We start from the raw sequence: 61,503 nt of genomic DNA, 5'->3' as shown, positions 1-61,503 counted from the left end.
GTATATATGTGTGTGTGTGTATATATATATATATATATATATATATATATATATATATACACACACACACACACATATATATATATATATATATATATATATATATATATATATATACACACACACATATATATATATACATATGTATATATATACACAAACACCCATATATATACACACACCCACACACACCAACACATGTGCAGCTCTGCATGCTGAATGGGACATTCATCCAGGCCACAGGTTACTTGACATAAACAAAGTCAGAGATCAATTTTACTTTCATGCTACAAAATATAATATTTTTTACTTTACAGAATCCATGTGTAACTTATCTGTCCTGTTACCTCTACTGCTGTGTCCATACAATCTATATTTACAGTCATCAGTTGCAAAAAAAAAAAAAAAGCCAATTTCTAACTAACAGCAGGGCAAGAATAAGCTAAAGAAATCCACTAAATTATTGAAAAATTATTGATGGACGTAATTATGTTATGTACATAGAATTAATGTCAAGGCAGGAATAATAAGAGATTGAGGTTCATTATAATCAATTAACTGCACACATTTCAAAACAACTGCATTTGTACAACAGCTGTGAGAGATACTGGACAGCTAAAGAATGAGCTGAAAGTCCTTATAATGTAAAAAACAGATTGAACAGTTTATTCTCTGCAGGTTCATCACTACCAGCGACTCCTTTCACATTGACATTTTACACATTGCTTTAAATCAATTATAGCTTCTCTAAAACAAGAAAGAAATAGAAATGTTTCAGTATTATTTAAATACTTTCATGGCAACTAAAAGACAATATTTTAATATGTTGGAAGGGACATCCAACATCTTGAAGACACAGTGTAGAGGTATTTTTTATAGAGTTTACATCTGCATTTGGTTTTAAATGGTCTTTATCCATCATTTGTACACTGCTAAGTACAACATACACAGATGTGTTGATCATCTCTTTACAACGCATACTCTTTTTCCATTCGGATTACAAAGCTCCTTAGTTTGCCATTTTTAGCACCGTCCACTCTCCCGCTATGCCGGCTTGGTGCCCAACATGCTCATCGTCTTACTAGCGATTAAAAAGCCTCTGATATGTTGAAGTTATCAACAGCTCCAATAAACAGATGTTAGAAAACATAAAGCACAGACCAAAGGTCAAGACCAACACGTGTGTGGTCAGTAATGTGTGACATGCATAAACACGTTACAGACATGGGAAACCCTGCATGCACTGATCAGGGTTTGACTATACGGTGCATGTGCATGAACAAAGCATATTTCTTTGTTCTTTGTGTACAATCATTAACGATGTTGTATCTGAGTTGGTTTATCATGATGCATCATCTCTCTAGGGATGACAATCTCCAGCGCTTTGATCCAGACTGAGATACATTAACATTATTGGATGGATTGCAAAGAAATTTGGACAGACATTAATTACAAATTCCCTTCCCTTCAGACTTACTGCCATGTTATTGTTTGATAATGTTTTGAAAGCCTTTTTTTCAAAAATGAAAGTGTGTGAAAATACACATTACAGTAACACAAATTATTAACCTCTTTGTAAAAATAAAACACATTTAATTTACACAACATTAATGATAGCCACAAAACAGTGAGTATGCTGAGTAAAATTAGAATGACGGTCTCACGGTTGTATGCCTCCGCCAAACATTCAAGTTGCAGTTTACATCCTTGATTCTAAGTGAACGTTTGTGCCAATTTTGAATAAATTCCCTTAAGGTGTTCCTGAGATATCACATTTACAAGAATGGGAAATAAAAAGTGAGCACACAGTGACCTTGACCTTTGACCCCCAACATCTAATTAGTTCATCCTTAAATCTGAGTCAACGTTTGTGCCAAATTTGAAAATAATTCCCACCAAAAAACATTATGTCTCCAGCTTGTGCTGCTAACGTACACTATTCTCCCACAATGCAATGCATGGGAATACCAGCAACATTATAGATTCTATGTCTATATACAGTATATTATATATGTCACAGACATGAAAAGGTTCATGTTTTAGTCCAAATAAGAGCACAGAACAAAAACATTAATACTGCTATGAATCCATACGAGGAATCTCAAAATGAAGCAATACAACTTTACATGCCTGTCAAAATGGACAATTTTGACAACACTGTCCCTCTTTTATTATCCCACTTGTATTAGATGCATTGAGACCAAATGACACTAAAACATGTGTATTGCTCATTGGAATGTAGGTTATTAAGAAAGTTCTGGAAAGAGGTACATCACATAATTGAACCGGTGGTTTCAAGATACATCCCTTTAAAACATTTATTTGAAATGTATACCCAACGGATTTGAAGATAAATGGAACCCTATTTGTATTGGTCAATATGTGTATCTTGCAAGCAAAGAGATTGATCATTTGAAATTTAGTGAATAAAAAATAATCTATAGGGAAGTGGATGAAGTAGATGGTGTCATGTATGGCATTAGGCTGTGAGTTAAATGCTAACTTAGCATTCTAACATGCTCACAATGACAATGCTAACATACTGAAGTTCAGCAGGTATCATGTGGTTCATCATCTTAGTTTAGTGTTAACATTTGCTAGTTAGCGACTAACAAAAACACAGCTGTTTGCTGAATGTTGTAAGTTTTAGACAACATATTGATATTTTGACCTGATGGTGGTGCTGGAGGAGGGATCATCAAAAGTCATTACAATTCATCCTGAGGGGAACATGAACCAAATGGCAATCCATCAAGTAGATGTTGAGATATTTCACAGGTACAAGAGAAAACTCGATGAAACCATGAATATCTGCACGGAATATCATGGCAATCCATTACATCGTTTTAGAGATATTTGGTCGTCAACTGTCTGGCCAACTTACATTGCCACCTCTAAAAGCCCACTGCCATAGTTTCAAACCACATCCTTATTGTGAAATGAACTTTGAAATATAGGAGCCTTATTTTAATGTCTTCTTGGAAGGTAGAGAAATGATATTCTCAGAAAAGGAAAACACTCATTTCCACAAAGATTAAATCAGCTATAGAGACATAGTGCATGTACATCAGTTTACAACTGATATAGTCTAAACATTTTAAATAAATAAAAAATTCACTAAAAAGTAAGAGTAATGACGGATGTACTAATCATTTTCAGAATTTAGCTGTTTAAACTTGAATGCACTTATTGTAAGTTGTTTTAGACAAAAGATATCTGCCACTGTGATGTCGTAACTTCCTTACTTTGTCTCTTGTCTGGTGGAGAGGGCTGGGACACGCTGACCTTAGACTATTATCTATGAGCTATATCATATCATATATGTGGCTCCACAGACATTAAACAGACACTACTATGTTATAGTTCTAACAAGGTGAATGTATTGTTGATCTCTTCAGGGGATTTGCTGATTAAAAAGTAATCTGACAACCACTTGTGGTCCAGGATTACACTGTGAAACTGTCACTAAATACATGAGCTTGTAAACAAGCTGTTTATATCATCTAAGACACGTTTTAAGTGAGTGAACTGAGGGAAATGCTCAGCCTCTCCCTTCACTGGGACACATGGTGAATCACCAAGATACCGGCAGTAGCACCGTGATCAAAAAGTGGTGAATGTTATGCTGTTATGATTTAGCGACATATGCCGATCCCTGGAGTGATATGCCGCTTGTGTACCACCGGCATATATCGTTTCCTAACTGGAGGTGATGCTTGAAAGTGGAAGGCCACTGTCAGACTGTCACATCAGTAACATCCCGATGCATATTTCCATAAATTAATATTTTTGGAAATCTTATTGACAATGGTGCACAACATAGCGCTGTACATAAAGGTGTGCAAACTAAAACTAAGTACTCAAAAAATGACATGTAATGTAATACTCAGCGTCAACTGTATTAAATTATCATATATATACATTCTATATTTACACTGAACTATTAACTTTTTTTTATAGATGAATCAATGAAAATTACTTTTAATTTATGAGCTGATTACATTGTGTGTCCACAGACATTAGTAACTTTAGTTGTCAAATAAATCTAGTGCAGTAAAAGAAAAGTTCCTCTCAAAGTATTGGGGTATTATGTATCATTAAAAGAAATACTCTGGCAAAGTACAAGTATCTTAACATTTACAGCAACTCAAATACAGTACGTGAGCAAATACCTTCCACTACTGTCCTGCACTCACAAACATCTTGAGCACATAACTGCAATGTCTCCGGGTTCAACTCCAGCTGGGGACTTTATATCTATATATACATTTATATATATATATATATATATATGCATCTATATATAGATATCTATATACACATCTATATATATATATATATATATATATATATATATATAGATATAGATATATACTCTATATATATATATATATATAGATAATACACCTATATAGATATATATATATATATATATATATAGATATATATATATACACACATCTATATATATATATATATATTATATATATACACACCATCTATATATATACATATATATATAGATATATACATCTATATATAATATCTATATATATATATATACAACTATATATTTAAGACAGAGATGAAAGTTAAAGCGAGAGGAGACAGAGATGGAGAGAGAGAGAGAGGGGAGAGGGAGAGAGAGAGAAGCGAGAGAGAGAGATAGGAGATAGAGAGAGAGAGAGAGAGCATGCGGAAGTAGATGAAGGGAGGAATATAGAGTCAGCAAGTAATCGAGTATAGAGATGGATAATATAACAGCAGAGATAGATATAGATTACAGATATGATGTAGATGATATATAATAGTTATAATAGAGTATATATATAAGAATATATTAATGAGACATCAGAGATATATATGAGATAAGTGAGATGAGAGATAGAAGACTATATAATATACATATAATAGATATATACAGCGATAGATATAAGAATAGAAAGAGAGAGATACGCGAAATAGAAGAGATCTAGATAGAGAAGACAGGGAGAAAGAAGATAAGAGAAGAGATATAAACATCTATAGAGATACAGCGAGAGAATAGAGAGAGAGAGATTATATAATATAACATAGAGATAGATATATATATATAGAGAGAGACAGCGATAGAGAGAGAGACCGAGAGATATATATAGATATAGATACAGCTATATATATATATACATATATATATATATATATATATATATATATATATACATATATATTTATATATACATCTATATATATATATATATGTATATATATATATATATATATATGTATATATATATATATATATATATATATATATAGATGTATATATATATATATATATAGTATACCGTAACCCTCTCACCCTTGATTCCAGTCCACCTCTTCCCTTTACTGTCAGATAAAGATAAAAATGCCATTCAAATAAACTTTTAAAAACTCACAAATTACCACAAGTAGCGCACGAGCTGTTTGTCTGGAGCTTTATGATACGAGTTTCTATGGCCTAGCAACAGCAGCTGACAAGCCTGAGATCCACACGCACAATTCCACATGTGTGCTTGAGTGGTGTAAAGAACACTGTAATTGGACTCTGTAGATGTGGAAATGAGATGGCTCGAGTTATAAATCCGGCTTCAGTATTTGGCAGGCTGATAGACAAACCTGGTGCTCTGGTCCACAAACCAACTGATGTTATTCTAGTGACTGTCAAAGCTCCACCAGACGCAGTAGCTGTTACTTGCCGACCAAATCTTCCTCCCAGTGCAACCCTGTCTCCTACTAAATCACATTCCCAATCAAGTAAACTGCTTTAACAATTACGTTTTAAGGAAATGCATTTGCTCCCCAATTAAAGTCGCAGTTTTAAACACGCGGTTGACGTTGTAAAATGAAAGAAAACAAAGCAAATATTTCTAATTTCTAAAATACAAATGTAATCCAGGACAGAAAAGGATTCTCTCGACACGTAATTGACAATCTTGTTTAGTGGAAGGTGTTTTTAGGATCAGGCTGACCTGTGTCCCTCTACACAGCTATCCATGCTACACTGAGAGGTGGACAGTCACCACAACCCCTGTGTCACATACTACACCTTTCTTACTGTACCCCTTTAGTGGTCTGTAATGCCCATGGGTTTAATCTTGTATGGGTGGAATTGTTTAGGTATAACTCTTCCACTGAGCTGCTCTTATAGGCTACAGTATTTAACAATAGGGGATTTAATTCAGATGAAAAATTGCAATATACAGTATATGAGCTGCATTGAAAGGCATATTTCTCTAGGACATCTGGAGAAGTTATTATCATGCAAAAACTCCCTTCAATACATTCATAACCTTAAACCCACGTGCACAAACTATATATTCATCCTCTTGTCATCATCATATGCTGGCAGGCTGTATGTTGAACAGCTGTTAGACACCACACAGAGCTATTACAACCTGTCAGCTCTTAGAGCTTTATTTAAATATATTAATGTAAGAAATAATCTAACTAATTCCTGCATATGTGCCAAGTGTATGATAAAGAAAGGCCTCACGCAGCTCCATGCAGGGATGACAGTAGTCCCAAAATATTGTGTGGGCAAAGGGTGAGCCGACTAAACCTGAGTCTAAAATTGTCTTATTTTATTTGTCATAAAATGCTTTCACTCTGCTTTGTCTATTGAATATGAAAGTTTTAACGTTAAATAACAGACGTTTTAAAGTAAAGATTTATTGCCGACTGAAGATACACAAACTGCTAAATAAAAATATGCATAAATTAATGAAGGTAATAAATACTTGATTTATAAAGAACCTGTTTACGCGCTTTTGTGTGTTTGTAATATATTAGTACACTGTTCACCGAGTTATGAACTCCCCGAAGAAACTTTCAGATTACGATTATCAAATTTTCCCTTTTGAGTGTGGTGACCCATTCAGAGTTCAGAGTTAGTTTAGTTACTTAAAGTAAAACTTTCATTGTCAAAAGCCAAAGTGGAGTTTGCTACAAAAGGTAAAAAATAGATGTTGGGGTGGAGTTTAGAGGATGAGTTCAGGAGTTTGAGGAAAGAAGCTGCTCTCTAGTCTGGAGGTACAACAGCGGATTCTTCTGTATCTCTTGAAAGTTTTGCTCAGCTGGTTGATTGTACAGTCAAAAGTGTGAGCGCATCCTCGTGATTAAAAAACAGTACTGCATGAAATAAATAATTAACATGCCTCAAGGTAAAGATAACTTAACTCATTGTTGCATCAAAACTTTAATTGATTAACTTAAAACTTAATACAAATCATCTATAAACTTGTAACAAGTCATCTAAACCATTTCTACAGTTTTTCCCTTTTAAATACATCATTTAGGTAAAATTCAGGTCTAACTAAACAACTTAATCTCCCTTAAAGGTACAATGTGTAAAATATGCCAGAATTCAATTCAGCATTGAGTTGAATAGTGAAAACGGCCAGCAAAAACAGGCACCCAAAAACAATTACCAAAAAAAAGTACAAACAAGCGCAAGAGCTGACTGAAGCCCTATTAAGGGTTGCAGAACTCAAACTCAAACTTACAAACACAGTGGAGGGACCCAATGGGGACCAGTAAGAGCAGCAGATGAGATCAGGCATCTCACAATCAGAGCAGAAACTCTGAAAAAGCACTGCTCCACTGATACGGAGAACATATACCAGTTGGTCATGGACAGATGTACTAACTTCAACGGCTTAATCAGGATCGGGGTGACAAACTTACTCATCTCTAACCAGAAATGCAATAAGCTCAGAAGATCATCAAAGAGCAACAGTCTCACCCACCTGAGCCTTCGCCATGGGCCCAGGTAGACTTTAAACTAACTCCTGATAGAAGCCTCTTAAAGAGCCTGCTGCACCACTAGAGACCTCGTTGGAACCTAAAACACTGCCTTGTTTCAGGTCGGACGAGACTTTGTTCCTTAATCCCGCTTTGGGCGTTCTTCTGGAAGAAGGTGCACTCCCTTGTTCCACTCCTCCTCCATGACTGACGTGGAACTAGATAAAATTGCATGCAACATTGCAAACTTCAAACTAAATCCTGGTGGCGGTCATGACACCTACACATATCTCAAGGATACTGATTTTTACCTGAGAAAATGACCACAGGCGACTGTGGATGATGATGTCAAGCTGAGAGGTAAGGCACTTTATCTAGAGGCCGAGGCTGACTACAGAGCGTTGTGCCATGGAAATTACAGTCCCTGATCTTGGGGTTCTGGTAAGAGCAAGTCTGGTCATTAACAAATAATAATGATAATTAATATTAATACATTTATTAGTATTCATGAAATGATATTAATTGTTGATCATAACTGGCACTACAATTAAGTACGTGCATAAGCTCAAAAAGACATTCAAATGGCAATCAGAAGGAATGAATGATTATCAAAATGAATGAATGAATTAAAATCAATAAAGTATAAAGTATGCACGATATTGCAGCCATGACAAAATGTTTTATGCGTGCAAAACCTACAGTAAATTACTACAGGTTGATCGTGTTCATTTTTAGCAATAATACAATTTTAAATTAGACAGCAGAAGAAAAATACTGTACATCACAAACATATCTTTCATACCTAAAAATCTGTTTTTTCTTGAAAACTTTTGCTGAGGTGAAATGTTGCTGCTCCTTTTCCACAGGAAGAGAACAAATCCTACTGAGCATGTGCAGAGTAAGTGTCATGACTCTAGCTTGTTTTTGATTGGAGGAATTGAGTTTGCTACAATTGAGCCCGGTCTCCCGTAATATTTCAAACAAAATGTTCTAAATAGCAATTAACACAGAGTACAGTTGAGATTGATGGAAATGTCTTTAGTTGTGCATGTATTAGACAAATTGAAATGTGGATGATGGAGCTAAATGTAAAGTCAGGGGATCTCCAAAGTCAATAGGATTCATCCACAATTATGAATGTAAGTTTTTTGGCGTCTGGCAACCGACAGACTAACTTTGCCTTCACCAAAGCCACCACGTCCCTAGCATGGCTTATTAACTACACCAGCTTTACCAGCATGTTCCAAACTCAGTTTGAGGACCAGCCCACCTTTTAATATAAGTGACAATGGTAAATGAGGATTTGTATCACTTGGAAAAACTGTGATAAGGGTCAAGAGGTTTTGAGGTCCCGGGAGAGGCATGCAATATTACTACAACAAAAAATATTGTATTTTTTGTATTCCAGAATTATCTCCATGCCTCTCTGAGCAGAGATTTTTTCTGCATTCATGTGTTGATGATGCTGGTGGCTTATAGTAGAAATGATATATTCACCTTGATCGGCTTTATCCCTTTGTCATTCATTGAGTGTGTGTGCCGGTTACATTGTGAGCCTGCACTTTACCCATTACTGCAGCTCCACTTAAGGTTAAAAGAGATGAGAAAGTAGAAGCAAAGGAGGTTGGTGCTTTGTATAAAAAAATATTATGAATAGCAATACAGCTTGTTCTCTTTCTCTCTATATGTGTGCAAAAAAAATAAACTGACCATATCAAACCCTTGTTCACGGATATAGCTGTGTGCCATTCAGTATCAATGAAAATGTTGCTTTTCAGGTTTTTGAAAGGAAAAAGCCAAGGCCATGGAGGTTTACATTGTGATATTCAACCACAAAGGCCAGCCTGGTTAGCAATACAAGCACTTCCCATGTTCATGTGGGTTTCCTCATACAGCTTTAAGACATGCAGACCAGGTGGAACATTTTGTCCTCATTTTTTAAAGTGTAGTTGGTTACAACACTTTACAGAGAGTAGGTTGAATGATCCATCCATCCATCCATCGTCTACCGCTTATCCGGGGTCGGTCGCGGTTGAATGATTACAATGACTAATAAGTGCATGTGGGTATTACATTAAGATAGACTTGGATAAGACTAAGAGTTTACAGCCAAGCTAGGAGCTCTGTGAAACTATACTTAGGTTCTTAGCATATTTGAGCGGCATGCTAACATTAGCATGCTTCAGATGTAGGTAGACCTTTGAGCGGTGGCCTGAGTAGTTGGCGCTCCTGTACTGGGCCATTTGCTTGTTGGGCCAGCAGTTGTTTTGTCTCTGTTGTGGTTTTATCCAGCCCTCTCTGCATTGGACAGCCTATATTACACTGCTGTATAAGCCCATGCTGAACCTCACAGAGCCCAAACTAATGGTGCATGGAGGTAGCACTCATCAATCCGTAAAATCAAAAAGGTATTTATGACTAAAGTAGAGTAAAGTAGAAGTACCATAGCTAAACTGGTAAATTTCGACACATGGTAGAGAACTATAAATTAGTGTACGAGAGTAATGGTACTGTACATATATTAACTGAGTCTTCCTTTAATGCTTCTAGTCCCCCTTTGAACCGCTACCTGTCTGCACAGCCGCTCCTGATCTACTCATTAGCTCACCAGTATACAGACTGTGACAATTTAAAATACAAAACTGATGAGTGTAGTAAAATAAAAAACGCAGACGCTTCCATACAGGTTACCAGTGGTCACTAAATGGTGACGATTATGAAAATGACATGAATCATATGTAAAGGTCGTTACACCAGATCTCAACCAAATTGAACATATGCAAGATTATGGAGCAATTTGTTGAACAGTGCTTTCCACCACCATCATCAAAACACCAGCTTCCTCCAGTGGAAACCTTCCATAAACTTTGAATCTATGACAAGGAGCACTAAAGCTTACAAAAATACGGTTTGGTTTGTTGGATTTTCTTTTTTAGCCACACTAGCGACAATGTAACTGCAAGATGTCAGTGAGCTGGTCGGTTTACTACTTGGTCCAGACTGACATATCTCAGGAAATATTGGATGGATTGCCATACATTTGGTGGTTATAGCCCATTTGTCTGTGCAAATGTCTTTGCAGACAGCAGATATCGCAAAACAGCTTCAGGGTGCAGGAAGAAGATTCAGTACACTGAGCGGCATAACATCAACAACAATACAGTGAACAGTTAAGTAAACATAGATAGCCAGGGGGAGACATTTAACCGTGGCTATTAAGGAAAGAAACAGACAGAATCTGACTCAGGTGTCCAATCTCCTCTCCTTCATGGGGTAGTATCCATGCCATAAAGTTTCAAAACAGGGTAAATGATATCATTAGCAACAGTTGAAAACTAACATTGGCTAAGTATTGTTTCATTTAAATGGTGTTGGCTTCAAAGTTTTACAGTAGTATAACAGAGAATGCATCAAGAATGCCAGACTTTGGTAAGGGTGCAATATCATCCCTGCCCACACAGGATGACTTTCCAATACAACCCAGAGGGGCGCTGTTTCACTCATTTGGGAAACTGTTCTATTAGAACAGGGGTCGGCAACCCGCGGCTCCGGAGCCGCATGCGGCTCTTTCATCCCTCTGATGCGGCTCCCTGTGGCTTTTGGAAATAATTAATGAGTATTTAATTAAAATGTATTTTATTTTAGTTTGTTCGTTTTTAAAATGTAATTCTCAATTTGAAGATTATGGTGATCTTGTAACATCTAAATAAAACGTGTTAAAAAATGTTATGTCGCTGTTACGCTGTTACTATGCGTCACATCAGGTGACGGCATACAGCCCTGATGTGCAGACGCTGTGCGCTGAGGTTCAGGAGCAGAAATCACATTAACCAAGTATGATAAATATTTTAATTGCCTATTATTTTGCACATATTCATATTTTTTCATTGTTCAGTCCTTTTATTTTTCAGGTTGACAGCTGACTGCACGCGCCAGTAAAAGGATGACGGCACAAAGAGAGAGGACGGCATTTTTGGTTTGCTGACGGTGGATAATTTAAGTTCAGCGTTTTTTTTTCATAAATACAAGAAGGACTCAAATTGACATTGAGTATTTTACTTGAAAGTAACCTTCAACCCAACGTCAACGTCTTTTTTTCGGAGCTCAAAATGTTTTGTTGCATGCAGAAATTTAATTTTGTTTTCTCTGCAGTCGTTCATTGATTTCATAAATGCAACACATTATAGTTTGTTTATACATAGCATAAAGGCAAAAAAAACGTTATATGCAGTGTTATTTCATTTTAAATGTCAAAAGGGTTTTGTGGCTCCCAGTGTTTTCTTTACTGTGGGAAACGGGTCCAAATGGCTCTTTGAGTGGTAAAGGTTGCCGACCCCTGTATTAGAATGACATTGCTAGGAATAGTGAGGGAGTCCTGGCTTTCCATGGCTCCTAATGTAAAACATCCAGAACTACCACAGATTCACGGTTCCCAGAGGACGACTTCTAAATCTTTGGTGATACCCTTAACTTTCCTCTACCATCACCATTAGGTTGACATTTTTAGTTCAATCAAATATCTCAAGAACTACTGAATGGCCATTAAGTTGGGAACCGACAATCGTGTTCCCCACTATAAAAACTTTGGTGATCCCAAACATTACTGACTTTTGATCTAGTGCCATTGTCTGGTCCAAATTTTATTTTGTCCAATACATTGGTTTATGACCAATTACCTACAAAACTAATGACCTTCCCCTCAGCTGTACTTTGTGTTTAAGAGCTAATTATTTTTTATAGACCCACCTGCCATGAGATCACCCTAGCCACAAATCAGCGCACCTCTATGGAGGAATGGAGATGTATTAATGCCAGTCGTATCTGTCACAGTCTTGCACTTTTGGTTTCCTGTTTTATTTTGAAGTTTCACTCCCCCTTGTGTCATGTCTTGTTTTACTTCCCAGCTGTGTCTCGTTTCCCTCATTAGTTTCTGTGTATATATCCCTGTCTGTCTCAGTGTTCTTTGTCGGATCGTTGTTCATGTTACCTGCCTGCTGTGCCTGCTGTGCCTGCTGTGCCTGCTGTGCCTGCTGTGCCTGCTGTGCCTGCTGTGCCTGCTGTGCCTGCTGTGCCTGCTGTGCCTGCTGTGCCTGCTGTGTGCCTGCTGTGTGCCTGCTGTGTGCCTGCTGTGTGCCTGCTGTGTGCCTGCTGTGTGCCTGCTGTGTGCCTGCTGTGCCTGCTGTGCCTGCTGTGTGCCTGCTGACTATTATTTTTGTATAATTGTCTCAGCTTTGTTTTATTAAACTTTTTGTTATACTCTTAGCCTGTTGTAAGTCTTCTGCATTTGGGTCCTCCTGTACCATATCGTGACAGTATCATAAAAGACCAAACCCACCCTTGACACTGTTGTTTATCTCCTTCCCTATGGAAGAAGATACAGGACAAATGCACCACAAACAGACTGAGAAACAGCTTCTACCTAGTCCAGTCCCCACTGCCAAAGACTGAAAAATACTGACTGCTTTGAGCAATTACCTCACCAGCACACACACGCGCACTTTTCTATCACATATTGCAGGAGGGAACATACCACCATATATTTATAGATATAGATATATATTACTTTATATCCTTTTTATTGCTTTGGTATATACAGTATTTTGCTTTCATTTTTATTTCCTCTTATTTGTTATAACTTTGTAATCTACTTGCAACTTCTTTTTACCTACTTAACTGTTTACTGTACTTTTATGTTTCACATTGCTAAAGGGCTACAAAGATTGTCATTGTGCATTTTGTTCAATGCACAATGACAATACATATCTATTCCATTCTATACAGAACCTGCATTACATTATAGGCTAACCTTTTTTTGACAGATTTTACTATACTGTAGTTCTACTTTCTGTTGATGTATTGTGGGCGTGCGTAGTAACGAGGAGACGATAGACAAGTTGTCAAGTCGAACCTTTACTTCCCAACATGAACAGCGATACAGCGGCAGTAGTCAAGCCTCCAACCACAACAGTCACGACAGGTAAAACAATAACAACTCCTCCATTTCTCACTTCCGTTAACTCTTAACATCTCCCAGCAAGCTCCTGGGTTACTTGTCTTAAAGGAGACGTATCTCCTCTCATAGTGTTCAGTGAATGTCTATGTTCCCAGTGGGTCACCACAGTATAATATTAATCATTATGTCAAAACAAAAGTGACTTGCTCTCTGGAGAGTGAATGTTCAATCATCATCATTTTGTTTGTCAAAACTGTTGAATGGGATGAAGAGAGAAAGCCTCTGATACAGAGACAGAGTTGTTGGTTTCTTAGTTCTCTTAGGTGAAGCTTGAAATATAATTAAAATATGGGATGAACAAAGTTATTTCATCAAAGTGAAGTTTCAGGAGAATGAGGGTGATGTGTTCAGAGGATTTGGTGCGGGTCGTGATCCGGGCAGCGGCGTTTTGGATGATTTGAAGTTCGGTTGAGCAGTTTGGTTGAAAGGCCAGAGAGAACAGCATTACAGTAGTCGATCCGTGATGTCACAAAAGCGTGGACCAAGACTTCTGTACTGGATTGGGACAGGGACGGGCAGAGTCTGGAGATGTTGCGCAGGTGGAAAAAAGCAGTGCGGGTGATGTTCTTTATGTGGGGTACAAAGGAGAGGGTGCTGTCCAGAGGCTCTTGACTTGACTGGAGAACGGTACGGAGACGCCATTGATGATGAAGTTTGGGGCAGTGGAAGTTTGTGTTTTGGATAAAGCGCTTTTGGAGCCGATAAGAAGGGCCTCGGTTTTTTCGTCATTGAGTTTCAAGGAGTTCCTGGTCATCCATTATAGCACTCTCTGTCTGATGGGACGGACCTGTGGGGGAGCTGTGGCCCGGGTTTCATCCCCCCAGGCTCCGCCGGGGCAGGGAGAGGTGGTCCTCCGCGAGGATGATGGCGGCTTCGAGGCTGCCGGTCGGTGGCATTGGACCCAGTTTGCTGAGAAGGCTGGCAGTCCGGCGATGAACTGCTCCTGTGCCACCTGCTCGACGATGTCGTCTGCGGACTTGGACTTGGTTCCTGGTTGGAGCCAGCACCTGACTGCGTCGAGGTGAACGGACAGCCAGCATCCTCGAAGGGCAGACTCTGGAGCCAACGGCGGTGTCCCTCCGGTGTGCTGCCCAGCCGGTCCAGAACCACCCTCCGGAGCTGGTCATAGCATTGTCTGGAGGACGCTGGCAAGCTGTGTGCGGCCACCGCCCACTCCTCCTTCGGCCAGCCACACGCCGCTGGCAGGAACTTTTAATTTTAGTCTTCACTTACCTCTGTCATGATTTTGGTTTTCTACTTCCTGTTTTATTTTGAAATGTTCACTTCCCCTTGTTTCATGTCTTGTGTTACTTCCTGTCCTGTGTTTGTTCCCTCCCTCTGATTGTTGATTTGATCCTCCTGTGGCCATTCACCCTGTCCTTATGTCTTTGCCTTTTTCCTCCAGCTGTGTCTCGTTCCCTTGATTGGTGTCTGTGTGTATATATCCCTGTCTGTCCCAGTCTTCCTTGTCTGTTCGTCACCGATGTTACCTGGTTTGCTTCCTTGTGCGTCCTCGTGTCTTCCCTGGTGTGTGTTTTCAGATTACTTTTTACCATTTGTATTCATTACTCCCTCAGTTGTTGCTTTGTACCGTTTTTGTTTTGTTCAGCTTTGTTTTAATAAAGCTCAACCTTTGTTTGAACTTGAATTCTGCGTTTGGGTCCATCTCTGCACCACACCGTGACAACTTCTTACTCCTTTAGTTACGTCGGTTACTCAGCTGTCTCGGACAGAACGTTGACATATACAAATAACGTTTGCAATATCTTTACATGGCAACTACATTTATTAATCATGATTTATGATCATGACTACATACTTTCCCTACCTTGTCTATGAAATGATGATTAATAAACTATGTTTAAGTTATTAATGTTATGCAACTAAAACACTTGGTTAAAGCAAACATTAACTGTTGGTTGGGGTTCAGGAGGTGCAGTAGGTCATCCACTAATCAAAGGGGTGGTGATGTTGAAAAGTTGAAAACATTGAACCGAACCGAAAAGAACACTTAGGAATAATTCTTCTTCAATGGTTATTCCCAAGAGGAACCTCACAGAATAGACACATCATTTTTGTGTTCTGGCATTTGTCAGGGATCGATTGTATTTCTGCAGTTTGCACTTTTTTAAGCTTAAACTTGTGTCTGACATGCTTTGATTTATTTAGCTGTTAATGTTTAAAGTCCTTAATTAATCTGTCTCCCTGTATTGTAATACTGCTCTATAATGTGAAACACTTTGGCAAACGTTGGTTTTCATATATACACACCTGGTGAGTTCACACAGCTGCAGGTGACACGCACACACAAAGTGAACAACACAACACACACACACACACACACACACACAAAGTGAACAACACACATACATACACACACACACACAAAGTGAGCAGCAGCAGGCTGGTTGGTTTTGTCAGAAGTGATCTTCAGATGCCGTTGGTGGATATTTCCTCTGACATCCTCTTCATCTCACAGATCACAGATAAGACACCTGCAGCATATTTAGGGCTTATCTTTATTGGGCTCATTGTACTCATTGTTGGGACTTTCAGATTTGTCACTCTAACACTACTCTGCACTCTCACAACAATAGTCAGGAGTCAGGGCTGATGGAGGATCATGTTGTTCTTCTTAAAATGGAAATACTAAGCTACATTCACTAAAAGGGAAATATATCTCCCAACAAGGCAGGTACTTTCAAAAAATAATACTTGGTGGGTGATTTGATGAACCATCTGTCAATCAAATCCGGAGAAGAGTGAAAACATATTTTGCATTACAAAAAGCCTTCAGTGACGTTCTTTTCTCCTCTTTCAAACACAGAAATGAGTTCTGATATAACTGATGCTGATGCATCTACACTAACCTCGCCATTGAACGTGTTTCACACACACACACACACACACACACACACACACACACACACACACACACACACACACACCTGTAGCTTCTTACAGGATGCTGATTGGTCCGGACACAAACAAATTACTTGAAGCCTGACAAGATGGATTTTCGTGTGATATGTGATCCCGCGATTCTCTTAACATGTATAATGTTTACTATGTTCAGCTTTCCAGTTTAATGTGTTAGCATACTAAATTTGCACTAAATGTCTTTAGTTTAGCTATTGACATTCCCATGAGCCATAGGTCTTCAACAGGCGGTCTGCAGGGGGTTCGCAAAATTGTTTGTAGATAAAGCAATTACAATTTATTTTTTTTTGCTTTGCCATTCACATTCCCTCCTCCGCTGTACTTCACGAAGGGCGGCGACACACACCTACAGTCAGAGACAGAGTGGAGGAAAGGAGAGGGGTGAACTAAAATACATTTCCGCCATGTTTTCAGTTTACTCTTTTCCTTGTTTTATATTTTGTAAGCTTTTATGAATAAAGCTCTCTTTTTGTTAAAACCCTCGTCTGTCTGCATTTGGGTCCTCCCCTTTGCCGCATTGTAACATTGAGACAGTCACAGATCAAAGTGTTGGTCAAAGGGTGCATTGATTATGACATGTCTTCATATGTCTGTGTGAAACGGCACTGAGGGAGCTGAGTGCAGAGCTCAGGATGAGGACAGGCTGGAAATCCCAGATGGGGAGCGCTCAGGCATCACATGCCGGATTATAACTCTGAACATCAAATTGTCTTACGTAACACATTGTAGTGCAGATGACAGCCACCAGCAGCTGTTACGCAATCCACTGACCTGGCAAGGAAGAAACATGCCTGCACATGTGAGCACACACACGCAAACGCATGCACACAAACACACAAACATACGTGCACACAAACAGACACACTCTCAAAGAAATATAAAATTATGTTATTATGATGACTAAAAGTCAAATTGTTGGTTATGTTAAATAACAGCAATTGTTGTAACTTATTGTTTTTAGTGTTTTTGTATGAGCAGAGCATTAGTTACATATAAAATATGTATCTCCACTTGGATGTTTGAGTTTGACACTAGAAGGATCCTTTCACATTCATCTACTGAAAATTAAATCAAAGTTCAACACATGTACGTAAATGAGGATAATGGTCCAATATACAACTTACACAAGTCTGTTGTGAAAACCTGAAACTTCCAGTGCAAATATATTGAGAATAAACTTTTCAGCAAAATTAGAGACCCATCAAAAAGGGATGGGAGATGTAATCTTAAGAATTGTTTTTGTAGGTTATCAATCTTTTTTTTTTTTTGTGAAAAACTCAGACAAACATTATTATTGCAAGTACAGTAGTTTTATAATTCGTATAACTCTATCTAAAACAGAGGGGTTCCTTTATATTTATATAAGATTTCTGCCCTGCTTGATTTTGCAACATCTACGGTTACAGGTAGTAGCAGCAGCTGTGTTTTACTGTCTGTGTACTTGCTGAGGGATCAATGGCTGTCTCACTAATAAAGTAAATGACATATGGATGAGAGTCACAGTGAACGGGAGATAGATGGAGATGCAGTTGTACCTGCCAAACAAGTTAAAACTTTATGTAAGTAACCAAATGGGAGGAGACTGTGTTGGAGGCAAACCAAGTGACCAAAGCTGAGGGAAAGATGTCGATGCTTTGCGCCAAAAATAATGTAGCCTTCAGCTTCTGCGTTGATTTCAGTCGCAGTGTAGCGACATGTTTCCCGACTCTGACATCGTAAGGAAGTCCTCGTGGGGGGAAACAAAAGCCACACACACAAGGTACATATTTGGCCAAAAAAGAACATTACATTTATAGCGGCTCAGAGAGGTACATGTATTGGGCTCACGTGCGCCCTCTTCAGTGCGGCAGAGTACTGTCTGCCTCGCCTGGTATCTTCTCACTGTGGTTTTATGTCACATCAGCAAGACTAAATATGTTACACACATACATTATATACATTAATTGGAGTAGGAAAAGTCACGACGCATAATAAAAGTGTCTGTAAACATTATATTGGCGACAGACAGAGAGATAGCGACAGGCACGCGCCAAATGCATACGCTCAACCTAGTTTGTGAGGGATTGCGCAATCTGAGGGGAGACTCAGCTCGTCGCTGCCGAAACCACATCTCTCCTGAATCTGAACAGAGGATACGCAAATTCAGTGATTTTGACTATGAAAATGATCAAAATGATTGGAATCATACAGAAAATGCAGTTATAGCACAGACCTCTGCCTCCCCTGACCGCACATCCCTGATCAACACCCCACAGCCAACTACCAGCATGTGACACTTTAGCATGTTGTCATAATAATCCAGTGTTTGCCTTTCCTGTTTGGCCACACCAAGATTAACTTCGCCTTTACCCCGGTGTTAGCCTGGTGAACATGGCTGGTACTCAAGATCATATTTTCCATCTTAACTTAACTTGACTTGTCAGTCACAATCTGGAGCAGAACTGTGTATAAGATCTGTGTCTCAATAGATAGTGTGCAAACACGTGACAAAACTGTGTGACGTATGCGTGCAACGCCATGTTGGATGATATACAAATCAACAATGGCGTCTAAAGCAACAACAACAGCAATACAACTCCGACTTCTTCAAAGTATTGTGACTCTCTGGAGTCCTCTGCAAAGGCAAGATTCAGAGAAAAAGTCCAAATTTGCGGCCGTGACCCGTACACGCTAAAGCCAGTCGGATTATATTGAGGATTTAGATTCATTACCGCCGATTGAATATCTGGATATTGTGAACTACCTTGTGCTACAAACGTCGTAGGCAACCAACGCACAAATGAAGGCATACAAGAGCTTAGATGCTTATAATTTCTTTGTTTCTGGCTGGGTTGGTAGTCTTCTTACCAAACCACTGAAAGATGACAGGGTGCTCGTCCATGCCCGTGTAAATCACTCGCAAAGAGCTCGAGATACACCGCTCAAGCCGTGGTTTGTGAGTGAGAAGAGCGACGATGTTATCCTCGCACACTGTGATTGTATGGCGGGATTAAGCGAAGCATGTTCTTACATTGGTGCTTTGCTTTTCGCAAGTGAAGTAGTCTCAATAATAAGCCAAACAAAAACATGCACAGAAGAAAAGAGCAAATGGCTGCCATCACATGTAAAGAAAGTGCCTTATTTACCAGTCAGCAATATGGAGAAGTAAGGTCTTACAGTGTTCGGGTATATCATAAGCACAAATGTTTAACGTAAACATTGACAACATAGCTTTAGCATGAGCTCTTACCAGATATAAAGTGGACACCACACACACGGGTGAATTGTGCTTTTTCTTCTGTTAAATCCTCACGAGTTATGTTGCTAAACCAGCTGACGCCGTTCGGTAGACAGCAATTCATCCCTCTTTTGGGGATCGTTGTTTTTGATGATTTTAGGAAATCTAAAGAACCGTTTCTCTGGATCACGAGTAGCGTTATTACCACAATTATACACTGCGCACACGATTGGCATTTTCTTTCAATCTTAGACGTTTAAATATAAATAGAAGCGTTGCAGCAACTCACACGTGAACGGCCGCCGTCTTGGTTGTGTATATCATCCAACATGGCTGATTTAGGGGTTGGGACGTAAGCGTGACGTCACATGCACACGATCTATAGTGACTGATGTTTAGATCCTTTGTCACAACAAGGTCATTATGTTTCCACAATGCAAATCTTTCCAGAATAATTGTGGAAGTTTGGTTTCATTTCTCCATCACTGACAACAAGTTCTCCAAAATGTGTCAATGCCTTCTAGAATGACATGTTGACTCACCTAACGCCACTAATAACAATACGGCTTTACTGTTTCGAAAGGAAAACGAATGTTCAGATCTTACACCACTAAGGTTAAAGTTTGTTTGGGTTCAGAGAACTTGGGTGAGAACTTGGGTGTAGGGAAATACTACTGACTCTTAGTTGTTTTCATCTGATTTTTGTTTCTTGTTGTATCACTAACTCTCAATGTAATTTCAGATTCAGTCTCCTGTCGTGCAATCACCTCATTCCCTTCATCTGGGTTTTCCCGCCCATCTCCTCACCTGAAGCACATTCCCTCATCAGTCCCTCAGCATATATACCAGCTCACTTCCCTTTGGTCCCTGCCAGATTGTCTTCTGTTTTTGCCAAAACTCTCCAGCGTTTCCAAGTCTTGATTTTTGTCTGCATTATTGATCGGTTTTGACTTTGCCTGTTTTTGATCCTTGGATTACCTGCCTGCTCTTTGTCGGATTTGTTTGCCCGTGTGATTGATCTCCCGGTTTTGACCTCGCCTGTTTTTTGACAAAGCAAACTGTTCTCATCACATAACCTGTCCGTATCCGTGTCGTGCTTTTGGGTTCCACCTATTTGTACCAGAGATCTTTTCTGTAGATCTTTACAGTTACAATAAAATACAATATAATAACACTTGTTTAAGGTTTGGGTATGATCATGATCATAGTTAAAAGAAACATTGATTATCGGTTGGAATCGGGACACTGACAGTGAAATCCAACATTTTGTCGGAGCTCAGGAGGTAGAGCAGGTTGTCCGATTGCAAAAAGAAATTGGTTGTTCGTGCCCCCAGCTCCTCCAGTCCACATGTGGAAGTCTTTAGGCAAGATACTGAACCCAAAATTGCTCCCAAAGGCACGGAGTGTGTATGAGTATTAGATTAACCCTCGTAGGATCTTTGTTTTTTAGTCACACCGGGACTCCTCGGGTCAATTTGACTCGGCTCATGTTCAACCATTCTAAAGTAGTTATAAACCCAAAAACATCCTACTAACCATAGTAGAAGGATGTTACCACCCATATACCATTAATAAAGAGCTACTCAAGTTTATTTATTTATAGATTCACTTAACATGCATATTCCAACTGTTTGTTCTGAACATAGAAAAACTAACAAGGTCAGTGTCAAAATGCAATGTTTACTAGAAAATACCAATATGTCTAACATTTTCAGAAAGAAATGGTCTAAATTTCACTTCTGACCACTTTTAGCCTCCACTTTCAATGGCCGGGTCAAATTGACCCTGGGTGTTATATATTGTAGGGGGGGTAGCAAATGCATAAAATTTACCATTTTCATATCACATGTTTAGTACAGTAAATAAGCCTAGCAGAAGAAATATTTTGAACATACTTTGCCTTGATGTTGAAATTTTAAAACGGGTCAATTTGACCCGAAGACTCTAGGAAGGTTAAATGATGAGCATTAGTTTTCATGTGAATCAAGTGTCATTACTGACTCACCAGGCTAATGCAACACATTAACTTGTATCTAACTGCTACACAAGATATACATGGATATGGACGATCGGGTCAGAGAGAAAGATACATTTTTTTCTAAATTACATTTGAAAATGAGTAAACCTTAGTCAGATTTGAGCACCAAACTTTATGCAACATAACAGCTCAAACCCAACCTATAACCTGATACACTGTTGAACTCTACATCACCTTTCGTATGTGCATACATCATTCCCTTGTATGTGGGCAGACTCAGCCAGTAACAATGGAAGCTACTATGAAGAGAGGAAATTGGAAAACCAAATACATTTTGTAGGCTATAATAGCAAAATAAAAATGGGTTTTAATATACAAATCATGAAGATTATATCATAAAGCTTATAGCTCCAGAACGGTATGCATTTACGAGATAAGCTTTATATATCTGACGAGTATATGTTTAGTCTAAATATTATGTATTTTGTGTCGGCCTCAAAATAAATACATTTGAATTCAAAATGTGACTGAAAGGAAGTAAAATGTGTGTCCACAGCATGTTGACAGCGTGAGGACCATTTTGTCATTCCACCCTGACAGCATTACAGCCTGTCACGCCAACAGTCTCTCATCATGGTGCTGATGTACCTGCAGGTTCAGTTCATTACCAGCCGCTGACTCTCTAATGAGGTGTTCAGCACCACTATCTAATTAAAGAGTGTAGGACTGCTGTGATGGGGATGTGTGAAATATGATTAAAGCCAAACTAACCTCAAGTTACCGAGGTGGAGAGGTTTGTGTGTCCCTATGAACCTGAGAGCTGTGTTGTCTGGAGCCTAGTGCTCCTGGTAGGGTCACCCAAGGGAAATTGGTCTTAGGCAAGGGGCCGGACTAAGAATGGTTCAAAATGACCTCATGATACAGAGGGAAAGGAAAGGAGAGACCCTGCCCCGAGGAAGCCCGCGTCCCAAGTCCCCCACAAGTCCCCGGCTGAGCGCCACTATGTTGGAGTTCACCCCGGTGGATGAGAGGGTCGCCTCCCTACGCCTTCGGGTTATGGGGGTGAAAACTCTGACTGTTGTTTGTGCCTATGCCCCAAAACGCAGTTCGGAGTATTCGGCCTTCTTGGAGACCCTTCTTGGAGCTGCAGGGGGCTCCAGTAGTGGACTCCGTAGTCTTGCTGGGAGACTTCAACACACATGTGGGAAACGATGGAGACACCTGGAGAGGCGTGATTGGGAGGAACGGCCTCCCTGATCTGAACCTGAACGGTTGTAATGGTGGGAAAAGTTGAAGAACTCGGAGCTTGAATGTCGAATCAAAACAGCAATCTTCTAGTTCAATCGATATATTTATTAACGTGATAAGTCAAACATAGAAAATACTCTCAGCTGAGGACACAATTCGCATCGCCGTTTCCACAGACTGCATGGCTCAAAAACCCCATCTTGCTGTCTCACGGCTCCGCTCAAGTGTGTACAAAGAGTTGTAAAACATCGCATCTAATACAAGGAGTAGGCTTTGTCCTTCTCCTCATTGGTCCCCGTTGGCGCCAACACACTCCTCCGTCAGCAGTCAGGAAGTAATGGTTTGTTGACCTGTTCTCTTAAAGGGGAAGTGCCCCTATTATGTTTGTAATACATTCAGTGCAGAAAATACATAATTGCGCAGAAACATATTTGTAGTGCAGAAATATATATTGATTGAGGTAGACAAATACATATGATAGTCTTTCCAGAGTGGATTAATACAATCAGGATTAATTTACTTCACAGTTGTTTGTTGTTGGACTTCTGTGCTAGTCATGGAATTGCCATAACAAACATCCTGTTCGAACATAAGGATGTTCATAAGTGTACGTGGTACCAAAGCACCCTAGATGTGGCCCGGAGCAGGGAAGTTTGGGGTTCCTTGCTTGAGCTGCTGGCCCCGCGACCCGACCCCGGATAAGCGGTAGACGATGGATGGATAACCTGTCTTTATCTGTAAATGATGCTTCATTTAGTCCTGATGCCTGTCATGTCATGTGAGCAGCTCATATTAGCATTGCTCTGACCTATACGTGTCTGTTGTTACAGCATTGTGTTGTTATAGCATAGTGTTGTTATAGCATAGTGTTGTTATACCATTGTGTTGTTACAGCGTTGTGTTATAGCATGGTGTTGTTATAGCATAGTGTTGTTATAGCATTGTGTTGTTACAGCGTTGTCACATCATTGTGTTATAGCATGGTGTTGTTATAGCATAGTGTTGTTATAACATTGTGTTATAGCATGGTGTTGTTATACCATTGTGTTGTTACAGCATTGTGTTATAGCATGGTGTTGTTATAGCATAGTGTTGTTATACCATTGTGTTGTTACAGCGTTGTCATGTCATTGTGTTATAGCATGGTGTTGTTATACCATTGTGTTGTTACATCATTGTGTTATAGCATGGTGTTGTTATAGCATAGTGTTGTTATAGCATTGTGTTATAGCATGGTGTTGTTATACCATTGTGTTGTTACAGCATTGTGTTATAGCATGGTGTTGTTATAGCATAGTGTTGTTATACCATTGTGTTGTTACAGCGTTGTCATGTCATTGTGTTATAGCATGGTGTTGTTATACCATTGTGTTGTTACATCATTGTGTTATAGCATGGTGTTGTTATAGCATAGTGTTGTTATAGCATTGTGTTATAGCATGGTGTTGTTATACCATTGTGTTGTTACAGCATTGTGTTATAGCATGGTGTTGTTATAGCATAGTGTTGTTATACCATTGTGTTGTTACAGCGTTGTCATGTCATTGTGTTATAGCATGGTGTTGTTATACCATTGTGTTGTTACATCATTGTGTTATAGCATGGTGTTGTTATAGCATAGTGTTGTTATAGCATTGTGTTATAGCATGGTGTTGTTATACCATTGTGTTGTTACAGCATTGTGTTATAGCATGGTGTTGTTATAGCATAGTGTTGTTATACCATTGTGTTGTTACAGCGTTGTCATGTCATTGTGTTATAGCATGGTGTTGTTATACCATTGTGTTGTTACATCATTGTGTTATAGCATGGTGCTATAGCATGGTGTTGTTATACCATTGTGTTGTTACAGCATTGTGTTATAGCATGGTGTTGTTATACCATTGTGTTGTTACAGCATTATGTCATGTCATTGTGTTATAGCATGGTGTTGTTATACCATTGTGTTGTTACATCATTGTGTTATAGCATGGTGTTGTTATACCATTGTGTTGTTACAGCATTGTGTTATAGCATAGTGTTGTTATACCATTGTGTTGTTACAGCGTTGTGTTATGTTATTGTGTTATAGCATGGTGTTATACCATTGTGTTGTTACAGCATTGTGTTATGTCATTGTGTTTGTATAGCATGGTGTTGTTACAGCATGGTGTTGTTATAGCATGGTGTTGCTATGTCATTGTGTTGTTATAGCATGGTGTTGTTATACCATTGTGTTGTTATAGCATTGTGTTGTTATGTCATTGTGTTGTTATAGCATGGTGTTGTTATACCATTGTGTTGTTACAGCATGGTGTTGTTATAGCTATATGATCATATTTCCTGTTCAGAAAACATGTGTATCCTTTAGAGTCCTGACCAAGGTTCTGACCATTAAAAACAAGCATTTTGGTTTTACAGTGCAAATGTCTTTGTAGATGGCACATGTAACATCATTTAAGTGGGCAATTAAATTGTACATACTTTTTAATGATACAAACTTAAATTCTAAACCACAGACACATAATCTGACAGTTTTGATTATTAATCTTTTATTTGACCTGTAAATCTCTTTTTAATTCATAAAAATTATGTTTCAACAGCAATGAAAAACATATCTGAATAAGCACATGACTCAAGACTTGCAATTAGGCCTTTTCTCCTAGAGGAACTTAACGACCGTAACCCGAAGCGTGAACATGAAGGAACCTGTAAGGTTTATGTTATATATTCTGCATTTTTTTCTATAGCATTTAACAAACCAGAACATTTCGGATATACATCACTGAAATTGCGACACTGGGACAAGCATTGTCATCATTTGTCCTGTACAGTAGACGACTTGATTAGGGACAGGCAGTAAGCAGTTGACAGAATGGAGCAAAAAGAGTACAAAAGACTATCAAACCCGCAGGCAGTTATTTTGAAATTGAAATTATGCTGTAACAAACTTCCTCGCAGTGCTTATCTTAACACATGTTCTGTTCTATTAATTGTTAAGTCTGTTGTGTTGCTAACAAGCTGTTGCATTCCATCCCCCCTGCTGACAGACAACTGCTTCTGAGGACAGACACCATAGAGGCTGGATTTGGTGTGGATTGTGGAACGATTCTCAGCAAGATGAAAAAACACAATCAAACAAATTCAGGAGACTCCATCCTCATTCAGAGGAACATCTGAATGAGGATGAGTCTCTGGGATTTTTCAGGGTGCAACTCAGGTACATTTGGCTTTCTGATGTGACGTGATGTCATCAGTTTTCAGTGGGGGTTGCTGAGCACTCCATTGTTTGCTCCATCTCCTCTGACTCAGAAGTTTACGATTATGTTGAACCTTTACTCGAACATCAAAAACCTCCTGGATGGCTTTCTTGAAGCAGTGGAAATTGTAGTCAATCAGTCCTGTGAGGGACAGAGAGAAGACAGTGAATATTCTTTATAAAACATAAAAGCCAATTTGGTTTCATTATAAACCAGAAATTAGATGAAGGCCTAAAAGGGGAATTTTACTGATTTTACACAATACTTTTCTTTTTCCCATGACATTTTGGTACATTCATGTCCCCCTCATGATGAATTGAAACTGGTGATCCTCTGATGATTCATCTAGCTTCTCATCAGGTCAACATTTTTATTTGTCAAATAATTTGGCTTAAAACCAAAACAATCTTTACAAAGTCCACAGAGTTACTGCTGGAGGAAGAGACCACGAGAGAGTAACTGCAGGAGGAAGAGTCCACAAGAGAGTAACTGCAGGAGGAAGAGTCCACAGAGAGTTACTGCTGGAGGACGAGTCCACGAGAGAGTTACTGCAAGAGGAAGAGTCCTTGAGAGAGTTACTGCTGGAGGACGAGTCCACAAGAGAGTTACTGCAAGAGGAAGAGTCCTTGAGAGAGTTAATGCAGGAGGAAGAGTCCACGAGAGAGTTACTGCAGGAGGAAGAGTCCACAAGAGAGTTACTGCTGGAGGACGGGTCCACGAGAGAGCTGCAGGAGGAAGAGTCCATAAGAGAGTTACTGCTGGAGGACAAGTACACGAGAGAGTTACTGCAGGAGAAAGAGTCCACGAGAGAGTTACTGCAGGAGGAAGAGTCCACGAGTGAGTTACTGCAGGAGGAAGAGTCCACGAGAAAGTTAATGCAGAAGGAAGAGTCCACAAGTGAGTTACTGCAAGAGGAAGAGTCAATAAGAGAGTTACTGCAGAAGGACGAGTCCACAAGAGAGTTAATGCAGGAGGACGAGTTCACAAGAGAGTTACTGCAGAAGGACGAGTCCACAAGAGAGTTACTGCAGGAGGAAGAGTCCACAAGAGAGTTACTGCTGGAGGACGGGTCCACGAGAGAGCTGCAGGAGGAAGAGTCCATAAGAGAGTTACTGCTGGAGGACAAGTACACGAGAGAGTTACTGCAGGAGAAAGAGTCCACGAGAGAGTTACTGCAGGAGGAAGAGTCCACGAGTGAGTTACTGCAGGAGGAAGAGTCCACGAGAAAGTTAATGCAGAAGGAAGAGTCCACAAGTGAGTTACTGCAAGAGGAAGAGTCAATAAGAGAGTTACTGCAGAAGGACGAGTCCACAAGAGAGTTAATGCAGGAGGACGAGTTCACAAGAGAGTTACTGCAGAAGGACGAGTCCACAAGAGAGTTACTGCAGGAGGAAGAGTCCACAAGAGAGTTACTGCAGGAGGAAGAGTCCACGAGAGAGTTACTGCAGGAGGAAGAGTCCATAAGAGAGTTACTGCTGGAGGAAGAGTCCATAAGAGAGTTACTGCAGGAGGAAGAGTCCACGAGAGAGTTAATGCAGGAGGAAGAGTCCATAAGAGAGTTACTGCAGGAGGACGAGTCCACAAGAGAGTTACTGCAGGAGGAAGAGTCCACAAGAGAGTTACTGCAGAAGGACGAGTCCACAAGAGAGTTACTGCAGGAGGAAGAGTCCACAAGAGAGTTACTGCAGGAGGAAGAGTCCACGAGAGAGTTACTGCAGGAGGAAGAGTCCATAAGAGAGTTACTGCAGAAGGACGAGTCCACAAGAGAGTTACTGCAGGAGGAAGAGTCCACAAGAGAGTTACTGCAGGAGGAAGAGTCCACGAGAGAGTTACTGCAGGAGGAAGAGTCCATAAGAGAGTTACTGCTGGAGGAAGAGTCCATAAGAGAGTTACTGCAGGAGGAAGAGTCCACGAGAGAGTTACTGCAGGAGGAAGAGTCCATAAGAGAGTTACTGCAGGAGGAAGAGTCCACGAGAGAGTTAATGCAGGAGGACGAGTTCACAAGAGAGTTACTGCAGGAGTAAGAGTCCTTGACCGACATTAACAGCAGCCCCGTCTGTGCACACGGCAACCAACTTTGTTGTCCAGTCATCCAAGCCTGTCTTCTGGAAAAGCTTCATAAGTCTGTCTGTTATGGCCTGCGAGGTTCAGTTAGAAACCAGTTCAATCAGTCCAAGAAATTCCGAAGCAAACTCTCCGTTGCTGGACACGGACACAATGTAAACAATCTCCTGCTCGGTTTTTGTGATGCCCCCAAAATTCAGGAGACTGCAACTTGAGTCTCAACTCCCCTCTGATAGTTTGTGCGATGGTCTGCATAATCACGTGAGTTTTTTCCCCAAGATTTACTCCTATAAATCAATAAATGAATATCCTCAGCATAGGAAGACATGGGACGTGCATGTTTAGCTTTATGAAAGGCGAGGAGAAAAATACATGGCTTGTTTCGTCATCTAGCAAGTGGGTGGCTGGATAGTTCTTCTTTACTAGCTTCTTTATTAGCAATAGCTTATGCCACATTAACATGCTCTTTGGTCATTTCATGTTTTTCAAACAAAGGGTGATTGAAATTCTTCGAGCTAAAACGTTCCTGTTTTGTCTGCTACATGTGGATGCGAGCGCCATATTTCTCATCACATTTTGGTGCGCTCATCATTAGCATCCAGCCACGGCACGTCTTGGAGCCACTTTTCAGAAATAAATCTTTTCTTCTGCTCCGGCTTGGATTGCTGTGGTGAAACGTCTTAATGTATTTTGATTTTTGGACATGTCTAGTAGTCTACTCCATTGAGTGTTGACAAGAAAGACGTGTAGACGAAATATGTGTTGTTTTGATGATCTATCAGGTACGCAAAGGCGCGTAGTGACACAAGTGACGTTACACAATCCAGATTTTTGCCGCGCATGCGTACCTGCGTAACAGTTATTTACACCCCTGCCTATAACCCCACTAGAGCAATGCACTCTCAAAATGCAGGGTTCCTTGTGGTTCATGAAGTCTCCAAAAGTACAATGGGAGCCAGAGCCTTCAGCTATCAGGCTTCTCTCATGTGTAACCAGCTCCCTGTTTGTGTTTGAGAGGCAGATGACCTTTCCACATTTATTGATTGGCTCAAAAATGTCTTGTTTGATAAAGCTTATAGTTAGGTCTGGCCTAGTCTTGCCTTGAACCAGTCCCTAGTTATGCTGCTATAGGCTTAGACTACCAGCTGACTTGCATCAAATTCCTATCTTCTCTTCTCTTCTCCTCTTCCTCTCTATCTTTATGCATTTATGCCCTCTCATTACATTGCATTTAGTTGATGCTTTTGTCCAAAGTGACTTACAATAAGTGCAAACAATCATTAGGATACAACTCCAAACAGCAATAATCTTGCAGTACATTAGCCTCAAATAAGTGTAATCATTTTAAGTGCATTGCAATAGCTTCAAATAAGTCAATCCAATGTTAGTGCATCATACAGACACGATAGAATAACAATTCAACCATTAGCTTAAAATAGGCAAACCAGAGAAAAAAGAAGAATAAATTAAAAGAATATATTTGTAATTTTTTATTTTTTTCAAGTAGTGAAGCTGCATTCTGGATGAACTGTAGAGGTTGGATGGCACATGTAAACAGACCAGCCAGGATAGAGTTGCAGTAGTCAAGGTGTGAGATGACAAGATCCTGGACCAGAACCTGTGTTGCCTTCTGGGTGATATAGTGTGTGTGTGTGTGTGTGTGTGTGTGTGTGTGTGTGTGTGTGTGTGTGTGTGTGTGTGTGTGTGTGTGTGTGTGTGTGTGTGTGTGTGTGTGTGTATATCTGCAGGAGCCGGCTGTTGCAGTGATGCTGGCATTGAACAACAGTTGGTCGTCCAGTGTCACACCAAGATTCCCTGCAGTCCGAGTCAGGCAAACAACCGATGTGCCAATATTGATGGTAAGGTCTTGGATGGGAGAGCCCTTCCCCGAAAGGAAAAGCAGTTCGGTCTTGTTGAGGTTGAGTTTCAAGTGGTGTGCAGACGAAGGCGAGATCCGTGCCTCCACCTGGGTTTCAGAACCGGGAAAAGACAGAATCAGTTGAGTGTCACCTGCGTAGCTGTGGTAGAAGCCATGAGAGTGAATGACAGAGCCTAATGAATTGGTGTACAGAGAAAAGAAGAGGGGACTCAGGACAGAGCCCTGAGGAACCCTAGTGGTGAGTTGACAAGGGTCAGACACCTCTCCAAGTTACCCTGTAGGTGCGGTCTTTTAGGTAGGATTCAAGCAGGGAGAGAGCAGAGCCTGAGACTCTCAGTTCTTGGAGGGTGTAGAGGAGGATCTGGTGGTTCTCTGTGTCAAACGCAGCAGAAAGATCCAGAGGGATGATAACAGAGGAGAGGGAGGCCGCTCTAGCAGCATGAAGTTCCTCAGTGACAGTGAGGAGGGCAGTCCCATTTGAGTGGCCTGCCTTGAAACCAGATTGGTGCAGATCAAGAAGGTTGTTCTGGTGAAGGTCAGACTAGAGTTGATGTTGAGTTGAGAATTGAAGACCGTAATATCAAGTATTTTGGAAAGAAATGGAAGAAGAGAGAGGTCCGTAGTTGTTCACTTCAGAAGGGTTGAGTGCGGGTTTCTTTGAGAGGGTTCACTCTTGCCTCTAAGATTGTTTGGAAAGCAACCAGTTGTTAAGGAAGTCTTAATGAGATGGTTGAGAAAAAGAAGGTAAGGAGCAAGAGACAGGAGAAGGTAAGAGGGGATAGGGTGCCCATAGGATGGTTCTGGCAGCACGCACTTTTCTGCGTCATCCAACCACGGAGCTGGAGGGGACTGGTGAACCTGCTGCAAGGTGAGAGGACAGCGAGAGTCCAGAGAGGAGGACAGGGTAGAGAGGAGAGTGTCTGTGGCAGAATTGGCAAGCATGAGTGAAAAGGAGTCAGGAGAAGGAAGGTCCGAGAGGACAGCTGAGGCAAGAGAGGAGGGAGAGAGGGAGAGGAGGGAGAGATGGAGTGAAGGTTACGGCGGACAGGTACATTATTTACGAAGTTAGGTTTGTTAGATAGGGAGAGAGTAGGATATGAAAAAGTGATCAGAGATGTGAAGTGGGGTTACAGAGGTTCGAGGTCGAGCAGTTTCTGGCGAATATGAGGTTGCGGTTGTTACCAGCTGTGTGAGTAGGTGGGGACGGACAAAGGGAGAGAGCAAAGGAGGATAGGAGAGATAATGAGTCTGTTGACTTGATTCTGACTGGATGTTGAATTCACCAAGACGTACGAGAGGACTGCCATTTTCAGGGATGTTGGACAGGACAACGTCCAATTCCTCCAAAAACTTGTCCAAAAGACCTGGAGGACGGTAGAGAACAACAATGTTTAATGTAACCGGCTGTGTTACAGTGACGGCATGAAATTCGAAAGACGAGGGAGTAAAGTCTGTCAATGGGTTGAGAAAAAAAATCAATTTGGGGGAGATCAGAAGACCAGTGCCACCTCCTCGGCCAGTGGGTCAGGGTGAGTGGGTGAAGGAGTAGGCTGTAGAGAGCGCAGCAGAGGTGGACCATACTTAGACCAGTTAATGTTGGCTGTGCTTCCCACTTATTCTCCCACGAAAACTTTTGCGAAATAATTCTGTCTTTGTCTTCCTGAGTCTTTGTCAGATGAGGCTGCCGCTACAGCAGTGTTAGCCACACCCACTACAATCAGTCGCTCAAATGGTTAGCAATTGAAACTCACTCAACAGCTATCAAGACTAGTAGTAAACAAAGTATAGTTTTAGCAGAAAAACCTATTAAAAGCAAATACACTTCGTAAACAATAGTATAACAGTCTAGCAGAAGACCCTTCTATATTCAGATGCACTCATGCACTCTCTATCTGTATGCACTCGTTTCATCTCTTTCTGTATGCATGCATGTCCCATAAATGCATGTTACTAACTTCACCCACAACGAACCCAACACTTAAAAGTAAAATGATTTAAGCTCAGATTGTATTTTCAGCTTTCTTAGCACTGTTAAATGTATCTTCCAACTGCAGTTAGTTGTGCACGTAACTTTAAGCTTTGGATGTTTCTTGCTGAAATCTACCTTCAGGTTTTTATATACCCAAGCTTGTACGTTCAACTTTTTGTCAAAAAAACATATTTTCAAACAAAGGTCCTTATTTCATGTACTGATGATTTAAATAAGAGAGTTTCATGCAGATCCAAGCTGTACAAATACTACAAATTTATGTTATGTAATTGTTATTTTTACTTCTGGAACCACGGGCACCCATCATAGCTCCTCCCAATTTGCAATGCTATAGCAAGTGCTTAGCTCAAGTAAAGGAGGGCATAGTGAACAATTGTTAGAAGACACAGCTAGTTTCTATTGTGCATGTAAATGTACTGACTGTAAACGGACTGACCTTTTCTCTCAAAGCTTTCCTTGCGGAGGAAGCAGACTATGGCCAGGAACTTGGTGACCTCCTTCAGGTACATGACTGTAGTGTTGTTCAGGTGGATGATGGCCATAGACTCCTTGTCATAGGGTAAACTAGCTTCACTGTCTGTCAGACTGAAGGAGAGGAGACAGAAAAACTTCACTGAACTCCAGTGAGAAAGAAATAATGCATAATCTGAGATACAACACTGTCCCCGTTTCAAACACAGTAAGGACTTCTATTGAGGCAACATTTTCACAGGACACTCGCAGGAAAACTCATGAAGAATGGATTGCGCATAATTTGCAACCGCTATCTGCCCTATCTCATGGTCCGATTCTCAAAAGATATTGTGCTTATTATATAACGGCACAAGTAAGGCCATAAAGTTTTGCAGCACAAGTTCAACTCGGTCAGTCCTCTGATAAAAAGTCCCGTTTTCTGCTGTAGAGAAAGAAAAGCAAACAGGACCTGCTGATTACATTCTAACCTTGTATTCATTTTGAAATCCACGTTTCCTCTTTACATGTAACAACAAAACTTTCATAATTTTAGGACATAACCTAAGAAACAGAAATCTCATTGAGAAGTGGGAACCATTCCATCTGCAATCCTGTTGTCACATTAGCAGCAATATCTCCATTTCCACACCTCCTGTCAATGTGAATGGATTACATTACATTCATTTGACATTTTTATTGAAGGGCATTCACGTCCACACAAACAAGAGATAGATGTTAGCAAAAAAACACATCCTTCTCAAACAACAAATAGCGGATTCAGTGCTGCTCTAAATTCGTTTGTTTTTTAATGGGGAAAGATGGTTTTCAGCCTGTGGTGCAAGAAAGGCTGTGCAGGGAACTTCAGTTCATTTCACCACTATGGGGCCAGGACAGAGAGGAGACTTACGTGAGTTCCTCAGAGTGATAAATGTTTTGTGTTTTAAACAAAATACATTTTTGTAAAACAAACAAAAATGTTGGCCAAACAGCATAGTACTGCTAAGGAGATACTAGACACACTAATGAGAGAATGTCACTCTTCTGGACTCTCACAGGATTGTCTTCGACAAAAACACTAAAGTGCAAAAAATATCAAAAGCAGAACATAAATATTTGTTGATGCTTGTGTTTTATTTCTCAGTACCAATACAACTTTAATTTCTTTTTCAGTTCAGGTCTGTTTTTCATTCCCCAACCCATGCAGCGCTTTGGTTATTTAAGTCTCAGTAACTCGTTGAAGTCATATTGTAAAGAATCATTCAACTATTGACCACGATGACCAGCTTTATCTTAGTGTTTGAGACGGTATGCTTAACGGGACATAATGGATGAATGTTAACTGTTACTGGTCACTTGTGTAACTGACTTAATATATCTCAGGACTAAATGTTCTCCATCAGCATACTGAACTGTACATTCAAGGATTCAATTACTTTTAAAGTAATGTCAGTACCCACCATACTGTGTTTGTGAGCCAGTTTTAGTTGTAGTATTTAGTGAATGATAAAATGTTTTTGATAATATTTTGCTCAGGCAGCTTCATGAAGGCAAACAGACAGCACCAAGCTGCACTTCTGTTCGTTTTTAGTTGCTTATATCTGTACCAAACTCAGCATACAGTAGAAATATGCTAAAAAGCATCTCTATACAACAGCTGCAGTATTAAATGTTATTATCAAAATAAATAGTCATACTTAATCTCATATTTACAGTACATGGCCATTGGACTAAACGTCATGGATGACATAAATTGGCTCAGAATAGTTGCATTGCTCCACAGATTGCACAGCTAATGTGAGTTTAGAAAAAAGTAAATTCATCATTGTTGTCAAAGAGAAAAATAAATAATTACTGACACTAGAGTTGGCCAAGGAATATCTTTAGTCACATTTGAGCTTTCCAAGTGTGTAGCATGCCAGGTTTCTCCTGCCAGGAGAGGAGTATATTAATTAAATGAGGTGAAAAAAGAATCCATTTACTAAAGCCTCTGATTAAAGATCATATCCCAGCTGTTTTGCCATGATAATCATGGCAGCCTTCTGTACAACAATGTGCTGTTTTATGAGCAGGTCCAGCTGGTACCTACAACACTTCCACACTTGTTAACTAAACAATTCCAGGACAGAGGTTACTTCAGCGGAAAGTTACGGTTAAGTAAATGGTGTGTATAAAAAGAGAACATAATCAACAGACATCTGGCATCCACCTCTATTCAGGGCAAAATTAGCAGCCTTCAGCTACACATTCTGCAACACAGCTGTGATGGGCTAAATATTCACTTACTTCAGGCCAAATGTGGCCTAGTTCAGATAAAAACCCAGCTGTGATGCCAAAGGTGACACACACACTCACACACACACACACACACACACACACACACACACACACACACACACACACACACACACACACACACACACACACACACACACACACCTCCCTTATTATGTTGACATCAAACATGGGTCAAACAAGGATCACCTGGCCCAGGTGAGGCATCATCACCATACGTCACTCTAGAATTAATTGTAGGCAGTTCTATTACATGTTATTGTGTTGCCCCAACCCACGTCACCAAATGTTTTTGGGTTTTGAACCCTTTCCATCCAAGGCCTCTTTCTTAGATTCTGTCTACACAGTGGGTCAGTGATCCCTAGGGGTCCTGAGAGGTACTGCAGGGAGTCCACTCAATTATTATTTGATAGTCTTCTTCTTTTTTCGAATATGTATGAAAAAGCACATAACATGAATCCAACATATTATTAGTAAGTATGAATAGTTAAATAAAAAAACATTTATTTTACACAACATTGATGATAGTCTTACCCGTGAATCCAAGTGCAGTCACTGTGCTGCACCTATCTTTAATGTCGCCAACAAACAAGTTAGCTACGGCTATGTGTTACTGATTGGCTAATTATTTATATTATTATTATGTGTACGGACATTCCTGTGAGACACAATGGATCGTTTTGCAGCGGCTGAGCCAGCCCTAACTATAAGCTTTATCAAAGAGGAAAGCTTTAAAGGTACAATGTGTAAGATATACCAGAATTTATACTTAAAACACTAAAATAACTAACATTATCAACATAATATGAAGAGGTAACAATGTTGGCATTATGTCAAAGACATCTATGTGTTGTGTTGCAGACACAGAAATTAGCATGCTAAATGACTAGTGCCACTCTCTCATGTCTTGTAATACCACTTCTGCCTCTAGAGGTGATAGTGAGTCACTGTAGCTCCAGTCTTCCTCAGTACAGAGGGAGAAGTACAGCTGCTTACTTTCTTATATTCGTAGCTTCAGTTAGCAGTTAGCTGGAGTTCAGCCACAACACAGAGGAACTGCAGGTTGCAGGGCTGGAGCTTGTTCTGGCTGAGCTCAAGTCTCTTTGGCGGCTAGCGAGTGCCGGCTCTTCCGACCTCTCTCCTCCCCCTGCTCTCCTGGCTGCGCCGCCACCGGGAATACAAGACGAATATGCGGTCGTTTTCTAGTTTCTTCTACCTTGGATTTAGTCCGATAAACAAACTAACGTAACGTTACACCGACTACAGCCCCAGTTATCATTAGTCCCCGGTAAACACAGATGGATCAGCCCCACGTGAAGATTATGAATAAATGTATATGCAATACACAATATAAAGAATACATTAGAATACAATAAATATGGCAAACTATTACACTGCTAAAATATAAACATTAGAGATTGGATGGACCTAATTTGAGGTGAAATATTACGCCCCATTTCTTTGATTTTACAGGGAGCCAGTGCAGAGAAGCTATTATGGGAGAAATATAGCCTGATAAACAAGGAATTACAATAATCCAGCCTAGATGTAACAAATGCTTGAACTAGTTTTTCTGCAGTGTTTTGAGTCAGGATGTTTCTGTGTTACTGTTCCCCGTCCTTCAGTACTTTTTGGTCATTATCCAGAGCTCAAGACCACAGAGAGATCATTTATATCAACGGCTAAATTAATTTTTCTTTAATTAAAGGGAGTCTGGTCTCACACTGGTTCCTTAACATCTGGATGGAGCTTGGAGTAGAACCGCTGCTCCTTGACATTGAAAGAAGTCAGTTGAGGTTGATTGAGCATGTGATTAGGATGCCACCCGCTAAAGGTTTTCTGAGGCACAAGGGTAAACCCAGAAGATGCCGGAAGAATTATAGATATCCCATCTAACCTGAGAATACCTTGGGATCTCCAGAAAGTGCTGGAGGATGTGGATGGATACACGGACATCAGGTATAACTAGCTTTCTGCATCTGTTTGTCCATGTAATTTTATCAAATGCCCATGTCTGTAATGGTTACATGCGGCCCAAGATTTACAAGCATAGAGACCTTACGTACGTACAATTGTGTGAGCGCTTCCAAGCAATTAGACGCCTAATGTAGTATAAACAGAACTGTGTGGATGTTTGGCACATTCGCCTGTTGCCAACAGGATCCTGACCAGATGAGTGGCAGAAGATAGATGGATGGATTCTGTTTTTGACACTTATGTGTTGCCAAATGTGTTTCTCTATTTGGGTTTTGTCTATTTGCAGGGTTTTTTCTAAATGCAATGCACTGTATGCAATGCACTGTATGAAGTCAAAGTGATTAAATATTTATAAATTTTCTTGCCTGTTCATAAGTTGTAGAGTGCTGAGAACTATTAGCCAGAGGTTGGGAAACTGAAAGATCTTCAGACAGATATTTATTTGATGAAGCTGAAGGCAGCTAGAATTTCACCCAATGGGGAGTGTGTGTGATCTGTGTTCTCTTACTGCCTTTGATGTTAGAAGCAAGTGAAATAATGACAGGTGAGAGTGAAAGTGAGATTTCTGTGGCTTGTCTGGCTAATCTTCCAATACTGCTTTCAGCTGCAGAACATACTTGTTCAGAAATATAACATTGGCAAGCCAGTTAGCCTGTCAAAGGAAGCTGGGATAGAACATTTCTGACAAGAGTGAAATATTAGGACTCTTGAGCAAAGTAAAGAATGCACAGTGTGGAGTAGTGGTCCAAACTTCCAAGGCTATATGTTTACATGTTAGCTGAGCTGACAGAAACACAGCAACGAGGCTAAAAGCTGAAGAACAAGCTAAAGAGGGCATAAGGGACCTTTTTGAGGAAATATAAATATTTGGGCATCTTTTTTCATCTTTTTTAAACAGGATGTAACAGTTTTTGGACTATCCTAAATTGGTGTTTCACACCGTCATCTTCTGTGGTGACTGGAGAATGAATATAATAATAATATTTTTTATAGTGTTAGGCATCAAGGTGGGTAGCAACAAGTAGTGCTGTGATCTCCAGTTAGCAGTAAATACATCCATGGCCACTAGAGAACATTAATATAAGGGTTCTGTCAATACAGGATATACATGTATCCACAGATTATTTTTTGCATCTACAAATCTATACTGATAAAAATTGAAAAATCAATTATATTACATCTAATATTATTTATTAATTTGAAACAACAGCTCATAGTCATGTACTATACTTAACATAACCCTATGTTAATGCCTGCGAGGATATATTCCATCCACACGTTACCAAGGTAACTGATGTGTGCAGTTACAGATGAAGTAATGGATTACAGGCTCCATGAGTTTGGAATATTCTCCAGTTTTTCTCATTTATTCCTTTCACTGCTTATAGAATGATGTTTGTCAAGGCCCTGTCACACATATCCGTATGGCAGAAACGTATGCCGGCGCATACGAAATATCGGCAATTTATTTATAACCTTTATTTTACCAGGATATGTCTCATTGAGATTAAAAAATCTTTTTCAAGAGGGTCCTGGCCAAGATAGGCAGCAGCATAGTTACAGACAAAAAACAGTCACAATCACAACACAATCACCACATTAATTAAAACACAGCGGTCTGCTTCAATGTCTTTAAGAGTCGCTTTAAGTCTGTACAGAGAGACCAGCTCTCTGAGTTTCAGCTCATTTTGCAGCTGGTTCCAGGCAGCCGGAGCAGCGTAACTAACTTACGGACTTTTGGGACAGTTAGAAGAAACAAGTTCTCGGAGCGAAGCAGATATGGTCCACTACATTTCCGACTAATGTAGATCCTTAAAGGGCCTACGAAATGATAAACATGAATTTCTACTGATGATAGTAAATGGTATTTGTGTTGTAAAATGATGTGTTATTTATGACACAATGATCGCAGTATTTAATAAATCATGATTTAGTATGTCGACCACCGATGTTTACATTGCCGTTACCGGAAACACCCAACGCCGTGTTCTGACGTCACAAGTATAAAATAGTCCATGAGTTGAATACACAGACATACACAGGCAGAAGCGGCAGAAAACGGCAGACGTGGCATTGTCGGACTCTGGCTCGGATATTTCGACAGAATCAAGTGACAGTGAGTCGTCACTCGTTGCACCTTCAAGAAGAAGAGTTTATTGAATAGGATGCCGGTGTCGTGGATTTAGATCATTGGGGGCGAGTTTAACGTGGTGGAAACAGAGCATCTCGAGACACAGTATTCAAGATGGAGACAAAGACGGGAGCGAACATGTGGATGATGGTGACGGTGGATCCTGGATTTGGCGGAGATCCTGTGCGACAACAGAACACAAACATGTATATACATTGAACTATAGTTCATAGAACTTCTCAATATATAGCAAATACATCATAATAAAACGTAACATTATCCTCGATCGTAAATAGATCGCAAGCTATCCTATATCGACTCGCTAGCAAGCTATCGATAGCTTGCTAGTGAGTCGATAGCTTGGATTCCTTGAATTGTTATGAACCCGACAAGCTGTCCGCAAATTGCTCGATCCCTAAATATTGAATTACTTCTCTACTTGGACACATCGACGTCTGTAAAGCTTGATAACTTGATTCTTTCTTGAAGTTTTTGTGGTTGAGGTTCTATCGTTGTGTCTGATGTCAAACGTCATAACAAGTTGCTACTAGATAAATCCGACCTCCGTACGACCATTACAGGCTTATGAGCTGCTTACGAGCTGCTTACGAGCCTGTTGTCAAACACAGACATATAAAAAGTATGAAATTAAGATGACGTTAATATTGGCCTTTTTTCTGGATATTGCATATTGTGTACATGTCCTTACCACTCTTCTTTTGTACATTTAGGTGTACATGTGAAAACTGTACAATTATGGAAGCAATTGAAGAGCTGCTGCCAAGAAAAGGATGTCATGGAGGAAGTCAATGAATATGAGGGACATGGTGCAAACATAACCTGCATAACAGATCACCCAGGATTCAAATCAAATTGTCTGGATGTTTGGGTGTTGCAGACAGCCTACCAAAGGTATTCGAAGAGGGACAGACAACAAGCAGGTGATCAGCCACGTAACGAGTAAGTTACTTGTGTAATGTGTAGAGCTTAGAAACTTTGATGTATTTTTGGGAAATCGAATGGTCACTTTGGCAAAGTTACAGAATACATAGATAAATAAGCAAATAAGGTTGAAGTGATTACCATTGACATGTATTATCTTGTATTTTACAGAATGTATCGCTATGTGGCATACCGCCGGTGAGATTCTGCTGGGGAATACTTGGTAAGAATCACAGAATGCCATCATGTGCAATGCCATCATTGATAGTGACAGCCTTAATAATGCATTTATCTCAATATTAGATTCAATTGGGTTCAGTCAAAATGTACATGAACCAACTCACTGTTTATAAACCACACTCTGGACCTTGTTCTGGGATATGGTGTTGAAATTGAAAGTTTATCAGTGTGTCCACATAATCCTCTTTTATCAGACCATTTTTTAATAACTTTTGAAGTCCTGTTACTGGACTATAAGCCAGTAGGCAAAATATCCTACGCTCGATGTTTATCTGAAAGTGCTGTGACTAAATTTAAGGAAGTGATTCCATCAGCACTTGATTCAATACCAGGACTCAATATCAATATAATGGAGGACTCAGATAAATATTATTAGTCGATAAAAAGTCCTTTAGTTGTTGACTTAAACAACTTAAGTTGTTGGCAATACATTGATATAAATTAAGGGTAAGTTGTGATCGTTTGAAGGACGCAGACGATACGCCGAACACGGCAGACATACGGCCCTGTCACACAGTTCCGTATGGCAGAAGCTCAAAATTTGTCCGAGTCCAAATACGTCCAACCTTTCCACAGCGGTGTTGTAGCTGACGTATACATAACAAATTATTATACGCATGTCAAACACTATACGATAGCGTATTACTTACTTATACAAAACGTATCAGAGCGTCTGACCAACGGAGCTGGAAAAGTGCCATCTGGTTCACGTCATGCTGATGCTGGAGAACGGCTAGAATGTACTGTTGTCGCAGCCTCTCAGCATCCTCCATGCTCTCTGATGCTGGGTTGATGTATTCATTAAGACGTGCTGTGAAGAAGTGAGGATGAGCTACTCACAGGGACCCTATATACTATATTCAAACCTCAACAAGCTCTCAAAACGCTAGCTGAACGCTAGCTGTACTGTAGAAACACATTTAATAAGTTACTCCATCGTCAGACATAATCTTTACATATACGTTATCAATACATTGGCTGTAGGGTTTACCGTCAGCCGAAGTAGCCTATATCCAACGTACCTCTAACGTATTTACGTAGGTATTCACATACTGTATTGACGTAGGTAAATATTCACGTACGTATTCCATATTCACGTATGTCTAACGTAACGTAACGTCTGCATATCTTATGAAGCACACGTTGGGTACGTCTGGTAATTTTGAACATGCTCAAAACATCAGCGTTCAACAACGCACCCCAGCGTAACACTGCGTGCTCTTAACGAATACTACTTATGCCTTACCTTATATCAACGTACACCAGCGTATTGCCGATATTTTGTATACGTTATGCATTTGTTGGGTATTCGTCTGTTACATTTTGTACAAGTAAGTGATACTCTATCAATAGGTTCCGATCCGATGAAAAGTTGGACGTATTTGGACTCATACGCCAGCATACGTTTCTGCCATACGGATATGTGTGACAGGGCCTTTAGTTACTGACATGTTGACACTTTGCTTTTCTTTGTTCATGAAATGCAGTGTTGAAATATTTTCTATGCTTACATGCTTTTTTCTTTATTGTCTGATTCTTATGTTGATCAAAGCATTATTGTGTCGCTGCAGTTTGTCTCCGGAGATTAATGAAGTTGTATCACACCAGGCCTCAGTAGTCTGTAGATCCTGCGATAAAAGACACTTTAAAGTTGCTACAGTGAATCTCTCCCAAGGCTTTAAGCCTTCAGTTCACATCCATAATTCCAGAATAAAAGTTCAGTTGAGACTTTTCTCTCTGAAACTTCTTTCACGCACTGATTCTGATTAAAATGGGAATGAATCACAGATTTATTTAGCAGGAATACTGAAAATTGCGCACCTAACACTTCATACAGCTCAAACAACAGTAACTGGTCACTTCCAGGTGGATGAAAACAGTTCCAACTAAAGAGGCTTATTGGCAAATAACCTGATCCTGGGTATAGAGTAAAGATTAATGCATGCAATAGTGACAGCCCTTTCATGTGCCTTTTTCTGGCATATTAAAATATTATAATTTTAATATCATCCAAATCACCCACTCTACTGAGCGGGATCTTTTGCAGTGTTTAACTCTAACTTTCTTTTGCCACTTGGGGGAAACAAGCTGTGAACACAACAATGGCATATCACCAACTTTTAAACTTGTTAGCAAAATGTTTCTTATTTACACATTTGCAGTAATACATTTAGAATGAGGTTTGTGTCTACCAGATGAATGCCAGTCCAATGTTCACTCATTAATAACGAGAGGCTGCGGTTTACAGTGTTTTTAGAACAGTTAAGGAAGTTGTTGTTATGATCTTGGCTTTCTGTTTCCTGTTTTATTTTGAAGTTTCATTCCCCCTTGTGTCATGTCTTGTTTTACTTCCTATCCTTGTGTTTTTCTCTCCCAGCTGTCTCGTTCCTGTGATTAGTGTCTGTCTATATATCCCTGTCTTACCCAGTGTTCCTTGTCAGTTCATACATTGATGTTACCTGGTGTCTAACCCGTGTACTGCTGCTGTTTAACCCGTCTCCTTCTCGGATTGGTTTGTCTTATTTTGCTACTTTATATTTTTGTATGTTGTATTCAGCTTTGTGCTATTAAAAGCTTGCCTTTTGTTATTTTAATCATCGTCTGCCTGCTGCATTTGGGTCCTCCTACATCACACCTTCTCCTACACTGTAACAGTCGTTAGGCACCACATGGAGCGGAATAAGTTATCTACTTCTTTGGAATACTTTATTTCAAGTTATATTTTTACAATTAATAAAAAGTTAAAGATCCTGAAAATAATCTATATCTAAAATAAAAAGACTGATCTTTTAAAGAGGAATATAACTGCTCATTTCCAAAGACCATCTATTAAGGAGGAGAGAGGAATTTACTGAATGTCACTGCTTTGCATTTCCTGGTCACACAAAGCGATTTCCATACATTTAATTTGGGACTTTGTTGAAGATCTGCTGACACTTTCCCCAGTAAGCTCAGGATGTAATGGGAAGGTAACTCCTGTGATCTTGATCCAGGTGTCAAACAGACAAACTAAAAGGGCCTCGTCTTTGTACAAAGCCATGTGCAGTACCTCTATACTACATCTGAAGCACATTTCTAACAATTCAGGTTTGGATTTATGTCATTTCTGTGGAGTGAGAGTTCTATTGCAGTTGATCGAGATAATTAAGTTAACCAGTCTCTACCGGGCATTAATACAAGCTGACAACCTGTCTTGACATCTGACCAGAGCTGTTGATGTTCAGATCTGAGTCCCACCGCGTTCCAGATTTGTGCAAACCTGGCTTTGGACCCTCATTCAGCAATAAGCTGTACATTTTAGAAATAAATGTGTATACATTTCCCTCATGAAGCAGTTTCTCCACATCAGTAAGTACAGGTACAGGCTCTAAGAAAGGATCTTAACTGAATATAGCAGAAGAAAGTCTTATTCAAAGAAGTTGAAACAATCTTAGAAATGGGGTATCCCTTTATAGTTCCAAGTCTACAGAATTTAATTGTTTAGAGACATGGGTAAGAGTTGTTTTTGAAGCGGTGACGTGTTTTTGTTTCAGTCCAAGAGTCTCTCACCAAATTTTAATCAAATGCTTTAAAGTAGGATGATATGTCCTGCTGGATATCATTCTGGAGTTCCATTCATACCTTTTCTTTCAGGAATGAAATCCAACTTTGAGCTGCCAATGAAAACTTATTTTAAAACTGGATAATCGAAGGCCCCCTAATCTATAATCCCATGTTCATTTGTCCATAGATACCCTGGGAATTTTACAATTTAATATCAATTGTCTCACATGTTTGTTGAAGGTTTAAAAAACCTTTTGCGTGGGTAAGGATTGGAAAGAATACTGTAACCTCAGCAGTATATTTATTTTCATTATGGGAAAACCCATCCACCTACGTAGATCATCTTCAATTCTACTGAGCAGAGGGAGATCATTCAATGTGTACACATGTTAAAGGTCATTATCTACAGTTATTACACGGCTTAGTTCAATACTCTATTCTGATTGGTCAATTTGGTCATTCAACGGCCTGTTATTTCTGTATAGTCGACATCAGCTGTGGCCTAAAAGACAGACAGGAAGTGAACACTGAAGGAAACATGGGATGGGCTATAGCAGTGATTACAGACTGGATCATTGAAAATGTGAACTATGACAGTTACAGAAAGCCTCAGTCAGTGCTGCGCTCATCTTATGCATTTGTTCAAAATCCTACTAATGGAAGAACTTTCTCGACAGTTACTCAACAATCAGCTATGATATGTGGACACTTGTTTGACATAATATGAATTGCTAATCTTAAGAAGGCTACAGATTTACGTTCCAACCGTCGCAGATTAGTTTTATGATTTGTCAGATTGACTTTGAAACCCTTTATATCAGGACCCTGTCTTATTGCTTCAGCTAGGGTCTCAAGGGCAGTCGTGTGGACTTGATCTACTCGAGGGAAGTGCTGTTGATCGGTCCATTAGTGGTCATTTTGTTCCGAGGTTTATGATCAAGGGTTTATTACCCAATTCAACCAAGTTCAACAACTGGCCAAACACAAACTTGGCCAGAACAAATATAGACACTTTTAGCATCTAAAGCTACAGCTGTAATAGGCTCAGTCTTACTTTGTGTTAGGTGTGTAATATTAAAGAGTCTACATACATTGGAAAGGGGAGAGAGATAGCTGGTTGCTCTGTCACATGACCCGGATAATGACCCATGACAAAGTTTATTTTTGGTTAAATCATATGCAATGTGAAATTCACAAAATATTATTATCACAGCGAGCACTTTGCATGTATCTTATTTATCTTCTGGAAGACATGAATGCATAAATCTGCTCCAAGTGTGGAGGCCCGTCTCAAACAGACGATGGGGCTTCAGGGAAAACTTTGCTGAAATAAGTGTCACTAGTCCAAAATTGTTGGCTGACGAAAATTTCAAAATAAAGAATTATTAAGTTTGGCAAATATTGGCCAAGCCTGTTATCCAGGAGCTTAGAGAATTAATAGCTTGAATTTAATAATGAAATGAAGAGCACTTTAATGGGTCTCTATTTTACTTTGTGTGAGTGACCAGTAGTAAATGACTCGGGGAGAGTTTGAACTTTAAATTAATTACATCCTTGATGAGCGGGATGAGTAAAACCTTAAATTCTTTGTCAAATTCAGGACAGAAACCATCTTCCCCTGGTGATTTATTAGACTTTAATAAGCCCAATTTCTTTCTGAGTGAAGGGCAGTAAAAGATTATGTTGGGTCTTCTTGGCAAAGTTCAATAGTTGACAGAAATTCATCAACCTTAGTCAGAACTTCTGGTGATTCCGATGTAAAGTATATATATTTGTATAAAGCCGTTTAAATGTGTCATTCATTTCTATTGGATGACATGACACTGAACCCGTGTCAGTTGCCAGGACAACATTTTGTTCTTAAAATAGCTTTTTCTTTTTAATGAGTTTAATGATGTAACGTTTCTGTAAATCAGACTTTTCTCAAAGGACCCATGTTTTTGGATTCAGTGCATTAGAGTATTTAATTTGTTTAATTAAATCTTTTAATTCACAACTAAATCTGACATTTTGAAAGTCATTTTTCTATGCACAACCTTCTGACATGTCTGGAAGACAACATGTCCAATGTATTGCAAGGCAACTAATAGATATAGATGAGATGACTAGTTTTTTATATATAGGCATATACATAGACCTTAGCTGTAAATCCTTTAGTTGGTACACTGGAATATTACATAGAATGTGTTATTGGTATCAAAGCAAAATATGACCAACTCAATTCTTGAAAGACTTACCATACATGAATTCTGTTATTTTGACATTTAGGAAGCTGTCTAACAATATTTCAGCAACAATGTTTTATGTTTAGTGACAGTACAAAACTGTATTGTTCATTGAGTCTATTGGCTTACCCATAGATGCAGGAGATGTCAATGACCACATCGATCATGTCACAACACAGTTCATATGTCTGCATATCCACTGGACTGCTGTCTGTGGCAATGTAAATCTTACTGACCACATCGAACAGGAAGGCCTTCTCAATACCGGAGTTCTGTAAAACAGAGGCAGAGACAAAGAAGAGCATCGCTGAGTGCAAACCACAAGTGAGCTCTAGTGGCCACCCAGAGATTCAAGTGACTAAGTGTACATGCAGGGAGTGTACTACACTCTCAAACCATGTGCTTTGACAATCAGAGAAACACATTTCTTTAACTAACTTCACAGACTGGCCTTTGATACCCGCATTTATCATTTCAGAAAGGGTGTAACTGAAAAGGAGGACTACAAACAAAGTGTATCCTCAGATCAACCAACACATACAGAAAGGCTAACCTACTCCCAGTGCTGCCGGCTAGTTTCAACTGAAAGCAGCTAAAGCCTGATCAGAAAGGTGTTGCTACATGACGTCATGCATTTGGCATATTTGTGACATCATAATACCACTGACTCTAACTAGCTTATTAATTACCGTAGCTATATTTTACCATCATCTCATCAATATGGATCTAAATCTACCACTCATTTCTAAACATGTTGCTGTTGTATAGGCTGCGGAACTGATGCGTCCCACATAGAGAGACACTGGAATAAACTCAATCTTGTAAATCATACTTACGTCGTTAAATCATTTAGAACAACAAACAAAGCACCAGGAGTTCCCCAGACAAACAGTGGCGGTCAGTGATTGTTTGTTAGGGAGGCACATTCACAGCTCATTCAGGTTTCGGTCTTCTGATTAGTTGACTGATCGTGCTGCTGCTCTCCTCCACTCACTGAACGCAGTCAGTGCAGAGAGCCACCGCCACATGAGCGCACATTCACTGAGAAATATTGGTAACTGTCTTCAACGTAGAGGAGTTAAGGGTCCGGTGTAATTCCATCAGAACGGCTTGTGGTCGGATGACTTGACCAGGACATAAGTTACTGTGTTGCATTACCTTCTGGCACAACACCACATTCAACAGTTCAAGTTTGTCCAATTGTGCCATATTTGTTTATCTTAGATGCTGACATGTTGCTAATTTACTTAAAGAACTGTAAAGACATTAAAACTACATTTGTTATCAACAGAAAAAAGATTTAAGATTTAAAAGATAGAAGATTAAATAGTAATCAGGCTTGAACCTGATGCAGGACTGCCCCCCAGAGGATGTTTCCAGTATCCCGGTCAAATGTCAATCAAATCAAATCAAATGTTCATTGTTTAGGAATCTATTTAGCAACGAAAAAGATATGTCAAACTCCAAATGTAGAAAATGAATTGAAGGCATATAGATCCAAACTAAATTCATGGCTCCAAAGAGTTCTGTCGAGGTGTCCGACCCTCGTAGAACAAAGTCTGCTAAAGATACAATTCTCATCTATACAGCTGTCAAACATGTTGAAACAACTTTATCTTATATGCAGTGTTTGTTGTCACATCAGGGAAAACAAACAAACAATCCACAATTATTTCAAAAAGGAACAGCAGTCCAGTTAGAGCTGCAAAAGTTAGTCAATAAATCTATTAGTGATTAAGAAAATAAATCGGTCATATCTGACCCTATTCTGTCATTTAGCATTTTTACTATGTCACTATTATTTTATAACAATTTGTACACCAAATGACTCATCAAAAAATAATATCTGCAGATTAATCAATAATAAAATATAAACTGAACTGCACTTTTCGCACAAAACAGTAAAGAACACAGACAAAAAGTAAAAAAATACAAACGTATTAAATGGACACTGTTATAAGATAGAAAATGTATGGCCTGTTTCTAAATGAATGCATCAGCAGAAGTTTGCAAATACGTATGTTTATTTTATTTAAGAAAGGACAACAAGTCACAATTAACAAGAGCGTGTGAGTACATCATGTAAATGTGACAGGTTTAGATATACATCTGGTGTCAGTGTGGCAGGCATCACATGCATGTGGCTCTACAACAGAACCACAGTAGTTACGAAGGCATGTCAGGGGGCATATCTAGTTTAAATGCTTCGGTTTCTCGTTTGTCAATGCTTTTATCTTATCAGGACACAATTCAGTAACATGCATATGAAAATCAGTAGTGGCATCCGATGCAAGGCAACCAATATATCTGTTATCACCACGTAGTGAATGGATTGTGCAGAACAGGAGGACAACACATGCAACACTGTATACTGTTATGTGCCTAATCCAACTTGATTATTGTAAATACAGCAGCACACTGGTGTACGATTTCTACGGTGATTTGATTAAAGGATGTCTTAGTTTTCACATAAATTCAGTTCATTTAAGGGCACTGCTACTGAGTCACAGCAGACAGGCCCAGGTGTATTCTCCATGTTCTGTGGTGTAGTGTCAGCCATACTCACAGATATGAAGATGTTGAGCAGGTTTTCTAGCGTGGGCAGCTGTGGAATAAGTTTCTGGACCACTTTACTGAACGCCTCGAATATGGAGTGATCGTAGATACTGGTTAAATAGAAGCTGGAGATATCAGGGAGAAAAATTGGAATCAGAACAGATTTCAATAACAAACCTTTAACATTCTTAGCGCAGAGCTAATAGTCTGCACAGAGTATTAGCTCTGCGCAGTACCTGTGCAAAACATGTCTGTTGAGAACATTGGCGGGCCGTGCATTTCACACCTAGGCCTTCAGTGATGTCCTATACAGTCCTACCTGAATTATTCCACCTCTTAATACCATCATTATGACGCCATGGCTCTAGAAACTATACATTTAGACAGAGACGCAGTATAACCGGACGTTGCATCACCTCAACAACAGAGTTATATTAATATTTCTGAAACATTTAGTTGTAAATAGCAGTCATTCCCAGCAGTACAATGTGCAGTGCCTCTCGGAGGCTGTGAGCCGGGGGTACCGCTCGTAGTTAGTGATTTGAAAATGGCAGACAAACCCTCTTCACAGCTGTGATAGGCTCGCTAGCGTCGGGGTTGGCCATTCTCTTCTCACAATGTCTAGCTTTTCTTGAAAGGTTTGTCTTGAAAATGGCGTTGTAATTATATCTGCGACCAAATCGATCTCTTCTCCTCCTTCAGCCATTGTGGGTTGAAAAAGAACAGCTTGTAGAAATCTACACAAAGTTTGCTAGCTCTGCATAGCTCTGCCTCTCAATAGTGTGTATCCAATCAAAAGACGTGGACGTGCTAACGTTATCGTACGCCTGCTAGCTGGCCCCGGTGTCGCCAACTCGAAATCTGATTGGTTAAGGCCACAGTTTTGTCTCCGTTCACTTTAAGCGACAGGCGCCCGCACTGTTGATTCTGAAGGCCTCAGGGCAGATTTCTTGGACCCTGGCAACACATGACTGAAGTATGATTGGATAAAAACTCTAATATAAAGGACAGCCCTCCAAATCTCGATCTGAGGCTGGAAGCAGCGCAACCAAGAGGAAAGCTATGAAATGAAGAGAATAGACTATGGGGAATAATTTAATACATATTTGTGGAAAATATATATAAAAATTTAATTTATATTCTGATGATGTTTAGGCCAGCAGAGAAGGCCTTGCTGGCCCTGACGGCCCGCCACTGGTTGGGAAGAGCCACATGTTTGGCCTGTGGTTTTGCTGCAGGCATAAGAACCGCTCGTCAACAACAACTTCACCATCGACACGACACTTCCTTGGGCCCGGAGTAATACACCTGCCATGACATAGTTGTGTTACATACCCAAGTTGCGGGTACTCATGATCAGAAACACTTGGTGTTAATTTCCAAAATAGGCGTTTTAGTCGCTTGTTATTACCACCCCAGTTATTAAAGAGCCTACGAAATGATATTTTGTCAGTGTTATTGGCCTTGGTATATGATAGAGGTTGCATTTCTATTGTGAAATGTGCCATATATATATTTTTTATTATTGATGTATTCTTAATAAATCACGATCATAACAGCATAAAAATGACGTCCGCTAGCAATAATCGGTTGCTGCGCCGGGAACATCCACTTCGACAATGTTCGGGCGATGACGTCACAAGTAGAACACAGCCGCCAGTGTTTGTATGCGTTGAAGCGTCCAGCAAAGACTGCTGTCAATTATTATTATAAAGAATGGACAACAATAGATCGCCAAGAATAATTGGCAAGCGATGTGTTGTATGGACAAGACAAGTGCGTCGATGAAACCGAGGATTTGTGGGCAGCACTTTGAGAGATCGCGTTTCGAACAAACTATGCTGGGTGTATACTGAATCAATATCTAACCTGTCCCAGCCTATGTGGGTCACAAGGTCTAAAACGTATCAGATTTATGCTTGTCAGTTGTAAATCTGTTGTATTGCAGTATCTATTCCATCCATAAATATGGTGAAACCAATAACAGTCCAAAAGCTGCAGGTAAAGCCCACCTCAGGTGTATCCGTTCCAGGCCTGCATCCGCAAGGTCATCGTTGGCTCGTTTGTGAATGTCTCTCTGCTTCTCGATTTTCTGGTCATCTGACAGGCCGTCCACTTTGTGAATGAACACCTCGAAGTTGATGTCTGGGTTGACTTTGTAGGCCCTGGTTACTGTGAGATGCAGTCTACTCAGAGCCTCCACATAGTCATCCTGTCATGATGAAGAGAACAGATTCACATAGAATACAAAAGGTTTGTCTTGGGTTCTTGTAACACATATTGTAATAGTGGCAGCTGATAAAGAACAAGAAATGTCAATACAGAAAAGTTGAAAATATATTTGAGAACTGACAAGTGGATTTCTACACTTTGGAATCCAAATTAACAAGGACAGCAAGGTCGTCTGCATCTTTGTTTCTAAGCAATAAAAAATATCGTCATGCACCCTTATTTGTAGAAATGGGTATTAAGATTGTAATGATACGTTCAATTCGTCACCTTATTTTTAATGGGACTAAAAAATACCTACATGCACACCAGTGCTCAATGTGTTATTTATTGATCATGGCATATAATTATTTGCTTCCTTGGCGACTTTAATGAGAAGATTGATACCACTCTCATAACTCATATCATAGCTTTCCATTATTCCAGTTTAATGTAAGGAAACAGTCAGGAGACATTTAGCTTAGCATAACTACTTTAAACAGGGGGAGAAGCTAGCCTGGCCCTGTCCAAAGGTTATAAAAATCCAACTACCAGCGAATCTAAAGTTCATGGAGAGTTATGAAACAAACTATTTCCTGGAGCCTCTATGTCCTGGTCTCTGCACTGGAAAAGACTCAAGGAGGTGATTGTGACCAAGGAATAGTGACTCTGGATTTGGGGTCTGACCTGTGAGTCGATGACAAAGATTAGGGCTCCGGTGCCTCTGAAGATCATTTCATAGTCAAAGGTGGGGTCGAAGAAGTCGATCTGGCCAGGGAAGTCCCAGATCTGGAAGCTGACGAAGGAGCAGCTGGAGACGTCCTCTCTGCAGATTTTATTGGTGCTTTCCAGGAACAGGGTCTCATTGGGCGACATTTTATGGAAAACCACCTTCTGGATTGAGGACTTCCCACTCCTTCTCAGGCCCATCAACAGTATACGTGGTTTGACCTCTCCATTCAGAGAATCACTGAAGCCAAACACTACACAACAGCAAAGGAACAGAGGCACCAAGATCTACATCAGACCTTTAACTGCAAAGTTTAAAGACTGCTTCGGAAGGGGACTCCACTGATCTTGCATGTCAAAGTCAAATTACTTGTCAATTTACAAATACTACTTAGCAGAGGAGGGTGTTATATCATTATGGTTAGGATCCGAAACTCAGTTTTGAATTATTAAAAACTATAAATCCAGCTATCCTATCCTTTATAGTAGAGCTGAACTGTTAGGTAAAGTTACTTTGAGTGAAATGCAAACATCAACATGCTACGAGGCTACAAACTTCTCCCTTGGGGCCAGTTTTTCATTCTTTACATAATTTTTTCTGTACATTTTTGTGTGTTCAAAACAATGTGTAGCGTTTTCCTCATACTTCAATATCACGTGTTGCACCTTCCCTTTGAGTGTTGATACTATATACACTTCATTACCACCATGGTTGGATAACATGTCATCAGAAACAAGTGATCCTAACATCTCGTCACATCTAGATGCGCTCCAGTAAAACTCTGATCAACAACCCCACTGAAGAAGTTAATGGGGGTTAGGGGCCCTGCTCAGTGGTGGCACTAAGGGAGGGGCACCAAACATGCTGCTGACCCATTCATTCTCAAGACTAACTACATTTGTCAAGATTGTGCACTCATGCCACACTCGCACACTGAGCAGCAAGTGACCATCATCTGCTGTAGTAATACATATCCTCGTGCTGGTACCCAAGCCACACAAGCTTCTGTGCACAGTTCCAGTGACTTCCTGGAAAACTGCTCCCTATGCTCAAAAAGATGTTTGGTGAATATGTGGCAGCTTGTAACATCAGTGTGAGACTTTAAACATGTGCAATAAAACTAGTTTAGTAAATCCAACACAATGTGGAAATGGAGAATACATATGCTTTTACTTTATGATTTATGACTGATTGGTTTTTAAAGGACATATGTCAGAAAACATTACATGATTTGAAGCCCCAGAGCCGTTTAATCTGTGTTATTATGTACAGAGTAATGCAGGGCAACAGCATGGCAGGCTGGTAATTTATACAAACAGTCTAGTCTCATGTGATGTGAATTAAGCAGCTTGGAACACATCATATATTGAAGTACACAAACACTTTTGCAGTATATCCTCACCACTCTATGGACCATGGGTTTAAGATTACCCCAAGATATTGTCAACTGCTTCTTCTTTTAATGTACTTTAGTGTTAGAAGTAAAGACAACAATGTTTTCCTTCTACAGTGTTGTTGCTGCTGTAGGCCTGCTGTGTCGTATACTCAGTGTTTAACCTAGTTTAAATATGCTGGTTAAAGCAATGTAAATGACTAAAAGTCATCTCACAAAGTTTTAAATAATAATGTCTCGCCTATAGCTTGGATATCAAAAAATATAATACCAAAATGAATTAAACTAACTATTAAACTGGGGGGGGGGGGGGGTCGTGTGTTTACTAGATGCGTGTCATCTGTCACATATGTAGTTTGACACGTCTAGTTTAAACGCAAACATTATAAACAGCTAACGTTAGCAGGTAACTTCCAACTCAATCTGCAGGAAACTAGATTATAAATAACGTTGTTTACCGCGTAGGACACTATGTTACAGTTGTCACGTTAATGTAGCTAGTTAGTCTCTAAAATGAAGCCCACTAACGGTTAAAAACTAACGCAGAGGGAAATGCAATGGAAACTACAGAGCAGAGAAACCGAAGGACGGGCTAATTTAAAAAGTATTGAAGTTACACTCCACTCAGCAGAGCTGTGTCCTCGCGCTCTGCTATATGTGACCTTCCAAAGCAGCGGAAATATCCGCCTACCTCCGTCCTCACAGCCCAGCTCCGCGTCTGAAAACACCTCCAGGTTGTCTTCCTCGTCGTAATAACCCAGAGCTGTGTCCTCCTCCTCCTCCTCCTCCTCCTCCTCCCCGCTCAGCGCTGAAACCCCCTCACTCGTCATGCTCACTTCTTTTCCTGTCGCCTTGTTTTTGGTTTGGGTTTAAGCCGCATGTGGTGAACAACTTTCCCATATTGTCACCTGATACATGAGAGCCATGCTGATGAACTTTCACCCCCACTGAGTCTTACACGCTGCACTGGGTTTATGCATGAGACGAAATCAGGGGGAGGGCTGCTTTGGCATCATGTAAAGACCTTTATTAAAATAAATGCAAGAACCAGCCAAGCTTTTAAAAAGTTGCTATCGAAAATAATACACTCGGAATGCATGAATATACTCCATCTCCTATTCTACTGAAATATAATACAGCACAATAAAAAGATCCATTGAATCTTCAAATCATGTTTCTGATCAAGTGACAAATAGGCTACATGAGGTTTGGTTAAAAAAAATAGAGAAAACTCAATTCAATACATTATTGTATAAAAACAGACATTAGAGAAAAAGATACATCTGAATAATAAATGTGGGTGTTGCAATTTCTTACAGTAGAAGTCCCAGTAGAAGTGTAGAGTTGTACAATTCATTTCTCCTCCATTTTTCTCTACAGTGAAATTTGCCTCTTTTGGAACTTCCACCTCCCAACTGAAGTGGTGCAGGAATGAGTCTTAAACCCTGGAAATTAGTTAGCAATTTAGTGGACTAAGCTAAAATTAAACACTTCACAAAAAAGAACAAACAAAACACATTCGACAACAATTTTCATTTATACAGTCTCAAGATATATTCCGAATACAAATACAATATCTGATTGAAAGTTGCAACAGAAACTAACATTTGGATTTGCTTTGCTTTTCCTTGGCTTTAACCGACCTTGCACTTGAAAGAAGATGAGAAAAGGTAAGGTTGAAAAATATAGAACTGAACTAAATAGGTGAAATAACTGATTTGCAGATGAGCAGCCAGCTCTTAGAACTGCAGATTCAACATGCTGATGTTGCCGTATGGCTGCTGATAAGAGCTGAATTTAGAGGCAGCACTGCCAGATTATGAGCAATTGTTGGCCTAAGCCTCATATGCATTCATTCAACAGTTTAGGGAGAGGTTTACCTCCAACAAGGTAAATACCGGCTATACCATTGTGTTTATGTGTATGTATGTGTCTGTGTATATTCAAATATACATATATAGCCAGAGTGGCACATGTGAGAAGTCTGGACACAAACACACACTGAGTGTGTCACCCACATGGTATGGAGTTCTCCTTTTATGTGCACCATACATCCCTACTTTAATCAACTTGTCTTAATTACATTGCTTACTTATATTTTAACAAAGTTACTCACCTTGTTAACCTTTTTTAAGAGTTTGTTATTTTCTTATTTTTTTGGGGGGGAGTTTGTATTTTTACAGGTCATTTAGCAGACGCTCTTATCCAGAGCATCTTTTACATTTAGCTGACGCTTTTGTCCAAAGCGAACAATCATGAGGATACATTTCCAAATAGCAATAATCTTGCAAGTACATTAGCTTCAAATAGGTACAATCCTTTAAGTGCAGAACAATAGCTTAAAATAAGCCAAACCAAGTGCAACATACAGTATATCTCAAAAGTGAGTACACCCTTTAGATTTTTGCAAATATTCTGTTATATCCTTTCAGGGGATAACATTATCCTACTGAAACTTTGATATAACTTAAAGTAGTCAGTGTGCTGCTTGAATAACAGTATAGATTTATTGTCCTTTGAAAATTACTCAGTACACAGCTGTTAATGTCTAAACAGCTGGCAACAAAAGTGAGTACACCCCATAGTGAACATGTCCTAATTGTGCCCAATGATGTTGTTTTCCCGCCCTGGTGTCATGTGACTCGTTAGTGTTACAAGGATTCAGGTGTAAATGATAAGCAGGGCTGTTAAATTTGGTGTTTTGGGCACAATTCTCTCTGAATGCTGGACAACATGGCACCTCATGGCAAGGAACTCTGAGCGGCTGAAAAAAAGGATTATTGCGCTTCACAAAGATGGCCTTGGCTATAAGAAGATTGCCAACACCATGAAAATGAGTTGCAGCACAGTGGCTAAGATCATACAGCGGTTTTCCAGGACAGGTTCCACTCGGAACAGGCCTCGCCAGGGTCGACCAAAGAAGTTGAGTCCACGTGCTCAGCGTCATATCCAGAGGTTGGTTTCCAAAAATAGACGTGAGAGTGCTTCCAGAATTGCTGCAGAGGTTGCAGAAGTGGGATGTCAGCCTGTCAGTGCCCAGACCATACGGCGCACACTGCATCAAATCGGTTTGTATGGCCGTCGCCCCAGACAGAAGCCCCTTCTGAAACCGATGCATAAGAAAGCCCGCAAACAGTTTGCTGAAGACAATGAATCCAAGAACATGAGTTACTGGAACCATGTCCTGTGGTCTGATGAGACCAAAATAAACCTGTTTGGGTCAGATGGTGTCCGGCGTGTGTGGCGGCACCCTGGTGAGGAGTACCAAGACAAATGTGTTTTGCCTACAGTCAAGCATGGTGGTGGCAGCATCATGGTCTGGGGCTGCATGAGTGCTGCCGGCACTGGGGAGCTGCATTTCATTGAGGGACACATGAATTCCAATATATACTGTGACATCCTGCAGCAGAGCATGATCCCCTCTCTTCGGAAACTGGGCCGTAGGGCAGTTTTCCAACATGATAATGACCCTAAACACACCTCCAAGATGACAACGGCCTTGCTGAAGAAGCTGAAGGTTAAGGTGATGGACTGGCCAAGTATGTCTCCAGACCTAAACCCAATTGAGCACATGTGGGGCATCCTCAAGAGGAAGGTGGAGGAGTGCAAGGTGTCCAACATCCGTGCGCTCCGTGATGTCGTCGTGGAGGAGTGGAAGAAGATTCCAGAAGCAACCTGTGCAGCTCTGGTGAATTCCATGCCCAGGAGGGTTAAAGCAGTGCTAGATAACAATGGTGGTCACACAAAATATTGACACTTTGGGCACAATTTAGACATGTTCACTATGGGGTGTACTCACTTTTGTTGCCAGCTGTTTAGACATTAACAGCTGTGTACTGAGTAATTTTCAAAGGACAATAAATCTATACTGTTATTCAAGCAGCACACTGACTACTTTAAGTTATATCAAAGTTTCAGTAGGATAATGTTATCCCCTGAAAGGATATAACAGAATATTTGCAAAAATCTAAAGGGTGTACTCACTTTTGAGATATACTGTACATAATCAATTGAATACGAATTCAACTATTAGCTACAAATAAGCCATACCAATATAAGTGCAAAATACAAAGAACAGTGGTTTTTTTTTCTCATTCGCCGAGGTGCAGTCGGAACTGGTGAGTTTTCAGTCTGCGACGGATGTGAAGACTGTCTGCTGTCCTGACATCAATGGGGAGGTCGTTCCACCATTTTGGAGCCAGGATAGCAAACAGGCGGGTTTTGTTTGAGGGGAATCTGGGTCCCACTCGCAGTAAGGGAGCAGCGAGACGATTGGCTGATGCAGAGCGAAGTGAACATGCTGGGGTGTATGGTCCGACCATGGCCTGGATGTAGGAAGGGGCTGATCCATTCACAGCACGGTAGGCCAGCACCAGAGTCTTGAAGCAGATTCGGGCCACCACTGGTAGCCAGTGAAGGGAGCGGAGAAGCGGTGTGGTGTGGGAGAACTTGGGTAGATTGAAGACCAGTCAGGCTGCTGCATTCTGGATGTGTCACATGTGCAACAAGGGAAGGACCCAAACGCAGGACACAAACTTGGAGCAATAGGTAGGAGGTTTATTGAATGGGTTTCCAGGGAAAGGGGACGGAGAACAGAGAACATCCGGCTCGTGGAGGCAGAGGGTGAGGTGGGTAGCAGGCTGGCGGGTGGACAGGAAGCCAGGGATCCTGTAGCACAAAAACCAGTGAGCGTTAATACAAAAAATCACACAAGCAAATGTACTTGAATCCACAATTCAAGCAGCCAGAGCCACAAACTACCACTGTAGCTGAGAAGACGATCTAGCGACGAGTGGCTGAAGACTGGGGTTGATATACTGCTGGGTTGATGAGTTAATGGATGGCAGGAGTGAGGCCTGGAGCAGGTGAGTTGACTGAACTGCAATCAAGGGAGAGTGAGGGGGCGACACGCCCACAACACAGACACATACACAGAGAGAGAAACAAGCAGGTGACACAGGGAAAACACAAGGAATGACAGGAGGCGTGGCCGTGACAGGATGAGCTGTAGAGGTCAAATGGCACATGCAGGCAGTCCAGCGAGGAGGGAGTTGGAGTAGTCAAGGTTTGAGATGACAAGAGCCTGGACAAGAACATGTGTCGCCTCCTGAGTCAGTAGGGGATGTATCCTAATGATGTTGTATAGAGTGAGTCTGCAGGAGCGGGTTGTTGCAGCGATGTTGGCACCGAAGGACAGTTGATCGTCCAGTGTCACTCCCAGATTCCTTGCAGTCCGAGTCGGGGAAACAACAGAGGTGCCGATGTTGATGGTAAGGTCTTGGATGGGAGAGCCCTTTCCCGAAAGGAAAAGGAGCTTGGTCTTGTCAAGGTTGAGTTTCAAGTGAGGTGCTGCCATCCATCGAGAGATGTCAGCTAGACAAGCCAAGATCCGTGCCTCCACCTGGGTTTCAGATCTGGGAAAAGTCAGAATCAGTTGAGTGTCATCTGTGTAGCTGTGGTAGGAGAAGCAATGAGAGTGAATGTCAGAGCCAATTGAGTTGGTGTACAGTGAAAAGAGGAGGGGACCCAGTTCGGAGCCCTGAGGTACCCCAGTGGTGAGTTGACAGGGGTCCGACATAGCCCCTCTCCAAGTTACCCTGTAGGTGCGGTCCTTTAGGTAGGATTCAAGCAGGGAGAGAGCAGAGCCTGAGACTCCCTGTTCTAAGAGAGTGTAGAGGAGGATCTGGTGGTTCACAGTGTCAAACGCAGCAGAAAGGTCCAGAAGGATGACAACAGAGGAGAGGGAGGCTTCTCTAGCAGCGTGAAGTTCTTCAGTGACAGCGAGGAAAGCAGTCTCAGTTGAGTGGCCTGCCTTGAAACCAGATTGTTGCGGATCGAGAAGGTTGTTCTGGTGAAGGTAAGACGAGAGTTGATTAAAGACTGCACGCTCAAGTGTTTTGGAAAGAAAAGAAAGAAGAGAGACAGGTCTGTAGTTGTTCACTTCAGAGGGATCGAGTGAGGGTTTCACTGTTGCCTCCTTAAAGAGCCTACGAAATGATATGTCCTCAGTGTTATTGGGCTTGGTATATGATAGAGGTTGTATTTCTATTGTGAAATGTGCCATATATAATTTTGTATTATTGATTTATTCTTAATAAATCACCATCATAACAGCATAAAAAACACGTCCGCTAGCAATAATCGGTCGCTGCGCCGGAAACATCCACTTTGGCAATGTTCATGACGTCACAAGTAGAACACAGCCGCCAGTGTTTGTATCCGTTGAAGCGTCCAGCAAAGACTAATGTCAATTATTATTATAAAGAATGGACAACAATAGATCGCCAAGAATAATTGGCATGCAATGTGTTGTATGGGGATGTGAGGCCAAATCAAATCAAATCAAATCAAATCTAGCTTTCTGTGGCCAAAATATGATAAAATGTCGCGTTTATGGACAAGACAAGTGCATCGAACGAGGGCAGACTTTGCTGGACCAGGAAAACCAGGGTCGATAAAACTGAAAACTGAACGCATATGCTGTGCCTAAAATACTGCCGAGACCCCCAGCCAGCACAAGCCACCACGTCGATTCAAACACGTCCACCGATGCAGAGTCCTCCACCAAAGAGACGACAAAATGCATTCGCCAAAAGGGAGAGAGCGAAGGTAAGCCGTGTTACTTGTCGTTTACTCTATTTATTGTTACAAGCATAAAGCCATAATCGTTCTAGGCCCTAGACCAGGGGTATTCAACTAAAATTCTAAAAGGTCCAGTTCGAGAAAATTTCCACAAGCAAAGGTCCGGAACATTATAATGTCTAACTTGCGTTATGAATTAGTGTGAGATATATTGAAGTGGCCTAGTAGCTGTATCAACATCTGCATGTCATCAACAACTGACTGTCAAATCTAATAAAGAAAGTACAATTTAAAAACATTTAGACAATATTTATTGTCACAACATTGAACTATACAGATATATATATATATAATACTGTAGATATGTATAATGTTCTCGGGCTGCATTTAAAAATAAAATTGAGAAAATAAATAAAATAGCTTTTGAAAAATTGTGCATCTTAAAATAAAGTGCTTAATCTTAGAAAAATAAAATAAAGTGTAGCTTGAGTTTCCCTTTTTCTTCAACTGTTTCACATCTTGATTTAACTCTCAACCAATGTTAGAATAAATCAGTCTCAACACATCTTAACAATTGAACAGTTTAACCCAGGCTAGCACATCCTGGGTTAAACTGTTCTCTGTGGCTGATGATGATAGGTGGCCTATTTGCTTTATTTTGTCACAAATCAAAATCATATTGGGCTCTGAGTGCTTGTTTTCTGTGCCCTCAGTTCAGACCTGAGTGGGTATGTTTGGTCAAAAACGTTATGCTTTGTCTCAGTGGCGTTTCACATCACCACTTTTAATGAGCACCACGGTCTCTGAGCATATGAGACACTGGTTTTGTGCTCCCAGTGGGAAGGATGAACATGAATGAGTCTGTCCATTCTGGGTTGAAAGCTCTGTTGACTTTTCTCTTCTTGGAGAGTGCCATGAGTAGTTATTGTTCTCTCCCTGTCTGCCGCTCACTCATCTCTTCATCTGTTCATAGTTTGATTTCATTTAATCTATGGCAGCATTTGTTCAATTTGTCAAAACCATGCACGTGTGATCGGCTAATCATATCGTTTTAAATATTCATCCTGTATGTCTTGTAGCCAACCTGATTCCCCAACCCGCCCTGTGCTATGTATTAGGTCTCCTCTAACTAAACCCAGAGGAAGTCCACATTATACTATATTTATAGAGGGCCCTTTCCTGGTCAAACTAATCCATATGAAACAAAGAGGAATTCTGACCCTATTTTTCAGTATGAAGACTGCACATATGTGATTATTGCAGGGGAAAAAAGTATTGGTTCTGCTTGTACTTCTTATGCTGACCTTATTTCCACTCATAAGTGCCACAGCTAGCTTCCACATCAGCGGACAGAGTTGTTTATCACTCAACCTGAGAAGAGTAAGTGTAACCCCACTGCCTAAGACTACCAAGTTCATCCTTCAACACACACACGCACACACGCATGCGCACACGCACACGCACACGCACACGCACACGCACACGCACACGCACACGCACAAGCACACAGGCCTCCTGTGACGAGGTGTTGGGTATGAGAGGAGCGGGTGGGATATACAAAAGCAGAGAGGTTACGGTGGTGTTGCGAACATGTGCGAGGCCTGTAATATCTACAACATAGGTCTTTAACAGGGGGTCTCTAGGACTACTGAAGGGGGATCGCAAAATTGTTTGTAGATAAAGCAATTTTTTATTTTTTTTTTGCTTTGCCATTCACATTCCCTCCTCCGCTGTACTTCGCAAAGGGCGGCGACACACACCTACAGTCAGAGACAGAGGAGAGGGGTGAACTAAAATAAATCCCCCCCCCCCCGTCGCACAGACCTCCTCAAGCCTCTTGTGTACAATATATACAGTAGGGGGTCCCTGCACCACACTACACCAGTTTGGGGGTCCTTG

General features: G+C 40.4%; 1 protein-coding gene across 1 annotated transcript; it reads right to left on the bottom strand.

Annotated features, from left to right (window-relative positions):
• Positions 1 to 25,675: 25,675 nt before the first annotated feature.
• Positions 25,676 to 53,909, bottom strand: LOC115027354 (ras-related GTP-binding protein D-like). The gene is given in 8 exon segments (XM_029460633.1): positions 25,676 to 26,427; positions 26,429 to 26,540; positions 32,769 to 32,917; positions 46,265 to 46,407; positions 48,702 to 48,816; positions 50,704 to 50,903; positions 51,587 to 51,882; positions 53,714 to 53,909. Coding segments are annotated over 8 exon segments (1,182 nt in total). The 5' UTR covers positions 53,853 to 53,909; the 3' UTR covers positions 25,676 to 26,399.
• Positions 53,910 to 61,503: the final 7,594 nt, after the last annotated feature.

The sequence above is a fragment of the Cottoperca gobio genome, chromosome 22 (assembly GCF_900634415.1).
Source record: "Cottoperca gobio chromosome 22, fCotGob3.1, whole genome shotgun sequence".
Classification (NCBI taxonomy): Eukaryota; Metazoa; Chordata; class Actinopteri; order Perciformes; family Bovichtidae; genus Cottoperca; species Cottoperca gobio.
Note: the sequence above shows the minus strand (reverse complement) of the source record. Positions and strands in the feature narration are given on the sequence as shown.